This window comes from Urocitellus parryii, chromosome 3 (assembly GCF_045843805.1).
Source record: "Urocitellus parryii isolate mUroPar1 chromosome 3, mUroPar1.hap1, whole genome shotgun sequence".
Lineage (NCBI taxonomy): Eukaryota > Metazoa > Chordata > Mammalia > Rodentia > Sciuridae > Urocitellus > Urocitellus parryii.
The window spans coordinates 199,296,575-199,368,663 of record NC_135533.1 but is presented as its reverse complement, the minus strand read 5'-3'; the positions used below and the strand labels follow the sequence as shown (position 1 = coordinate 199,368,663).

The 72,089-nt window shown below is 39.3% G+C and overlaps 1 protein-coding gene across 3 annotated transcripts; it reads right to left on the bottom strand.

Moving 5' to 3' along the window:
• Window positions 1-26,623: 26,623 nt before the first annotated feature.
• Window positions 26,624-53,150, bottom strand: Abhd5 (abhydrolase domain containing 5, lysophosphatidic acid acyltransferase). Of its 3 annotated transcripts, XM_026408054.2 has the most exons (8): window positions 53,024-53,111; window positions 44,139-44,291; window positions 43,375-43,460; window positions 39,804-40,176; window positions 31,274-31,428; window positions 30,331-30,442; window positions 28,320-28,506; window positions 26,624-27,733 (listed from the first exon to the last, which is right to left on the bottom strand). In XM_026408054.2, the coding sequence occupies exons 3-8, from the start codon at window positions 43,382-43,384 to the stop codon at window positions 27,644-27,646; spliced, it is 927 nt and encodes a 308-aa protein (XP_026263839.1). In that variant the 5' UTR covers window positions 43,385-43,460; window positions 44,139-44,291; window positions 53,024-53,111; the 3' UTR covers window positions 26,624-27,643. The 3 variants fall into 3 exon arrangements, with proteins under 3 accessions (XP_026263839.1, XP_026263838.1, XP_077651800.1); XM_026408053.2 differs by lacking the exon at window positions 44,139-44,291 and having other exon boundaries at window positions 53,024-53,150; XM_077795674.1 differs by lacking the exons at window positions 28,320-28,506; window positions 44,139-44,291 and having other exon boundaries at window positions 53,024-53,150.
• Window positions 53,151-72,089: the final 18,939 nt, after the last annotated feature.

The window sequence follows — 72,089 nt, the reverse complement described above, 5'->3', positions numbered from 1 at the left end:
AGTGCCCATATGTGGAGACGTCTCAAAATCCCTCTGTACAAAACTGGACATATCATCTATTTCACCAGCACCATATTGAAAAACCAGCCTCTATCTCAGAGCAAAGCCTGTCCAAGGAAGGCACATGACCTTTGTCCTTGGAAAAACCCACAGAGCACTCCTAGGCACATTCCCACCCTGCTAAGTTGTTTATCTACAAATAACAGGAGAGATCTGCTGCCCCAGGTGTCCCTGACTCAGTCAGGCTAGGTGGGGATCCATAGCAACCCCCTAGTAGCCACCAATCAGCATGAGACAGGGAAATACCTGGGATGCCAGATGACCCTCCCAGTAGTTTATGGTGGTGGATAACAAGTTGGGAAACCATGTAGTTCAGCACTACACCCCTCTTGGCTTAAACCAATCAGTTCAAATGAATACCCCTTTTGTACTGACCAATCACCCCTACCCAACTTGTTCCTGACAGTGAATGTGCTAATCATGTTTTAGAGTTGTTATTTGATTTTCCTGCGGTGTGTGATGATTTGCTAAAAGAGGCTATGATGTATGTGAAGTCCCTGCCCTCTCCAAAGAATGTATAAAACTGCTGCAAACCCTGGGCTCGGGGCCTCTCAGTGTCACCAGTTGTTGTGTGTGTGAGCAGAGGACGGAGCTAGCTTACAATAAACACCTCTTTGCTGCTTACATGGATCTTGGGTCTCTGGTGGTCTTTGGGGGTCCCGAATTCGAGCATAACACACATGACTGGTTCATAGGTGTGTAGAGTATGGATTGAGTTTCCTGGTGTGTGTGTTAGAAGAACACACAGTAACCATCATAGTAACAAGTACCTCACATGGCCAGGTTATGCCAGATTCGTGGGACCCCAATAGACCTCCAGGAGCCGAATCCCATGCAATCACACAAGAGTCTTTATTGCAAGCTCGAGCTGAAAAACCAGCCTCTATCTCAGAGCAAAGCCTGTCCAAGGAAGGGACATGACCTTTGTCCTTGGAAAGACCCACAGAGCACTCCTAGGCACATTCCCGCCCTGCTAAGTTGTTTATCTACAAATAACAGGAGAGATCTGCTGCCCCAGGTGTCCCTGACTCAGTCAGGCTAGGTGGAGATCCATAGCAACCCCCTAGTAGCCACCAATCAGCATGAGACAGGGAAATACCTGGGATGCCAGATGACCCTCCCAGTAGTTTATGGTGGTTAATAACATATTGGGAAACCATGTAGTTCAGCATGTACACCCCTCTTGGCTCGAACCAATCAGTTCAAACCAATACCCCTTTTGTTCTGACCAATCACCCCTACCCAACTTGTTCCCACCAGTGAATGTGCTAATCATGTTTTAGAGTTGTTATTTGATTTTCCCGAGGTGTGTGATGATTTGCTATGATGTATGTGAAGTCCCTGCCCTCTCCAAAAAATGTATAAAAATGCTGCAAACCCTGGGCTTGGGGCCTCTCAGCATCACCAGTTGCTGTGTGTGCACGCGGAGGACTGAGCTAGCTCGCAATAAACACCTCTTTGCTGCTTACATCGATCTTGGGTCTCTGGTGGTCTTTGGGGGTCCTGAATTCGAGCATAACAGAGCCTGGACTCACAATTCCGATGCAGTGGTCCCAGGGAGTGAGTCCTGGTCCTTTGTTCAGTGAGATTTTATAGGTTTTGGGGGAATACTCTATGCATCACAACATCACACAGCAAATCATTCCATACAGCAGAAAAATCAAACAACTCTTAACATTGATTAGCACATTCACTGGCGGGAACAAGTTGGGTAAGGGTGATTGGTTAATACCAGAGGGGGATTCGTTTGAACTGATTGGTTTAGGCCACGAGGGGTGTACGTGCTGAACTACATGGTTTCCCAACATGTTATCAATCACCATAAACTACTTGGGGGTCATCTGGCATTCCAGGTATTTTCCCTGTCTCATGCTGATTGGAGGTTGCTAGGGAGTTGTTATGGCTCCTCACCTAGCCTGACTGAGTCAGGGACACCTGGCACCACAGACCTCTCCTGTTATTTGCAGACAAACAACTCAGCAGGGTGGGTATGTGCTTAGGAGTGCTCTGTGGGTTTTTCTAAGGACAAGGGTCACACCCCCTTCCTTGGACAGGCTTTGCTCTGAGGTAGAGGCTGGTTTCTCAAAAATGGATTCACATTAGTTTCTCAGACAGGGAAGACAGAGCTCAACTGAGATCCCAAGGCCCCCAAATCACCAGTGCTGCTATAGTCAAGGCAGCTTCAGCCCCTCGGCAGCAAGAACTGCTTCTTCATGCAGCCATCTTGCCTTCCACAGGACCTGGCCCCTCTCTGGGTCTGCTCTGATTCCTGAGGGTGACCAGATCACACCTCCCCTATCCTCTCACATCCTAGTCTGTACCAGGACTGTTCCTTGAATGGGCCATGTGATGCTTTGTGCCTACTCCATGGCTACTTTTACCTTCTATCTCCATGAAATGTAACATCATTTTCATTTCTCATCTCAAATTCTCAAGCACAGGAATCTGTCTGGGCTTGGTCCTTTCACTCCAGAACATGCCAGGTTAACAATCGGAGGTGGCTTCACATTGATCCTGGAATTGAACAATGAAGGAAGGTGGATGGGAAGCAAGGGGAGCCGGTTCCTCGCTGGGATCTCACACTGTCCCTCTGGTCTTTCAATTTCCCTGAAACTACTCCTTAGATAAAATCTGTCTTGGAACTCTTCCAGCTGAAATTCATGGAGGAACCCCATTGGGGTGGGGAGGAGGTGTTGGGGAGGGGATAGTCTATAATCTCCTGACTAAATCTCAGTCTTTCAGGGAGCAATCCTTGGGATCTGACCTTTGCCCAGAGCCTCAGGCCCTTAGGTGAGTCAAAAGGTGAACTCACCTGGGGTTGGGGAAAAAGCCCTTTGCCCAGGTGAGGTGAGGCGCTGGTGAGGTCTGTTCCCCCGTTGACCTTTGCTGTGGGGAGTGCTCTGGACGTATCCTTTCCCCTTTCCATGCCAGAGCCAGCAGGGGAATCGCTCTTGATTTTTCACCAGAAGGATCTAGTAGGTTCTTAGAGGTAACACCCACAGAAGTGTGGGGCCACCCTTAGGACTGAGATCTAAGGATTTTGACCCTCCCAGTTGCCTAGTCTCAGCTTCCAGGAGTTTATTGGAATTTTAATTTTAACAATTCCCACCAATTGATGGTTCCACTGGCTTCTGCTTCAGATAAGTAGACTCAGCTGTGATTCTTTGTATTTGCCTTTCTGTCCAGATTTTGAAGTGGCAGATTACCCTATGGCCTCTATTCTTTAAAAGGTCCAAGAAAAGTCACTAATTTTGTTCATCGATTTTTCTTATTTGAGGACGGGAATGATGACTTCCGAGTTCTTCACGCATCTAATCCGAAACCAAAAGAGACTTATTAAATTCATGTTTTAAAACCTCCTAAAAAATATCTTTAATGGTTCAAGGACTATTCAACTATTCAGGAGGTTGTGTCTGTAATTAAAAGCCCTCAAGAAAGAAATCTGCAGGCAGGCTCAGAGGGTTTCATTGGAAAATTCTACCATATATTGAATAGTCCTATAACTTTAAATTCATTTTAAATGCTCTATCTGAGTAACTTCAAGATCTAACCATCTTCTTTCCATTGCCACGAATTTTCATTTTAACTAAAAACGTATTTCTAGCTTGTATGTCTAGTTATGTATTTATGTCTTCAGTGTTGCCCCCCAGAATACAGTGATGTTATTATTCTAGTTTTGTTTATTTCCTGATTAATCATCATCTTTACATCCTATTTCAGCATATTTCCTTGTTCTGTTTGAAGCATTCATTCCCATCTCATTCTCTCTATACTTGATGAGATTTGAAATGTGCAGATAAAACAAACAATACCTATACCAATTGCCTTTGAGAGTGGTATGATAAAGCCTGTTAGTTTTTTTAACCAGCATCAATTAAAAAAAAAAAATTAGGACAAGTTTTAATCACTTTGCTGCTTTTCCATAGTTATTACATTCAAGGGTCAATTTCTTTAAGAATCTATATACAACTGGGTGGGTGGGGGTCCTGGTAACTGGTGCCATGATTAAACATTTCACTGAGGGCTTGTGGAGGCACACAACTATGTCTTGGTACTGAGTCTGTCCTCTTCTCTGGCTTGTAGCACAGTAAGGTAAAAAGGTCAGTAGGGCAGTTGTTTGGGCATCATTTGGGACAGTCACTGCAACTCTGCCCTAGCACCAGCAGAAATCTCATGAGTGCCCCAAGGTTAGGGTCCCAAACCAGGCTGTATATCCACATCACTTAGGAAACTTGTCAAAGACAGATTCCTAGGCTTCGACCCAGAAGAGTCTAATTTAGCAGAATGTGTCTCTGAAGTTTTAAACAAGACCCTCAAGGTCATCTGCTACATTTCCAATTTCGGACACCTGCAATCCAATGCATGTCTCTGCCTCCAGAGAACAGGCCACTTATATAGGTCCCAGAACCTTTGAGGGGGCTTCTTCTGCTGGAGATACTTTTAAGCAAATTATTTTTGGAAGCCATTTCCTGGTGATATTCAATTCAAAAACTTTCCTGAGTGACTCATTCACCTCCTAAGAACATAGTCCAGTTCCTGTCCAAAACACCCACAGGCCCTGGGGTGAAAACCAGTCTGCTAGAATTTAACTTCCAGATGAGCAATGTAGATGCAGTTAGGTCCCCATCTCCACGGTCACAACTGGGAATCACAGAGGTAGTGGGTGAAGAAGCTGCTACTTTCCCTACAACTGGGTCTGGGCCTCTCCTTTGACAGTGGTGCTCAGACCCAGCTGAGCAGGCCAGGCCCTCATAAACATGTGCCTTTGTTTGTTTGTTTGTCTGTCTGTCTGTCTGTTTTTAAATCTCCTTTGCTTTTCATGGATTAAACTCTTTCAGGCTCCCAGTGCATTTCTCTAGTCTTATCTCCTTTAGCCCCCAACTCCTGAGGCTGGAACCCCTGTCTCAGCATTTTCTGGCTAAGATCCCCTTCCTAGAGAAGAACTTCCGGGGCTGGGGATGTGGCTCAAGAGGTAGCGCGCTCGCCTGGCATGCATGCGGCCCGGGTTCGATCTCAGCACCACATACCAACAAAGATGTTGTGTCCGCCGAGAACTAAAAAATAAATATTAAAAATTCTCTCTCTCTCTCTCTCTCCTCTCTCTCTCTTAAAAAAAAAAAAAAAAAAAAAGAGAAGAACTTCCAATGATGGCTTTTGACAACAAAAAGCTGATGAGTTTGGAGCTCATCAGAGAAATGGAGTTTCCATCTTTCTTATCCAGTCCCCATCAGAGTCACGGAAAGCAGGACCCACTTCATTCTCTCTCCTGTACCTTATCCTGCCCTTGATCTGCTGGAGCAGCTGGTGCTAAGAGCAACCAAAGGTTAATTTGACTTTATCACAGAATTATGTTCCCAACAGCTCTGGGAACCCAGGAATGGAGTTCCAAGGAAATGAGACCTATGATCTGCCATTCTGAGATGTGCATTTCTGCCACACAAGTATTTTCATTGTGTGAGGCTGAACCCAGTCATGCCCTGCTTCCACGGTGGCACAGAGCTGGATAAGAGTCACAGAGTAAAGAGGCCAAGTTCCATGGGGCCAGGTTACCAGCTGGGTCTCCTTTCCTTACCTTCTGGGAAATAGAATTTCACAAGACTCTGCGACCTTCCAGCAACAGCCACAGAGAATCTGATTGACTGTCCTGGGAGAGTGTCATCTTGGAGCAAGTAAGTCCTCCTATCTCCTTTTCTGAGGCTCTTTCACAATCTGTCACCCAACCAAAGAGCATGGTCCTGTCTATCTCCCAGTGCTTAATCATTCCCAGACAGGACAGTCTCGATTGTTAGGCTTGTTTTCTTTTTATCACGGTAGTCTCAGGACTACACAACTTGAGGCGAAGGATACAGTGTCCTGCTGACCCCAATTCTTCTCCTCCTTGTCTCACCCTGAGTCCTTTGGATCTATGTTGTGTCTTTCTAAATAGGGAGTTGGCAAATTACGGTCCACAGGCTGAACGTCTGGTTTGGGAAATAAAATTTTATTAGTGCACACCTGCCTCCATCCACTCATATCTATAGCTGTTTCTGCATCAAAACAGCAGAATTAAATAGTTTCGCCAGAGACTGGAGGGCCTGCAAAGCCTAAATTCTACTCTCTGACCAGGTACAGGAAATGTGTGCTGACTGCTCCTTGGTTTTCTCTCTTCTTTCTTCTTTCTATAGAAGTTCTATAGAACCCCCCAACTACTGCCATCTATCCTAGCTGGCAACCTAATGCTGGGTTGACAAAATCTCACTATCCCAATAACTTAAGAAAATGGTGAAGAAAGCATGCAAACACATAGAAGTACCTTTTCAGAATCCGGGGATGGCTCTGTGACTTTAGGGGTCTGTAGAAAGAGAGAGAGCCACTAGAATTCTTTATTCTTATATAGGAGACATACAAGGGGAGTTTCCTATCCCAAGAAGGGCAAAGAGGTAGGATTACAAAGGAACAGGTGAGTGTAACTCAACCCCACTCCTGACACCTACTCCTGGAGCCACGCCTCATTATCTAAGCAGAGGTAAAGCCCAAGTTATTGAGGGGCACAATAATTGTTCAGTATCTTGCTCAGGACTTAAGGACGTATATTTCCAGAGCAGGTCCTGACCCCCAATTTTCCATTAAACCTCCACCTACTCACCACCCCCCCATCCAAGAAAGCTCATACTCTGCATGAGGGTACAGTCAGGGGTCCCTGATAGTCTGGGGAGGTGGGTAGTCTGTTTCTAACGGGCTCCTCCAGACCCTGGCTTAGAGTCTGGAGGCCAATGTTAGGAACATCACATTTCACTCTGGAAAACCCTCATACCTCGGAAGGAGTAATCAGATCTGGAGGTCAAGTCCCTGTCCCCCTCCAGGGCCTGTCCCCTTTAGCCCATGTCACCTTTACTCAGGAAATGAACCTCTGCCTAGGGGACCCCTTTTGGAAAATGAACCCGGGAAGGCCTCCAGGTTGGGGATGGGCATACTTCCCACTCTTGGCCATGGCTGATCTTAAGTCCAGGGAGACCTTGGGGAACTTCTGTTCCTCTGATGGCTTCCATTTCCAGAAACATCCAAAGAGAGCCCCTCCCTGCTTTCCTTGACCACTTGGTGGTGAGGAAATAAGGACACGAAATAATTACAAGTCCAAAGTCGAGGGACCGGAGCGTTTCAGTATTGGACCCTGAATCCCAGCCCAAGGCACCCAAGTTTCTGAAGCCCTGCCCTATCCCTCCTGAACCCAGGGGAGCTGAAGGCAGATGGCACACCCATTCAGTTCACCAGTACAGTGAAGGTGGCTGGTAGAACAGAAGAGGCAGTTCTGTACCCACCAGGGATGCCTCCCAGAGCTGCCATCTGCTGCCTAAACATGTCCGCTAAAGTCAACCCTCAGATCATTGCTCCTCCTATTCCTGAGGTAGGATAGAAGGAATAAAGAGAAAGGTAGGAAGGAGACCAGAGAAAGAGCAAAGAAAATATAACTTGAATCTAAAAGTCCAGGACTAGAGTTCCTCATACCTTCACCCCCCAAAGCCAGTAAACTTCCCAGGCCTGTCACCCCCAAATGTCTGGGAAATCTACAAATCTTAGCTCATAATCTGAAAGTCACCCACTCATGAAAATTGCCCTGCACACTGTTAATTAGCCTTCTGATAAATTAATTTTTTTTAGAAAGGATTGAGGAAAAGGAGATACCAAGCCTATAATATAGGGTGCTTTCCCAACCTGACCTATTGATCAGATAATAAAGATATGGGCCAAAGGATCCTGAGAATTTCCAGATCACCATCACCACCTTGAGATCACCAGACAGAGGTCATCCCCACATACCTTCCCATGCCCACTCCTCACTTGATTTCCTTTAAAAGAAGAGCCTGAGAACCCCAAAAGCATCTCTTACTCTCAAGATGGACCCTTGAATTCACACTACTTGCTTTGCTACATAAATCTTTGTCTTAACGTCCGATATGTCTAGAAATTCTTCTCTATGGCATTTGTCAAGGACCCCGTTGTCCTGAGTTAAGGTCTCCGGGATCTCCTAGGACCCTCTCCAGGGATAGTTCTGATCTCCATCAAGCTTCTTGGAGGAGCTGGGACAGATGAGCCCTCAGCTCAGGGGATGCCAGACTTTCCCTTATATTCTTTCTCCCCTCCCCTTTGTGCCCCCAGACACTTCTCTTCTACGACTAAGCCTCCTACACAAATTTTAGGCCTCTTTTAAGAATTCCAACTTAATTTAGCTCAGGATATATTTGTAGAGGACCCATTCTGAGCCAGACACGTGTAGGAATTTCTGCTTAGGTCCCACTGTAAGGCTCCGGCGAAACATCGGAGGAAGAGACCACCAAGAGACTGACTCATGCAATTGCAGAAGGGGATTTATTGAGGATCCATTCCAGCACGCTGGGGCTCCGTGCTCACTCAAGAAGGGAGAGCAGCCCAGAGCCCAGAGCAGAGATGAAGCAGTGCTTAAGTACACTTTTTGGGGAGGGCAGGGGCTTTGCATACATCAGAACAAATCATCATGAGGCACGGGAAAATTGAACAACAACTCTGAGACATGATTAGCACATTCATTGGCTGGAACAGGTCGGGCGGGGGTGATTGGTCACTCCTAAGCGGGGTACACATTTAAACTGATTGGTTTGGGCCTTGAATGCCTACGTGCCAAACTGCACTGGGTCCTAGGTTATTAAACAATCAGAGGGTCAGGGGGAATATTTACTGGGCAGTTCTGGGTATTGTCCTTACAGCTACAGGAATTCCAGGTTTTGGGTGTAGTAGAGGAACTTAACTATACCTGGTCCTTCACTTTTTAACTCAGGCCTTGCAGCTTAGAAACTTTACCCTTTCACCACCATCACCTCAAATGAAAGCTACAATTTCCATAAACTAAAGATTGCATATTTACCTAAATATAACTAGTGCTTTAAGTCAAAATCTTCCTCTGGGCTTTTACACTTCATCATCTCCCATTTTCATGGTGAATGATGATCTTACCCCCTCAAGCAAATGCAGGGAACCCCACATCTGCAGACCCTCCCCTCCAAGTTGCCTTTGTTGGCTCAGGGTCTCCAGTAGAGATTGACAAGTCTTCTAAGATTCCTGGATCTTGGGGGTACTCAGAAGAAGGGGGAGAAGAAGGCAAAATGGAGTGTGGAAAGAGTTAAGGAAAGATGCCTGACCTCAGCCCATCCCACAGATGCTCAGAGCATGAACTGCATTGCAGATGGGTCCCAAGACCTGGCAAAGCAGTGACAGGCTTTCTGCATTTGAAAAACCAGCCTCTACCTCAGAGCAAAGCCTGTCCAAGGAAGGGGGCGTGACCTTTGTCCTTGGAAAGACCCACAGAGCACTCCTAGGCACATACCCACCCTGCTGAGTTGTTTATCTACAAATAACAGAAGAGATCTGCTGCCCCAGGTGTCCCTGACTCAGCCAGGCTATGTGGGGACCCATAGCAACCCCCTAGCAGATACCAATCAGCATGAGACAGGGAAATACCTGGGATGCCAGATGACCCTCCCAGTAGTTTATGGTGGTTGATAATGTGTTGGGAAACCATGTAGTTCAGCATGTACACCCCTCTTGGCTTAAACCACTCAGTTCAAATGAATCCCCCTCTTGTAGTAACCAATCACCCCTACCCAATTTTTTCCTGCCAGTGAATGTGCTAATCATGTTTTAGAGTTGTTTTATGATTTTCCTGTGGTATGTGATGATTTGCTAAGAGATGCTATGATGTATGTGAAGTCCCTGCCTTCCCCAAAGAATGTATAAGACTGCTGCAAACCCTGGGCTCGGGGCCTCTCAGCGTCACCAGTTGCTGTGTGCGCGTGGAGGACCGAGCTAGCTCACGCAATAAACACGTCTTTGCTGCTTACATCAATCTTGGTCTCTGGTGGTCTTTTGGGGGTCCTGAATTTGAGCATAACACATTCACAGGCCACACAGGCACCAGGTACAGGATGAAGCCTCCTGGGTTCTTGGGGAAGCTCCTGTCTGGCCCAGGGCAATTCTCCAGGGGAGATAGCTATGAGCCACTAGAGGCTAGCCTTCCAACAGCTGGCAGTGGTTGCACCAGGCCTGGCAAGAGAACCCCAGGGGTCCATCCCAGAACCTAATCAGACTCACCCCAAAGCTCACTGCACAGGGCTAGATCCCTGAATTATTCATCCAAGCCCTGCATTGCATAGACAGGGAGGTGACTTGCCAAGGCGACACAGCCCATCTGTGGGAGAGCTGGGACAGGAATCCAGACTTCCTCTGGGACATGACTTCGCAGATTTCTGGGTTGGCCTGATTCTCCTGCCAAGAAAGATAGCAACAGTGTCAATGAATCAACTCCCAACAATGTGATCTTGAAGGCACCGAAAGGGTTAACGTGATGCAGTCGCTGCTCGCTTGCCCACTGATTAAAATTTATGCCATTGTGATTGTGGAAATATGTACCCCCCAAAATGTTTTTCTCCTTGAGTAAAGGACGTTTAAAAGGAGGTACTATATTTGTTCAAGTTTCCAGAGAGAAACGTGATTCAAATGTAAATGGCCACAGGAGGCAGGACTGTGACAGTAGTCCAGATGAGAAAGGCAAGCACAAGGGCATCCGGTGGAAAGATTTTGTTCTGGAATGTGCTGAAGATCTTGTTTTGTCCTTCCTGGCATGACATTTTGACCTTTTAATATGTAAAAACTGCCAAGTTCATTTCAATGCAAATAGAAACCAACCTGTTAATGATATCAAACTGTTTTTCAAAACTGTGTTCCTTCGCAGCCATTGATATATGCATTCAACAAATAGTGATTATAGGATTGCATTTGAAACTAGGTAGGGATGAGCAAGACATTTACTTTCTAAACTGTGGGGAGAGCGGGTGAGGCTTTGTGTAGATCAGGTGTGTGGCCAAGTCTCCTTTTTCTGACAAACCCTTTTGTAAATGTGTGTGGCTGTGAGTAAGCCCCGAAGGATTCCTGCTTCCTGGTCTGCACACCCTTGGGTTCCTCTCCCCCTGAGGGGGGTTGCCTGTCTTGTTTTTGGAACCATTAATAGAATCCAGTAAGGATGATGTCACCTGTGGTTATATCACATAGGATTGTAACTTGCATCTCACAATAATGTGTTGCGAAACCATGTAGTTCAGCATGTACACCCCTCTTGGCTTAAACCACTCAGTTCAAATGAATCCCCCTCTTGTAGTAACCAATCACCCCTACCCAATTTTTTCCTGCCAGTGAATGTGCTAATCATGTTTACCTTGGTTCACCATGCTGGGGAGGTTCACCCTGCTGGGACCAGGGTGGCTTCAGCTGACAGCCAGCTAGAGACAGAGGCCTTCACTCCACAAGGCAGTCAGGAACCAGATCCCACCAACAACCAGAGGAGACTGGAAAGCAGATACTTCCTCATTCGAGCTTTCAGATGAGAGCCCAGCCCTGGCCACCCCCTTGACAGCAGCCCCACAAAGACCCTGAAGCAGAGGACCCAGCTGCATCATGCCTGGATTCTTGATCCACAGAAACTGCAATATAATAAAACTATGTTATTTTTTTTAGTCACTAGTTTTGTGGTTTACTTTTAAATATTGCTGCTTCCTCTCAATATTTGGAATCGGTTTAAAAAAAAATATGTTTTGTTCTAGTTAATTGGTGTCTAAAACATCCATTGTTCCTAAACCTCACAAGGCATGAAGCATGCGTTGTGCTTTTACCCCTTTCCCATGCCTTCTGTGTTGTTGAAATTGTTAAATTTTAACGTGTGATTTTAAAATAATCATCCTTCTTTCTTCATAGTATTCTTTTAGAAATCACGAATTTAAGCTTCATGAAGAATATTGTGGTTAAGACAATCTTTTAATTGGGATATTTGTTTTATCTTACTTGATTTTTTTTTTTTTTTTTTTTGCCCATCTCTTTTTAAAATTTGTTTAAAAAATTTAAAAAGGTCCTTAGGCCAAAGTAACTTCATTTTGAAAATCAGTACCTGCCTAGCCAGGCATGACGTTCCTGATAGGCCCTCCCTGGAAGAGTCCCTAACTACCAAAACCCCAGCAAAGACATCAAATAACAATCACAGGACCCAATGGGTTATTTTTTAACTACTCCATTGCATTTGAGTATATAGTTAAGAAGTTTTATCCAGCAGGCCTTGTATGAAGGCAGCCTGGCTGATATTCTCTGTCAATAAACCTTTGCTTAATCTCAATGATGTGTCTCTCGTGGATATTTGTGCCACCCACCCTAACAAAATTCAATTTTGTTTTACATAGAAAGAGTTCAAGGGTGGCTAGCTTTCTGGGTTCAGGGTTAACTTTCTGGGTATGTGAGCTGAACATACCTAGGAAAATGGACCTGCATTCGGTGGCGGGGGCGGGGGGGGGTGTCCCACACTTATTTTCATGCTTTGCAGTTGCCATCTTGAAATTCTTCATAATTTTTGAACAATGGATCTCAAATTTTCATTTTGCATTGGGTTCTATAAAAATTACATTGGGCTCCTGTCTAAGTTTTTACATGTCCAAGAATATTGTTATTTTCACCTCACTGTTAATGGTAATAAACTGGATATAGAATTCTAAGTTCAAAATAATTTTCTTTCATAAAAAAATTAAAACTTTTTAGATAGTTCCCATTTTGATGATGCGCAATCAGCCAATTCTGATTATCAAAATGAGCCTGTAAAGGTACGGCGAAACGTGGGAGGGAGAGACCACCCAAGAGACTGACTCCATGCAATTGGCAAAAGGGGATTTATTGGGGATCCATTCCAGCACGCTGGGACTCTGTGCTCACTCAAGAAGGGAGAGCAGCCCAGAGCCCAGAACAGAGGTCAAGCCGAGCTTAAGCACACTTTCTGGAGAGGGCGGTGGGCTTTGCATACATCAGAACAAATCATCATGAGGCGCGGGAAAATTGAACAACAACTCTGAGACATGATTGGCACATTCATTGGTGGGAACAGATCGGGCGGGGGTGATTGGTCATTCCTAAGCGGGGTACACATTCAAACTGATTGGTTCGGGCCCTGTGACGAACTGCACAGGGCCCTAGGCTAAATGGCCAGTAGGGTGTTGTCTTAACTATCTCAGGAATCTGGGTGTAACAGAGGAACTTAATAATACCTAATCTTTTACATTCAAGTTTTCCAGTTTAGAAACTTTACCCTTTCAAGCCAACTCTGATTATCAAAAAACCTGCGTATGTGTCTCCTCCTGGAGATCTGTAGAACTTTCTCTTTAGCTTAGCCAAGGACCCCTGGCGTCCTTAAGAGGTTGAACTTCATTAGGTGATGTCTGTGTGTTATTTTATTCCCACTGTTTCTGCTCACCACCTGGGAGTCTCTCAAGGAAATTTATCTTTAAAAATGGATAATTTTCTATTCACCATTATGAGATTTTTTTTTTAAAGTCTGTTTGGAATGTTTATCAGTTAAAAGATAGATCAGGGCAATCTAACATTTGTCTCTCAATAGCTTTTTCCAAGTTCTATCTCTTTGTCAGCCAGGATATTCCCTTGACGTTGTCTTCTAGGTTACACGCCCAGGAAAGGCTATAATTTTCAGATGGTATAAAACAGTTGCCAGCCAACATCAGCAGGAGATGGCCCAGTAAGACCATCTGGGACAGACACCATCAACATCTGCTGCAAGTTATCGCTCTGAGCCCTGGGTTCCTCCTCTGTGAAACAAGGGTACTTTTCCCATTCAGATGTTCCAAGAATAAAATGAAATAATGTTGCAAAGATCAAAGCATGAAGAAGTATTCCATAAATGTTATTTCTTCCCATCAATGTTTATAGCAGCTCCATTCATAATAGCTAAGCTATGGAATCAATCCAGGTGCCCTTCAACAGATGAATGGATTAAGAAACTGTGATTTTATATATATAATCACCCCAAAGTGATTATATACATATATACATATATACACACATATACAGAATAAAATCATGGCATTTGCCAGTAAATGGATGGAACTGGAGACTATCATGCTAAATGAAAAAGCCAATCCCAAAAAACCAAAGACCAAATGTTCTCTCTGATATGTGGATGCTAACACACAATAAGAGGAGTGGGAATTAGAAATTCATTGGATTAGACAAAGGGGAATGAAGGGAAGGGACGGGAATAGGAAAGACAATAGAATGAAGAGGATATAACTTTCCTATGTTCATATATGAATACATGACCAGTGAAACTCCACATCATGTACAACCACAAGAATGGGCTCCTAATTAGAATAAGTTATACTCTATGTGTGCATAACATTTCAAAATACACTCAACTGTCATGTATATCTAAAAAGAACATATTAAAAATATTATTTTTTATGAAGGATGAATAGACTCTAATTACCAGCTTCTTGATATTAGTTCAAATGCTAACCTTTGCTTCAGCTTTCCTAATCTCCCAGGCTGGATGCAATCACTTGTCCTCTGCCACAATGCAATGTGTTTACCTTGTAGTAGAAGTTAACAGAAGCAGACAAGGAACTACAGGCAGAAATAGGCTTCCAAATATCTTATGTCCCTGTAGGAAGTGATACCGAAAGCTCCCGTCTTTGTCCCCGATGCTGATCTAATAACGAGGGCAAGGTTTTAAGAAAAAGGAAAGCTTTATTGCTTGGCTAGCAGAGGAGAAAGACCATAGACTCAGGTTCCAGAAGCTGCCTTTTGAACTGCTAGGGGGAAAGAGAACTTAAAAGGCGGGATGCGAGGGCTGTTTTCCAATTTTCATTATTTGTGTATCTAATCAATGTATAACTGGTTTCTGTGAAAGAGCTGTTGTTTAGGTTTCCAGGTCTGGATTTCTTTTTTTTTTTTTTTTGGTACCGGGGATTGAACTCAGGGGCACTCGACCACTGAGCCCCATCCCCAGCCCTATTTTGTATTTTAATTAGAGACAGGGTCTCACCGAACTGTTTAGCACCTCACTTTTGCTAAGGCTGGCTTTGTACTTGTGATTCCCCTGCCTCAGCCTCCTGAGCCACTGGGATTACAGGAGTGTGCCTGGATCTCTTTTCTCTTGTGGACAGCCAGTGGAAGGGCAGACCACTCGGTTTAGGACAGGAAGAATGTTCATCTTGGCTTCCCCTGTCCTTGGGGAGGGGAAGAGGGAGAAGAGGAAAGAAAACAAAACATGTCAGTTTTAAAACAAGCCACCACTCCAGGGACTCCTGTTACAGCAGGAGTCTGCACCTTACCCGTGTTCTTGACGAGAGTCTCTGTAGCATAGAAGAGAGTATTGGCCCGTACTGCTATTATATTTATTTGAGTACCTTCTATCATAGAGCAACTTGTCATCGTTCTAAAAATACCTCATCTGCCTTGCTAAGGCACTGGTAGTTTTCGAAGATCACAATCAAAACTTGGCTAGACCAACTGTCTACCTTTGTCATGTCTATAATTTTCTGCAGAGATTCTGCCCACTGTAACACATGGCTGGCCCACTCTACCCTATTATTTACAATATCTGGCAACGCTGGGAAGAAAGAAGTTCAAACGGAAAGAATTTGAAAGGAAGTAAGAGTCTTTGGGTTTTAATATCCCAGTTATGTGATCTTGGGCAAGGCACCTAACTTCTCTGGGCTTCATTTTCCTCCTTGGTGAAATGGAGATGGTTTCTGGAGATACTTTTCAAAGATCTCTGGTCCCATCCGTCACTCTCCCGGTAAATTCAGGTTGCCCTTAGGATGAAATCCAAAAGCTTAGGAGGTACACAGATCGTAAGAATGGCATAAGGTATTTGTGGCACTTTTTATAATATCACTATGCCTTTTCTATCTTCAACCATAGGATGTCCCTGGTCCTTCACTCATGTGAGGACCTTCTTTCTGTTCCTCACACACCAGGCTCATGGTCATGTATTCTCTGCCAGCCTCGTCATTATGGAGGTCACTGCCCTCGAGGATTCTGGAACCCAGTCATTATCAGAGAGGAGAACACTGCTTTTCCACAAGAGTGGATCTCTTGGAAGCTCTATCCAAGACTATTGTTGTTAGAGTTGCCATGAAGACTTTAAAAGCACGTGTGTGTGTGTGCATATACCTGTATATATGTTTGTATGATGCATTTGCATACATACAAACGTGTGTGTATGTGTACATATATATATTTTTTTGGGGGGGGGGCACTAGGGATTGAACCAAGGGGCACTAAGCCACTGAGCCACATCTCCAGCCCTTTTTTAATATTTTATTTAGAGATGGGGTCTCCCTGAGTTACTTAGAGCCTCACTAAGTTGCTGAGGCTGGCTTTGAACCTGAGATCTTCCTGCCTCAGCCGCTTGAGCTGCTGCGATTATAGGCATGTGCCACTGTGCCCAGCCAAAAGTTTATATTTTTTAAATGAACCATCTTATTCTTCATTGCTCCCTGCTGCTCAATCTCAGCAAACATGACCCATGGTCCCAGGAAACCCTGATTTTTCACAAAGGATTCTACTCCACCCAGCAGATTTAAAAGAACAATTTGGTGTGAGAATGACAATTATTTAAATGCTGAGGGAGAGCCTCTGAGTTTTCCAGGTGACCACCAAGCACAGGGGTTTTGTGCATAAGGCTTAGTGAATCATTTCTGGGTGTGCAGGCTTTGTTCCTTCTTAGTTCTCACATGTGACTCCGATGGTAGAAGCTGCTGAACAGGTATGTGTGTGACACCTGACCTAATGGTTAGTTCCTGGACCCACAGGTCAAAGATTAATGAGCAAGTGTCAGAGTAGCAATTTGTGGGTCACAGGAGAGTGACTCTCAGAATTCCAGATCCCCATTCCTGAGTCTCTGGGTGATAAATAACTCCCATATTGGTGCCATCTCATTATTTTCAAATTTCCTTCTTCCTCAATATTGGAGAGTAGAAGAGTGGAGGAAATCTATCAGGAACATCACTCTCAGGGTGACTTAGGGGTTAGTTTTTTGGGAAGCATGATTGGTTTTCATCAGCAATGCAGAAGTTTCAAAACCTTCATCCTCAAGATGGTTGCTGACCTCGACTCTTCACTGATCTTATCCTGAAGTTGGTGTTCTGGGGTTTTGAGTTATGCAAAGTATTGGAGCATCTTACTATTTAAAATTATTAGAACCCTGTTAATATATGAGAATGGAGCATTCTTCAAGAACTTAGCCATTTTGCTCTGTTTGTTGGGACATTGCAATGAACCAGCCTGGTTCCACACATGCCAAAGAGGGCAGAGCCCTCAGGAGCAATGGGTCTGGGAACTCTTGCACACTTCCCGAGAAACTACTGCAGGATGAGGCCAGCAAAAGCCAAAGATAGAAGGGTTGACGACAAAGTGGCTTTAGAGACAGACAGAAATGATGGCTTCCAGACAAGATATTGCCTGAAAACTACATTTTCACTCCAGCTAGGTTTGAGGCCTCATTATCTAAAAGCAGTGCAAACACCACACTACTTTTCCTGCACTGGCTAATTCTTGCTGACATTTCTAGAGTAAAGTACAATATCTATTTCTTGCTACATGTAGTCACAGAAAGGAAGTACAGAAATAAGACGCAAGCATGCCTTTCAGCATGATGAACCTCTCACTAGCTAGTCTCAAGGGATGTGAGGAAAGACTGATTCTCAAAGTCTGATCTAGGAGCTCATCTTGCAGGACAGAGAAATGAGATCCTGCTGGGCACAACCCACTCACTGAGAACTAGAGACAAAATCAAGAAACAACAGCTACAAAATGAACAAAATCAAACAGATTCAGGAAGGGAGTTGACACTTGGAACAGAGAACAGAATTTTTATTGCTTTTATTGGAGGAAAGGCCATCGCGCAGGGCTGTGAGGTAAGGAGAGAAGACCAGCACTTTAGTGGGAAACCAGCAATCTTGGCTTCAAGGACCAGAGGACAGAGTTCAGGGCAGCCGCAGCATTGCAAAATGAGGGGGAAGTAGTGAAATGGAGAATGTTGTAAAGGGAAGCCCCAAAGTCTGAATATGATCTCTGCCCTTATTTCTGCCTACATGTAAGACAGTCGGCCACCACCTCCACCCCCACCTGACCCCTGAAAGGGGAAAATGTACTCCAGGGACCTTAACTCATAGCTTGGTAACTATTAAGAACCCCATATACCTCATATGGCTGAGCGCAGTGGTGCATTCCTGTAATCCCAGGAGCTCAGGAGGCTGAGGCAGGAGGATCACAAGTTCAAAGCCAGCCTTAGCAACTTACCAAGGCCCTAAGCAACTTAGCAAGACCCTGTCTCAAAATAAAATATACAAAGGGCTCAGGATGTGGCTCAGTGGTTAATTGCTCTTGAGTTCAATTCCTGGTACCAAAAAAAAAAAAAAAAAAAAAGAACATGAGGCAGGATAGAGGATTGCATGTTAGAAGCCAACCTTGGCAATTTAGTGAGACCCTGTCTCAAATAAATAAAGTTAAAATTAAATTAACAGGGCTGGGATGTAACTCAGTGGCAGAGCACCTCCATAACAATTCAATTAACACACACACACACACACACACACACACACACACACATGAAAAAGCATGCTACATGCCATTCCCTACCCTCTCAGTCACGCAGTCTTAATGGCCTCAGAGGACAGGTGCATCATTAAAGCCAGGATCCTTTGCCAGGAATCTCCCAGGACAAATATCATAAGCCATTAAACTGTTGAGGAGCCAATTCCCAAGATCCTTGACTTGTTACCCACTTGATTTGTGTCCTTTTCTGCTCTCACCTGTGTGTCTCTCACCAGCCACAGCAACACGTCCTTATTACAAGGCCAACGTGATCTATAGGGAGACAGGGAGCACTTGCGCCACACTGACCGCCCTCCCTCCAGGCTGAAGTGCTTGCCCAGGACCTGCAAAGAAAGCACCTCAGAACACGTGCCCAGAGCCAACTAAAATTCCTAGACTCTACCCCACCCCTGCAATAAAATAAAAATGGCTCCCTTCTGTGTTTAGGGAGCCAGCTTAATACTCTCGTGGTTGATGCTCTGTGTCCCCTCTGCTCAAGCAAGAAGCCTAAGAAAGAGACTTGGATTCTTCACAGTTGTTCCCTTAACTGATTCTTCTGATGGAAAGTACACCAACCCACCAAGCCATTAACATCCATTGGGGGTCAGAATCAAATAATTAAACTTCGATTTCAGCTACTACAAAGAGGCAGCATTTGTACTTTTGGAGTCAAAATGAACAGCCCAATAAACCACAGAATAAAAATTTGGACACTCCTATGTCAGCTGTATTGGGGAAGGGGTACCTGTAGAAAACGTAGATTCCAAGCCCTACCCACAGGTCTGTAGAATCAGAATTTCTCAGGGGTAGTGCCTCAACGCTGCATTTACCAAAAGCAGCCTTGATGACTGCGGCACACTCGAGTTTGAGTGTCACTGCTCCGAGAGTTGGCACAGTCCACGTCTCTCATGCTCAGATATTTGCTGGAACAGGCTGTGCTTATGGGCGAGGTGTTTGGCTGCTAAGGAAGATGTGTCAGCTGCCGGCATGGTTGGTGCTGGCCACGAGAAACTGAGAGGTCATCTCCCAGCACAGAGGAGATGTCTCAGGACTTTAGATCATCACTGAAAACCTTCTGATAAGGGAGCACACAGAGATAGGACAGCTGGCCCGTCTCTTGCAGGTCATCACCTGAGTGAGGCCCTTTGGGTTGCCCTCAACATCTGGCCTCCCTTTATTGCCAACTTTTATTCTCCATATCCTCAAACTCCAGTGCCCTGCCACCCCCACAGAAAACAGCACCTTTCAGACTTGAGCAGACAGATATGTTAAAGATCTGTTGGGGCAGAAAGATGGGCAGCCGGTGGGCACAGGAGAGTGAAATGCCAGTCCTTGGTGTCTGGCACCTTGGGTCTCAACATTTGTTTTCATTGCTATTAACTTCTGGTTATAAAAACACCCACAGGTTAAAAATTAGGAAATAGTACATAATGAACACAACAAACCGCCGCAAGATTTGTAGGCACTTATCCCCCAACTCTGCTCGCCATGACTCATGTGTTTCTGATTCTACCAAAGAGGAACTAGACCAGTCTGTGGAGCTTTTCATACCCATTTCTATGACCCATGTCCAGGATCATACATTGCAAACCAGATTGAGATCTCTACACCATCACATCTGTCTGCCAAGTGATTCTTCTCTCATAGAATACAATATTTTAATAGGAAAAGAGGAGGCTCAGGTTAATCTACATTATCAAACAATTAAAAGGCACTCATGAAAAACTTTTTAAAAAATTTATATTTTATTTGTTGATGGACCTTTATTTAATTTATTTATTCATATATGGTGCTGAGAATTGAACCCAGTGCCTCATACGTGCTAGACAAACACTCTGCCACTGAGCCACAACCTCAGCCCTCATGAAGACCTTTTAAGCCATATGCAAATATACAAAAGTCTTCTTAAGGATTAAAATGTGCACTGGAATAAAATTCCTTACCCATGTCATTTCCAAACTCACTGGTAAAAATGTTTTTAAATTTTAGCTGGGTGTGGTAGTATATATATAACTGTAATCCCCGTGGCTTGGAAGGCAGAGGCAGAAGGATCCCAAATTCAAAGCCAGCCTCAGCAATTTAGTGAGGGCCTAAGTAATTTAGTGAGACCCTGTCTTAAAATAAAAAATAAGCCATGCATGGTGGCACATGCCTGTAATCCCAGTGACTCAGGAGGTTGAGACAGGAGGATCATAAGTTCAAAGCCAGCCTCAGCAATTTAGTGAGGTCCTAAGCAACTTAATGAGACCCAATCTCAAAATAAAAAGGGCTGGGGATGTGCCTCAGTGGTTAAGTGCCCCTGAGATCAATTCCCAGTTCCAATAAATAAAAAAATAAACAAACAAACAAAAATAAATAAATAAAAGGGCTGGGGATGTAGCTCAGTGGTAAAGCCTCTCTGAGTGCTCCCTCCAGTGCCCCCTCCCCAAATTTTAAATCTGGGAGCTAATCTAATTGAGTATAAAGCTAAGATATAACCAGGAAATCGGCAAATAAATTCTAGCCAGTTGTAACTTAATGTTACAATGAAAGAAAAATTTAGGGGGAACTTAGAAAATATCAGGAGTGATATGGTGGTCATATGAAATGGAGACAGATAAAAGAGAGAGTATATTGTAGAAACTTAGAGCAATACTATTAGAAATGTTCTAATTCTGGTGCCTCTTTCAAAAATTTTAAGAAAATAAGGATGAATGAAGAAGGTGGATTTGTGCTGAGACTGTTTCTAAGTTAGGGAGAGCAGGATCAGACCAGTTATAACTTCATAGCTCCCTTTTCATTAATGAAATCAGTGAGCCGTACAGCCTTCCATACATTGAACCTCTGTCCCTTTGCCTGATCTGGATCTGCATATCTGCCCACAGATGGCAGCACAGTCAGTAAGATTCTTCAGTTATTTTCTTTCATATTTTATACTAACTAGGATTTTTTTTTCTATTTTAGTTGGTTTTTATTAAAACATAGCAAATGCACAAGTCTCCAAAGTTTACAAAAGCATTTACAACAGAATTGTCCCTCTCCAATGCTAACCGTTAACAAACTCATGTACATATTTATCCTCCCCCAAAAGCCTATACATATATATGAGCATATGTGTATCTTTATGAAACTTCAGACACATATTCTGTATGTATGTACATATTTATGTGTCTGTATATTAAATATTCTGGATTTTAGTTTATTTTTATTAGAGATTTTGGAAACTTTCCAGATAGCCACTTACAGATCTTAGCTTTTTTGTAAGGCTGCATAATATTTCACTGAATGAATGAACCATAATTTAATCAATCACATTTTGTTCCAGACTTTTAATATTACAATGTTGCAAAAGATGAATAATTTTTTTTCAAGTCCATGCTGATGTATTTGTGGGATAGAATCTTGGAAACAAAATTGCTGTGTCAAGTGGTGGGGACCATAAACAACTGTTACATATGCTAAATGACTCCATTCCCATCAACAGGAAATGGGGGCTCCTTTTGCCCTGATCCTTGTTAATACAGCACTGCAGTCTGCTCTTCTGCCCTATCACTTCCCCCTCTTTCTGCTACTGCTGAGATAGTTAGTTATAAAGTTCCCCCCTCCATCTAGTTCCCACCGTCCATACTGGCATTCTTCAATCTCTCTTCCCATTCTTTTATTCTGTAAATTCATATTATGGAAATTTTTTTTTCTTTGGGGTACCATGGCTTGAACCCAGGGGCACTTAACCAATGAGCCACATCCCCAGCCCTTTTAATATTTTACTTAGATACAGGGCCTCATTGAGTTGCTTAGGGCCTAAGTTGCTGAGGCTGGCTTTGAACTCGTGAGCCTCTTGCCTCAGACTCTCAAGATGCAGGGATTACAGGTGTTGTGCCATCGCCTCAGCAATGGAAATTCTTTAACATGCATCAAAGTAGACACACAAACCCCTGTGTGTCTATCCCCGGCATCAGCAGAACATTCTGCTCATTTTATCTATTTCCTGCCCACTGCATTTCCGGTCTGGGTTATTTTCAGGTAAATCCCAGTCATAATTTCAACTACATATACTTCAGTATGTATCTCAGAGAGGTAAAGGCTTTTTAACAAAGCCATCATACCATTATTTCACTTAACAAAATTAATAATTCCTCAATATCATCTGATACCTAGTCCATCTTAAACTTTTGTTTCAAAAATGTCATTTTGTCTCATTCAAATGGGGATACAAACAAGATCCTTTAAAAAGTTTCTCTGATCTTAGAATTCCATCATCACTTTTATTTTATACCTTCAATTTTCTGAAGAAACTGGATTATTTATTCTGTGGAATTTGTCACCTTCTGGAGTTAGCATGCTGTTTAATGCATTCCTAAATCTCTGGTGTTTTTACAAACTGGCTAGACATAGAGGCTTAACTAGATTTGTGTGCAAATTTGTTTGGGGCAATAATTTTTCCTGGCAGTGTTAGGTTCTTGGTGGAACAACAAAGCAGGACATCTGATGTCTGCTTGTTCCTCTTTTAGTAATGTTAAGATTCATCCCTGAGTTCAAATGTTACCAAACAGAGCCAAGCAATAAAATGCGCCCCCCCCTCAACTTTTCATCTAATACTGTTAACTGCCTAGATCCATTATTTCATTAGAGGTGGAAAAATGATGTCTTCCTAATCCTATCATTCATCTGGTACTTAATGATGATTCTTTTGTTCTTTCTGAGACAGGGTCATGCTATGTTGCTCAGATTGGTTTATAGGCTCAAGTGATCCTCCCATCTCAGCCTCCTGAGTAGCTGGGACTACAGGCATACACCAAAATGTCCAGCTTAGTTTGGATTCTTACATGAAGAACTTTTCTTAGCAGGTTAAACTGGATACACAAAAAAGTCAGAATAGATACTTGTTTTTTTCCAATTAGCAATTTTTAAACATTGAGTGGGTACCCTACTTGCTTTCAAAGGTGAGCACTATCAAGTTAGCCACTGGGTCCTTCTGATGTGATCTTACTTATTCTGTTTCTTGGTTTCTGTCACTTCTCATCTTCTCCCTCCTTTTAGTGGGTTACTTTAAGTGCTAGGGTACACCTTCCTATTGGGGTGGAATTACTTCCAGACTTTTGTTTTTCAAAAAAGAAATTACAGATTTTACTTGCATTTCAATTCAAATATAAAACTACAGGTTTCTTGTATTGTTTTTTGTAGTATTGATTGAATTTTTGCATTTCTTCTCTTCAGGCTCTTGATTCCACTAACATAGTAAACAGTTGCTTTATCGGATATACTCTCACACACAGTATCAAGAACAATATTGTTGCTATAAAAGTACTGAATGAAATTTAAGATTTCTTTGTGGTTCTTTGGTGTGTAGGATATACTTCATAGGAATATAGGCAAAATGCTGGGATTTAAAGTCACTTGACATACTTGTCTACATGTGGCTATACTACCAACTTGATAGTTTTTAAAGAGTTGCTTTAACATTTAAAGAGTTGCTTTAACATTTTTTTAAAAAGGAACATAAAACACTGACAGAATCTAAAAGATACACAGCTCTAGTGGTCATCCTTGTTATCTCCCTTCCAGGACTACCAAGGGAATTGTCTGATTAGTTATTGGTGTAACTAAAACTTCTATTGATAGGAGCAAAAAAATACATTTGCTTTTTTTTCTTCCCCAGTTATCACTCCTTTCTTATGTAACAGGTAGCACACCATGTCCTAGTCTGTTTTTCATTTCCTGTGTTCTGGGAATCAGCCCTCACTCCTTTTTACAGATGTACCGTATTCCCCTTTATGGACATACCATGATGCTTCCATCACTACCCTCTCAATGGGGATGAGGGTGGCTTCCAGTCCTTAGCTGTCATCAATAGTGTTTCAAATTCTTACCAGTGAAGTTCATGTGGAGTTTTAGAATTGCCTTTAGGTTGAAGGATAAACTCATTTAATTATTAATCATTAAAAAAATTCTACCCACAGGAATTTATACTTTTCAGAGTGCCTGTTTTCTCCATCTCACAATAGAATGTATCACCTAACTTGGTTTTCCCCAATCTGACAAGAAATAGTGTCTTGGTAGTTTTGATTGGCACTTCTCTTATGATGTATATCTTCATATATTTAAAGGTCATCTGCAGCACTTTATTTTCTGCCTATTGTCTATTTATTTATAGCTTTTGCTTATTCTTTCAGCTTCTTTCCAAAGTATAAAAATTCCTTAACTGGAGTTTTTTTGTCATGAATGTTACAAATACCTTAGTCACTTCATTTTTTATCTTGAATTTACTTATTTTGGCCAAAGGTTTTCATTCTTGCAATAGGGTCATTGATCCATCCAGATTTTATTCTTGTGTACAATAAAGAAATGCATTTAATTTTTTTCCTACATGGTTAGCCATACTTGCCTCAACACCATTTTTAAGTGTTTTCCTCCACAATTGAGATGCTACCTTTATCCAATACTAAATTCTTAGACTTTGTTTATAAAATAATATCTAATATTCATTATGCTTTTCTAGAGTTCTTCTGGTTATTCTTGTTTCTTCTTTCCAATAGCATGGTACAGGACAAAAACTTCCTGTTCTGGTATGGCCATTTAAATATATATATTTTTAAAAAATGAACATATTTCAAAAATGCTCTCTAATATTCTGAAACCAAGCCTAGGTAAGTTTTTTTTTTTTAATTAGTTTTAGGAGACCAAGGGGAAGGAAAAAAATAAAACAAAACAGAAATTATCTTTAGAAAACATGGGAACATGTGAAAAACCACACGTAAGCCATGACACTTGCACACTAGAGTAGCCTTCCCTCAGGATAACAGCGTTTACAGAACGCTCAGTGGATCAAAGGTCAAGGAATGGCCCACGATAAACACTCAAGGAAACATACAGCTGTCTTATTGCAACTATCATAGTAAAATTTATTCTATAGAATAAAATACAATGTGCATAACTTAGCAAAGATCAAACATTGAAAAAGATTTTTTAAAAAGAAAAACATTTAGCACCCACAGTATTTTAAAGAATTCTAGTTTGTGACCTTCTCTGCTAGTACAATCTTTACAGAATTAGATATACTGTACCCCAAGGTTTTCAAATGAAGAAAGTTCAGTCAGTAGTAAACTTCACCAGACACTTGAGTATATTTTTCCTGAATCACTTGGCACATCTGTAGCCAGAAACCCCACTTAGTAAGTGAACCAAGGAATTTTCCTTCAAGTTGTGGGACCAAGTTCCTTGGACAAAAACCTTCTATGAGAGAAACTGGCATATTACTCAAGTTATTTGTACTAATGTCAGGTTTTAATTTGAGAACTGACTAAAAAGTGAAGGCTATTTTTGTTCTTAAGGTAGAGAAACTCACCCTAGCTTTCATGTTGTCATATTGAACTAACCTAGTTAATCTGATGAGTGAGACAAATGGTTCATTGGGAAGTTGTTTCCATCTTCTGTGTAGTTATTTTACAGGGGAAATAATATTGAAAACATAATTTTCAGTCCACTGGCAGTTTATCAACAGTATACAATCTTACATTTCCTAATGACTACAAATTCCCTAATTAACCATTTAAAAAATACAATAACCCAAACCATTATTTGTTCTAGTTCACTGTCTTTATTTACATAGCCTGCCTTTCTCCTAGACAACAATGTTAGCAAAACATAAGGCAAAGATGCCTTATTGGTGACAATTTACTCACTTTTATTTTGTTGAGGATTTTCTCAGCAGCCAGTTAGCACATGGAGCTTTTTCACAGTTTCAAAGTTTTAAAACTCATTTTAAAACTACAAGACAGTGCCACACTTGATGGTAGTTACTGTCAAATAGTATAATCAATGTTATAGATTTTTCGCAATATAAATTCAAGTCTGCAATGATTTAATCAACACAATACTCAATAAAAACCAAACCCAACTGTGAGCTCGTTTTGGTGCCATGAGACAATAGCAGCACCCATTTTTTTTTTTATTTTAGTGGTAAAAATGCAATCCAGTTTTAGCACCCATCTAAAGAGGAGATGTTCATGAAAATATGATACGACATAGCTTACTGGAAGGTAACAATTCTAAACTCCCCTGAAGTGAGGAAATCTGTTCTAGTTGCTGCACCCTGGTTCCAGGAAAAGAATAACATTAATGGGAGGAGAAAGGGCTGGATTTTTGGTTAAGGTTTTTCAGTATTTGAATCCCTTAAGCATTAATGTCATTCTTCCTTAAAAGTACAGAACAGTGTCATACATAGAAGGTTCCCAGGAGTGATGCTGTTGCAGTTTGTATCACATTTAAAATGCCAAAAATGGGGTTTGCAGCTTTAAATATAAAACAGAGGAAAACTAAAAAATTAATGCTAGTGATTGAATCCCATACTTTTAACTAAAAACCTATTTTGTCACTCCATTTAATCTTTTTTTTTTTAATATTTATTTTTTAGTTTACAGCAGAGACAACATCTTTGTACATGGTGCTAAGGATTTGAACCCAGGCCGCACGCATGCCAGGCGAGCGCGCTACCGCTTGAGCCACATCCCCAGCCCTCCATTTAATCTTTAGAATATCATTATTATAATTATTTTTCTGTGCTAGGGTTTGAACCCAGGGCCTCCTGTATATTAGGCAAGCTCTCTACCACTGAGCTACATATCCAGCACTTGTCACACCATTTAAAAATCAGATGAAGTAGTCTAAACAACTGACACATTTTTACATAAAAAATAAATTGAATTTGAATTAATTATATCAGTTATTAGATGTGGTAAATACAATCAGACAAAGAAAATCAAGTGTACTTTTACAGTATATAACATAACAGACCCAGAAACCACTTCTTTAAATTTGTAAGATAGACTGTAATATTAAAAGTACCTGACCAGCAAAGTTAGGTAAAAATGAAAAAAATCTTAATTGAAAAATTACAGATTTTCAGTACAGAGGGATAAATAACCTTTTATTTAAAGCCATTAAATTTTGAGTCTCTTGTGTATTTCAATTTTGTGTAGGAGAAAGGAAAGTCATTCTTCTAGAAGGCACTAACGGGTTTAAATGTGCAAATGGCTTTAAAAAGAAATGTGCAAGATGCAGTCAAGGAGACTGCCTGGTTCTTGGGTTGCATTCCTCAATCTTCATCGTACTGTAGATTATTGCTCAAGAATTCTATCAGTCAACAGGTGTTCTTACAAAGGCTTCAGTGTGTTCAGTCCACCAAGCTGCAGATCTCCTTTACTTTCTGGTTGAACTCTTCTGGTTGATCTGCATATACATAATGCCCTGCCCCAAGAATAGCCTGGGGAAAGAAAAGCAGTCATGGTCAGTGTGTACAAGCATTTATTAAAACACAGTGATATTTAAGCAAGGAAGCTTAAAAATAAACGTGAGACTCACTACATTAAAAAAATAAGGTAAAAGAATAAGCAAGACTGAGCTATGGTTAACTATCAAGTATTGCCATCCAAAAGATTTAAAAGTAAATAGAAAAATCTATTTAATCTTAATAAAATTTTAATATCCACCCTCCCCCCAGAAAAAAAACAAAAACAAAAACCGCACTCTAAATTGACCACTAGTGAATGAGCCAACAGAGAAACAGAACAAAAGGAGAATGTTCTGTCTTGAGGGTGTGAGTTAGCAGAGATGCTACTGGACCAGTGTTTCTTTTAGTCTCTCTATAGAGACCAGAAAGCCCCTCAAGAAAGGTAATTCACTGTTGGGACAAGAAGATCTCACATGTGAGATCAGTCTCTGATTGAGGCTGCAGGTACAGTTTGCTTGTGAAACTTGTGAAATCATTATGATCCAAAATCTTATTTAAGGGAGAACATCAAACAGATTTCACCTATAACTAAAAACTAAAAACCAAGCCACACACTTACTATTGTCTTCACATACGAATGTGGTCGTAATGATTGGATGCTGGTGCCAGAATTGCCATCTATGCAGGATCGGGCGCCAAAGATCACTGAAACTGGAATGTCAGGGTGCATTTTACCAATTCGCTGAAGCATTGGCCTTTTTGCCCATCCATAGGGAATAGTCATATTCTTGAAAGCTGTTTCACCACTTTAAGGGGAAAGAAAAAACCACATTGCTTAACTTTTAGAGATGAATATGCTTCTCAGTCTCACCTCTATCAAAGCACATCCACATTTAGCTTCTCCAGCATTTAATAAAAATCTCAGAAATATCACAGTTAAATAAAGAACATATTCTTACTAACTCCCATGATACGTCCATTTCTGTCATTCTTTTTTAAATCAAGGATTGAACTCAGAGGTGCTTAACCACCAAGCCACATCCCTGGCCCTTTTTTATATTTTATTTAGAGATAGGGTCTCACTGAGTTGCTTAGGGCCTTGCTAAGTTGCTGAGGTTGACTTTAAACTCACAATCCTCCTATCTCAGCCTCCTGTGTTGCTGGGATTATAGGCATGCACCACCATGCCTGGTCATTTCTGTCATTCTTAAAGGACTCAGCATTGTTCTGAATTACCTTTTACAAACCAAGTTACATCATAAGAAAGACAACAAATGAGGACTACACAGGCACATGTAATCATGAAATGAGAAGGGGTACAGCCTAAAACCCCAAGCTCACATAGGAAAACCAATCAATGTTCCTGAACAGCCCCCTAAAAACTGCTGTAACAAGTCAATAAAATGTATAGACTTTAATCACCAGACCTGACAGCCTAGTGAGTCACAAAAACTCAATTTTTTGAGGATTCCAAACCTCCAGTCTCCCTTACTCTTGGCAGAGAAATTCTAATCTTCTTTATTGAAAAGACTGAGACTACAACTACCAATAGCTGCCAAGGCCTCACTCTGTTCAATGAAGCAGGTGGTCATATTTTCTTCCGAAAGTGAGAGAGGATAAAAAAGGAAGGAGGATGTTTCTACATCTAGCCTCTCAGCCTTCTGTCCAGTTCTTAGTTTTAGGAGAAAAAAAAAAAAAAAAAGAGGTAGCATGTCTGTGAAAGTGTGGTTCATGACCAACCTATACAAGAAACTGCCTGAGGTATCTGTTTAAGATGTAGCCCAGAATTGCTCAATCTTAAAAATGGGCTCCCCCAATAATCGGTATACCATAAAGTACAAGAATTGTATTCTTCTCTTTATACTCCATTCTAGAAACTCTAGAGCTTTGTCTTCCTATCTCTCCATTATCTTTAGATTACTTTCTCCACTGGAACCCTGCACCCAACATTCATCCATAAGTCATATGTTATAAAAAAGATGTTTGGCCCCCTGTTTTCTCTTGCTACTATGCACACACTTGTATATTTTCTCTCATCACTATCAATATACAGGCAGAATCCCTCCTTCCCTCCACCCAACCCTCACTCAGTCCTTACCAATTGCAGCCTTGTTTCTCATGCTGATGTGCAGATGTTAAGAGTTGCTCAGTAAAGGGTGCAATCATCAAGTGAACTTAAACTCCTACACAGCATTTCCCATGAACTTGGGAAGTTCAATACCCTCAGGTATAGTAAAGTTTCTAAGAAGATCCATGGTGCAGGAGACCATTTACTTTTGTTTAAACAGCACTCCTTTTTCTGGTTGAACATTTATACTATTTGGGAAATATTTTTTTTAGCTTTCTTAATTCCCAGCCCAACCACCTCCTAAAATGGAGGATTTCTAAGATTGAGGCTTCTTCAACTTATGCAAAAAAGCACTTTAGGGAAAGAAAGTACATCTTATTTTTTTTTTAATCCCCCATCAGAACTCAGAACAATGTTTTATATAGTGGGCACTCTATTAATATATGAGTAATTAAGAAGTATTAGACATTTTTCCTTTTAAATTTATTTAAATAAATTTAAAAGGAAAACTTCAAAAACAAAAAAGTTTGCACACACAAGTAAATTTAGAATTTAACCTTACCTTGGAGTCTGTACATTACAGTGGTAGATGTATTCTGTCACAGTGTCATCTTCAAACATTGAAGAATACTTCCGTTTGAAATCAGGCCTTAACCGCTGAACTAGGCTTAAACCTATTTAATAAGAAATAAAAACATGTATATTTTAAGTTATAACTTATAACTAAATAATATAGAAAGTTTTAGTGCTTGCTCATATAATAAGTGTTATGTGTATACACATCTACGTGTGTTCAAATACATATTTTAGGTGGGAAAAAGCACATTTCCTGGCAGTTGTTCTCCTCAATTTCCCTAAGGGAAGTTTAAAATAAGAATCAAAGAGTGCTGTATATTGACTTACAGATGCACTTTAGGAGCTCAAAAACACATACGTTAGTTTTCTAGGACTTGTTTTTGTAGGAAAATGAATTCTTTGAACATGACCAATGAACAGAGCAGTTGGTACATAAAATTAACTTACTAACTTGTATCCCCTTCAGGATTACAACACACCAGCATTTGCACCAAGTGAAGTGGGATACACAAATATTTCTGTGGGAAAATAAACTCAAAAGAATTTCTGTTTGGAACACTGTAACACTCCCTGCTGAGGTCATTCCTGATGCCACACTCCTCTTGAGGAGTGAAGCAGAGGCAAGGCCCCAGGGATAAAGGCTGAAGAGCAGATGCCTCTTCCAACCACAGCCTTTCCTTCTGGGGCCTAGCCCCTGGCTAGTTTCTCTCTCTATACCAACACCCACTATTCTGGCAAGGTTTTGTTTCTTTAGTGACTCTTCCTTCCTTCCTTCCTATCTCCAAAAGAATTACCCTACTCCACCAACAATTTTATGGCGCAGTTGATACTCTATATCATCTCTGCCAGCCCCACTACAAGCAGAGAGCATCTGCCTCTTAAACTGCTAATCTATAAACCTTCTGCTTTCCTGGAATATGAGCACTCACCAAAGGGTCCTGCAATCCTGAGGCCAGCTAAAGGGTTAAAGGGGGTCAGTGCTGCTCCCAGGGCTCTGATCCAAACTGGAATTGGTCTGTCTTGATCAGCAAGGTCTGGTCGCTCAGGAAAACCCCAAGGCTCCACTAAAATGAGATGACTAACCCTGTTGAGGAAAGAATAGACAAATTCATTTGGTAAATCTACCCTAAACCTCAAAGAACTAACAATGTATACAATAAAGATAGACCACTTTCAAAAATGTTCATGTTAAAGAGAAAACTGATTGCTAAACTGGTTATTACACATAAACTCTTGAGACTCAGTAGAATTTGAGAGATATATGGTAGAGAAAGGACTTAATTTTAAAATATTTATGTCAATAATAAAAGATGTGTAAAAGCAGAGCACAAAACTGTATTATTTGAGAAAAGAGGTCACTTGTCTAGGCTACACTCTGGCAGATGAAACAGATCAATAACCACTCAGAAAAATCGAATGATTCCATATATCTTGGGGTTGACACTGGAGAAATGACTAAAGATCAGTATTGTGCTTTAAAAAAATAGCCTCAGATACCAACAATAATCTCCCGTGAATCAAACATTCTAACAATTTTAAGAAAAGTCAAGGTGGGTTCAAAAGAAGTTTAAGTGAACTTTCTCACAAATGTAAGAATGATGTAACATGAAGTAAAAATGTGTCCTTTAGTTTGTTCCTTTTCACAAGATTCCAGATGTCCAGTCTATCTACCCTACTTGTGACATCATGACATACTGGCATTACATTCTGTTTCTAATCCTTTCCCAAATTTCTTTTTTACTCAACAGATACATTAATTTCATATAAAAACATCTCATTAATAGCTTTAATTTTTCCATCTTATTAAATTTTTTCATAATGAAGAAAAACCAGAACTACCAGAGTACTTTCATGTGGCTGTCATGCTTTTATATATCATAAAGATTCTAAACGAAGCACAAAGGTTTTCTGATTCAATACAATGTTCAGCTGTCACCCAAACATCCAAATGCCCGCCAAAATCTCCAGAGGATGAACTGACAATGATTCTAAAATCATAACTGAAACAGAAAGAAATTAAAACGTGCACAGAGAGCATTATTCCTTATATCAAATCTTTTATTATTTTTGTCAGCACATGTAAGGATCAGTTAGAGTTTTTTACTTTGATTGCATTTTTTAAAACGGAAAGCTTTAGAACACAGACTCGGCACAGAGCTCCATGGGTCCTTGGGGAATACTTGGTTCAATCACAGATGGGAAGGAAGCTGAGACATATCTTCACAACCTGCCCTAGAATACAAAGCTAGTTAAGGTAGAACTGGGGATAAAACCCACATTTTCCCACTCTAGCATACTAACAGATGGCAACAAGTTACTGTGCAGGCTTTCTCTCCTCTAGGCCAGCTTTAAGAGGGGACCCTAGATTTCAAAGAATTGAGAAGATTTATGGAATATAATTATGAATCTGTGTGGAGATATGTGACACAAGAGTTCCATATATTTGGAAAGATTTTATTTGTTGTACTGGGGACTGAATCCAGTGGTGCTCTGTCATTGAGCTATATCCCCAATTCTTCTAATTTTATATTTTGGGACAGGGTCTAGGTAAGGGGCAAGAGGAATTGACAATCAGCCATTTAGCTGTAAGCAGCAAGGACTCAAGTTGGGAAATAGCCAATATTATTCATCATTGAATTATCTGCTAAAAAGAAAAATGAACACTTTATTAAAACATACCCTATCCTAAAAGATTAAGTTTTTGTTACAAATTTGTTAAGGGATTCTGTCTAGTCTTTTCTAGACTCTTTCTGACCTATTGACCCAAGAAGTGGGAGGAGAGAAGAAGGGAAGTCTCATCTTCCTCTAGTTCTGTTTTTACTTTACTTTTTGCTTCTCTTGCTTAATATAATCTTCAAAATATCACCCCTATGTAAAAATGTCATTTAATAAATTATGCAAAGCACACATATACTAGGCAAATAACCTCTTCTTGCTTTTATAAAGGAGTAAATTAGCACAAGAATTGCTCAATTCTGTGTCTTCAGAACCTAGCATGGTGCTTTAGCACATGGCAGATACTCAGTAAATGTGGATTATTATGCTTTCCCACATTTTCTTTTGCTCTGTATCTATAATGATATATACATCTTATAAAGTATAATTATAGAGTAAGCCTAAGAGTTGGTCTGGTTCCCCAGACAATATTAGAATATTATGGTGGTATTTGTTTTATTAATCTCACAGGCCATTACTTATTCATGGTTAATAAAATCCACTTTGAGGGTAAAAAGCCAGTTTGGTGTGTTTTTTAATAAAACTATAATATCTGGAATAGAAAAAAACAAACATAAGTATTGTCCCACAAAATTTGTTTTACACACACGCGCACACACACACACACGCACACACACACACACAATTTGTAACTGAGGATTGTGGTCAAAAATGTTTAAAAATAATTTTTAAAAACTCTACAACTAGGGCTGGGGATGTGGCTCAAGCAGTAGCGCGCTCGCCTGGCATGCGTGCAGCCCGGGTTCGATCCTCAGCACCACATACAAACAAAGATGTTGTGTCCATTGAAAACTAAAAAATAAATATTAAAATTCTCTCTCTCTCTCTCTCTCCATCTCTCACTCTCTCTAGCAGGGAGGAAGAGCAGGAAGAAAAGATTAACATTAAACAGAGACATGAGATGGGAGGGAAAGGGAGAGAAAAGGGAAATTGCATGGAAATGAAGGGAGACCCTCATTGCTATACAAAATTACATATAAGAGGTTGTGAGGGGAATGGGAAAATAAACAAGGAGAGAAATGAATTACAGTAGATGGGGTAGAGAGAGAAGATGTAAGGGAAGGGGAGGGGGGATAGTAGGAGATAGGAAAGGTAGCAGAATACAACAGTTACTAATAGGGCATTATGTAAAATTGTGGATGTGTAACCGACGTGATTCTGCAATCTGCATTTGGGGTAAAAATTGGGAGTTCATAACCCACTTCAATCTAATGTATGAAATATGATATGTCAAGAGCTTTGTAATGTTGTGAACAACCAATAAAAAAAAATTTTAAAAAGTCGTATATGATAAAGAAATATCAAAGTCAAGAAAATATTTTTAAAAAAGAAAAAAGAAAACAATAATGATAACAAAAACTGATGAATACCATGTATTTAAAAGGCAGTTCTTGCCTGCTGACTGTGTTGAGCAATCATTCAGGAACAGGAGTAAAACAATGAACGAATCATAACCCCTGCTCCAATGGAACTTACTATGTTTATGATGATATATTCCGGCCACTCTTAAACCCTAGTCTATGTTTTTAACTCTCAGCACTTCTCTACTCTCAAAAAAAAGTTTTGCTCAAGCAAAGTGAGGAGGGCTGAATGACAACCTGAAAAGAAAGGAAAACTGGGACTAGAGAAGTCAAAATTATGCTCAAGGTGGCATTCAGAGCTCACCTGTCAACACAAAATACACATTTTCCCCCCATCCAGTAGCAAGCTATTTATTTCAAGAAAAAGTTGTGTAAATAGATGGCAGTAACATAATGGGTATTTATTTCATCTTTTTTTTTTTTTTTTTTTTTTTGCTAGTTTAGTACTCTTAGGAAGATGGCTAATAGGAACATAATCTGCAAATTAGTTGACTCTCCTTTTCTTTCCCTATTTTGTACTTCTGCAGGCTTAGGTGTGCAAGAATCGCCTGGTGTTATTTCATAGGAAATGCATAACAATTCACCACTGAGTTACTGTCCTGTGGTTAAGAGTACACTAAAAAGTGCTTTAAGATTCTAATTTTCATAAGCACCCCTTAGTTTAAAGATTACCTCCTCACTTGGTTTTAATGCATACCTAAACTATGACAATTACCCACATTCTACTCTCGAATATTCTATAGAGGACACCCTGATGGGATTCTTAGTTCACATTTAGGATAAGGAATGGGTCTAACAACACAGCATATGTGAGTCATCTTATCAAGAAATCTTGATCAAGAACTAGAGACCGAATTAAACTACAGGAAAAACAATGAACCAGCAGAGCAGGAAAAAGAGAACAGTCCATCTGTTTTGAAATACAGAAAGGCATTCTTCTCAATATTAGTCATTAGAATTTTGTCTTGAGTTTGAAGATGATGAGCAAGTTACAGCTTTAATGAAAAAGCTGTGGATAACACCTGCACCAAAACACTGGGATAAGATTTGATTTTGTCTAAATGCTAACAAGGGTATATAAATCTGACCTTCATGAAATTCAACCACCAATTAGACATAATGCAGCAAAAACAAATCGATTTATGGAAAAGGAAAGGAACAAGGAAAAAGATCTGAAAGAACTTAAGTCAGTACACAAACAAGGCATTCTCAGAGAAGTTACATATCCCCATGAGCTGCAGTCCACTGTGGGTAGGGGGACAGGGAAGGCCTGCAGAGAACGACCTAAATTCCTCCAACTCCAGGTGGAGTGGAACAGCTTTTCTTCTCAAGAGGACCCAGCAAGAACAGCTCTGCCCAGGTCTGCATAATCAGGAGACAGAGCCAGGCAAGGTCAATGGGAAAATATTCAAGAAAAAATTATCTGAAAACCTTTTATTAGTGAAGAATGGTTATAACCTACTTATTTTAACTTCAGACTGGATCTCTGCTAAACATTTTCTAAGTTAAAAGTTTCCACAATCTCCTTTTCCCTAGGTTATAACCAATACCTATAAAACATCAACAGTCTTTGTATAAGTCCTGAGCAGCAAGGGTAGAAAGGAAGGGAAAAGGAAAAACTGAGCACACAGTTCAAAGAAAAGTGATGGTTATCTTTGGCTACCACTGCTGGCTTACTTTACCTTATAAAGAAGGTTTTACAGATGGCAGCCCAAGACACCTCATACAGTGAGTGGCCCTACTGTTTGTGACTCAGCACATTAATCTACTAATAAACTTGTAGATGGCATCTCTAGTTATTAGTTCATTTGTCTTGCTACAATGTCTAAGATTGTTTGTAGGGAGAAGCTTGGATGTGTGTACTCATCTGAAATCACTTCCCAAGCAGCTCATAACTTTTTTTTTTTTTTTTTTTTTAAAGAGAGAGGGAGGGAGGGAGAGGGAGGGAGGGAGGGAGAGAGAGAGAGAGAATTTTTAATATTTATTTTTTTAGTTATTGGCAGACACAACATCTTTGTTTGTATGTGGTGCTGAGGATCGAACCCGGGCCGCACACATGCCAGGCGAGCGCGCTACCGCTTGAGCCACATCCCCAGCCCCAGCTCATAACTTTTCTGATAACAAGTCACACTGGCCTTTCTGGAAGTCCAGATGTCTGCCTAGCACAGGCCCTCTGGAATTTGTCCCATTGCCTAGAATACTCTCTTTCCACCCCTTTGAGACTTCAGCTCAGGCAGTACTTCTGCAGGGAACTATTACTGCACCTCATGACCACGTCAGGTTATCAACACTGTCCACCTCCCTACACAGCACTCATCACAGCTGTTATACTACTATATGAACGTTTAATGTGCATCGCTTTCCCAACATAGTGTAAAATTTATACAAATCGAGATTCTGGACTTTGTTTCTTTCTGCTCACTCTAGCACATAGCAAAATAATAGGCATATGCCTGATGGATGAACCAATGAAAGACATGATGAAGCAGAGAGGTATTCCCTTAATTAGATATGGTTAATACCATTTATTATAAAAAGACAGATGTCGGCTGGGGTCGTGGCTAAGTGGTAGAGGGCTCGCCTAGCATGTGCAAGGCCCTGGGTTCAATCCTCAGCACCACATAAAAATAAATAAAATAAAGGCATTGTGTCCAACTATAAGTAAAAAAATAAATATATAAAAATCTTAAATTTGATATGAACATTTAAAAAATAAAAAAATAAAAAGAAGTGATATAAAATGTTTTTTGAGGGGTACTGAGGATTGAACCCAGAGATTCTTTTTTTTTTTTTAAAGAGAGAGTGAGAGAGGAGAGAGAGAGAATTTTTAATATTTATTTTTTAGTTCTCGGCAGACACAACATCTTTGTTGGTATGTGGTGCTGAGGATCGAACCCGGGTCGCACGCATGCCAGGCGAGCGCGCTACCGCTTGAGCCACATCCCCAGACCGAACCCAGAGATTCTTAACTACTGAGTCACATATGCAGTCCTTTTTATTTCTGATTTTGAGACAGGGTCTCACTAAGTTGCTTAGGGCCTTGCTAAACTGCTGAGGCTGACCTCGAACTAGCAATCCTCCTGCCTCAGCCTTCTGAGTTGCTGGGATTATAGGCATTTGCTATTGCACCAGCAAAACAAATTTGTAATATGAATGGAGCTCAGCTAACTCTTTAGACATTCTCTTTTTAAAGAAAAAGAATTAAAGCAGAGAGAGAGAGAGAAGAGGTGCAGTGAACAAAAGAAATTATCTGAATTCCACTGATCTCCAAACCCCTCTCTTTCCCTCTCCTCTTCCCCAAATCCCCAAATCTTTCTGAAACTCAATTAAAAAATTCACTTTAATCTCATGACAGCATAATAAAAATGCCACCTGGACCAAGAAAAAGTGGGATGAGACATTTAGAGTAGTTGGTTCTGCATTTGCTTTGTTGATAGAAAGTCAACTGCTTGATAGCAGCAGAGCTATTGTGTGTGTGCTAGAGAACTGTCAGCTGTGTGCTCAGTAGTGGAGTCAAATTGAAGGAACACCAAATGCTAAACCTCACTTCCAGGTTACTTGAACACATATACTTGTAGTATATCCCACATAATTGGGATAGAGAATGTCATCATTTTGAAACTAACTTGTGCTTAATAATTTAAGTTTTATGCAGTTAAGGATATAGCCTGAAAGGTCCAACACACTCTAATTGAGAATAACATTTTGGTGGCAACCATAGGAATTTAAGACATGCTAATTATTCTAAGCATTCTCACATCCATCTATTCCTATTACTTAGTGGTTCTTGTTCCTCAGATAGTACTCAAGTTTTATTTCTAGCATTAAGTACAACCATTAAAAAATCATTTTCTAAAATGTAGTCAGTCCAATGCAGGGATCACTGGCTCTGATTTAGATACTTGTTGCTGTTCTTTTTTATTGACAGTTTTTAAGTGTTCACTCTGTTCTGGATCTCTGAAGTCTCCCTATTTCTTTAGAGCATTTCATAAATGAAAATGAAAATCTTAACAACCAATCTAATCAGTAGGTAACTATGAAGGGCCAAAATTCTAAGAATTAATGACCAGCATCTAACTAATAGAATCCCATGTCACCTCCTGAGATACAAATACCACAACAGACATAATAAACACCTGATAAAGAAAAAAACAAAGAAAGGCCAAGTCCCACAAAAAGCTCTGCTATCTTACACCAAGAAACTATCCACTTCCTCTCCTCCTTTTCTAAAAACATAGCTACATGTTTATCACTAAGAAAGAATATCAAAAGAGAATAAGCCCAAAATGCTAATTAGGAGAACATTTGGATTTCTTTTGAAAGAACAGAACTGCCAGTTGACAAGACTATTACTATCTAGCATATACAGAACTGTAATCTCTCTACTAGGTATTACTGCTGAAGTTTAGCTAATGCATCTGTGGAGAAACAGTGTCTCTGCCAAGAGGAAGAAAACCTTGGCATACAGGGCTGCTGCCCCACATGCCAAATGCTGTGTAGAACTACACACTCTGGAGTTATGCAATGGGGTGGCCTCATACACAGGTGTATACAGGCACTGGGAAAATGACCATCATCCCATGTTTCACTCACAGACCTCAAAGTCAAAGACTGTTGCAATTCTGGATTTAAAGATTAGATTAAATGGAAAAATACCTTGGCAATACAAAAATGCTGATATTTATTTTTTTGTTTCTTTCCAAAAGATGAGCAAAACAATGATGTTTTTCTTTGATTTTCTTATACTCAAACGTAACCTCCTCTCAGAGTAGCAACATGAATAGGAAATAGCATAAAAAACTAAGGTAAAGAAAGGAAATAATGCTAGAAAGGTTCTGAAGCAAACATTCATTAATTCAATGACTGAAATACAGTTCTATAAATGAGAAAGGTCAGGGAATTGTATCAAAAACCATGCAAAATACACTATGAAGGAAAGTTTAGAGGTTACATGATTTGCTCCAAGCCACAAAGATAGCACAGTTCCTAGATATTAAACTTCTAACCTTGTGATACCCATTCCAACTTAGAAATGATTAGGAAAAGCCTGCTAGATCCACAGGTTTAATGATGATAATAATAATAAATAATAGTATCACAATAATTTTGACTTGTGGCTTAAAATCATACATTAAATTTTATACATTTATAAATAACAACTATAGAGTCCTTTATCAAACTTATCAATGTATAGCTTATATAATAGGAAAATCTGATATCATTATTTCAGCTACTATATTAGTCCTTCAAGAGAATGTTCATCTTGTAAGTCTCAGACAACAATAATCACCAAACATGGAAACCAGAGACCAGCACTTAGAAGCCAAGGTGATGATCCCTCTCTTCTGTCACCATCACTTACCTTGATGGGTACTTCAGTGAGTAAGCAGCAGCCAAGAACCCACCCAGGTTATGTCCAAGCAGAATCATTTTGTCCAATCCTAGGGCACATCTCCATTCTTCAATAGAATCTACAAACTGGTTCTCCACTTCTTCTGCATCACTGTCAAATCTGGGTCTACTACTTCGTCCAAAGCCCAATAGGTCAAAAGCATAGACTGGCCTATCGGTGCAAAGATCACCAAAATTCAGTGCCCAGAGTCCAAGACCTCCACCAAAACCATGGAGGAGAACAAGTGGAGTCTTATTTGAAATACTGTAAGAGAACTTCAGTGTCCATATTCTATTTCCATTAGATATACGAACAGGTTCCTTTTTGTAAGTGCAGGGGACACCTAATGAAAACATAAGAGAAATTTTGTTTAGTTTCATCTCTTTTTAAGAAGGAGATACTCAAAGCATAAAAAAATTAGTAATCTAGAAACCATGTGGTATCTAATTATATGATTTTAGCCTTTACTGATTTAGCCCTAAAAAATAATAAGATTATTTTATTGAAACAAGTAATTTTAAATGATCAGACAAACCTCAAGCAACCATGGTCAGTCTTTGGCAAATCATATTACCTCTCGACTTAGTATTACATGCAAAGAACTTGATGGTCACTGAGCCCATTATTTTTAGAATGCTTGATTAGCAGACAATAACAAAAGAATTCCACCTTGAATTTGTAGAAGATTTGCAGGATTAAGCACTAAATGTTGAAGTCAAGTTTGAAGGAATCATGGAAAGATTCATGAATTTAGGCAAGGATGTCAGAAGTCCATATTAGCTGGGAGGGTGGTGCACACCTGTAATCCCAGCTACTCTAAGAGGTTGAGTTTCAAAGTTAGAGGTCAGCCTAGGAAATTTAGTGAGACTCTGTCACAAATAAAAAACCAAAAAGGGTTGGGATGCAGCTCAGTGGTAGAGTACCTCAGGTTCAATACCCAATACTGTTAAAAAAAAAAAAAAGATATCCATATTAAACACTTAACTGAAATATTAAGTCATCTCAATGCTTAGTAGAAAAAAAGGTAAGAGGGTATGTATGGTAGGAACTCCTTAGCATAAGGCATCAGGCAACATGAGTTCAAGTCTAGCACTGTCCATAAAGTATAAATAATCATGATCTCATAGAACAAAACTCTTACTTTTGTTCAATACCACAAGACTAAAGACTATGAACACCCTTTAAAATGAACTATAGATGAAACTAAATCTGAGATTCATTTACATTAAACTATCAACTGAATAACTGCACTTTATATCCCTTAATTATTTATGCATATTTGTCTGTAGTAGACAAAACAAGGAGAACCAGGAGTTTCTGCTCTTTAATCATCAAAGAAATAATTGCAGGTTTTGTATTCACATGGTGGCAAAGAAGAAATCTAGCATTCATTCAGAATATTCCCAGCTACCATGCCCCTAAAGCGGGGGTGGGGGTGGGGGGGGGAGGTGTGCCACTAATTTAGAAAAGGAAGTGATCTGGCATTAGTATAGAGCTGAATCACTTCATCATTTTGAACACAGTTGCCTGAGTATTCCCATAGAAATTATCTGTAATGTCTAGTAGAGAGCTTATCTCACTGTATTAGTTGCTTGCTTTCATGTCTGATATTGGAGCAAGGACCAATTCTCATTCCTATTTGCACCCCTAGTACCAGGAATAGGGAATCAATGTTTGTTAAATGAATTATTGAATGTCCAGCACCCTGTTTAATCTCCTTACAACAATTCCTTATTTTTGTAAGCCATAATGACTACTTTCCCAGTTTTGTAGAAAGCAAGATTATCTAAGTATATAAAGTAGAAATTAATTTTTTATGTTAAAAATTCATGTAAGATGGTTTCCTAGGTGACCCGAATTAGGCACTGAATCCCCAAATACACATCAAGAAAATTCATTAATGGTAAACAGGACAAAAAATAGGTGCGAACAAACATCTACACATATGTTCAAAATAATCATGTATATAATTCACACTGCTAATCCATTCTCCTAAATTGCATCACCAGAAAAAAACTGGACAAAAAATACCACTGCTTAAAACTATACCCACCTGGGAATGCCCTAACAGTAGAAGTTTGGACAAAATTTCAGTGCTCATAAGAAACAAACAAATAATAACCAAAAAAAAAAAAAAAAAAGGTTTCCACACCAGTATAAACATATAACTAAAGCATCCTAGAATTCTAGAGCTGTAAGTACTCTATGGATAATCCTACTATAAGGTAAGAAATAGGAAGATTAGTAAAGTGGCCCAAGATCCTGTAGCCAGTGGTGGCTGATGTGGGCTATGTTATTCTAATCTAGTACTTGTTTTATTATACTATGCTCTGTAATATCTAGAATCTCTTCTTCTTCTTTTTTTTTTTTTTTAGTTATACAAGGACACAATATCTTTATTTTGTTTATTTATTTTTATATGGTGTTGAGGATCCATCTCAGGGTCTCACATGAGTGAGGTGAGCACTCTATTGCTGAGCCACAACCCCAGCCTTAGAATCTGTTCTTGAAGTACATACTAGGGAACATCTGAAGGGTCTTTAAGATCCTCTGAGTAAATCAAACTGTTTTTGCAGTAATAGTAAATTTTCATTTGCTGTTTCATTCTCATTTTCTGAGAATATAGTTTTCTAGAGATTTTATAATTGTTACCCAAGAGACTGAATATAGAAGCAGATATAAGAATCCAGATGCCTTATGTTAAGCCAGATAGAAAAGAGACTTGCAAACATATAAATGTTAATTTCTTCATTACATTTTTGTTTGTGGAGAGTAGCTAATTTTTTGTAACTTATTTTAACTTGCAACAGATTTATTATTATTATTTTCAAATAAATTAATGCATTAACATTTTCAATTATTCAATTTCAATTTCTAGTATGTCAAATATTGGTAACAATAACCTATAAACAAAGCTCCTTGGGGTCCTTACAAACTTAAGGGGGGTGACTCAAAACAGAGTAGGGAGGAAGAGCCTGAGAAGAATAATACCACTAAACAAGGAAGAGAGGTGGGAGGGAATGGGAGGGAGAAGGGGAATTGCATGGAAGATGGAAGGAGACCCTCATTGTTACACAAAATACATATACAATGGTGTGAGGGGGAAGGGAAAAAAGAGAGAGAGAAGTGTCACAGTAGAATGGGTAGAGAGAGGGGAGGGGAGGGGAGGGGGAGATAGGGAGGGCAGCAGAATAAAACTGACACTGGGATTGCTGTATGTATACACATGGATGTATAACCAATGTGATCCTGCAATCTGTACTTGTGGAAAAATGAGAATTCATACCCTATTTGAATACAATGATATGTCAAGATCATTGTATTGTCTTGAGCAACAAATAAAAGAAAATAAAAATAAAATAAAAAGCGTTGAGAATCACTGGCCCACCACATTTTGGCACTTGCTGATGACATAGAAGAGGGAAAAAGTTTTTTTATTAATAGCTGACACACCATAGAATCTTATCTCCAGTTTTAGGCAATACAATATATTGGATCAATTTTAGTAAATAGTTCTGAACTTTCAAGAAGAAAACCTTACATTTTAACATTTTCTCTTCAGCTTCTTTAAGGTGTGATGTAGATGTAGGGCACCAGGTAGGGAGCCAACCCGTTAGCCATCCTGACCTAGAGTACCAAAAACAAAATGCAAGTAGGTGAGTTTATGGTCTTCTCAACTCTCAACTATTACACATCCAGAAGAAAAGCAGCAGTGGAATCCTATATCTCTGTGATAGTGAGCTACAAGTGACACAAGTCATCTAATAGGTATAAAGCATTGTAGAAAATATTGGGAAGCAGATATGCAACTTCAGCCTGTGTGTATACCTACGAGTAGATATCAAAGTCTATCTTCAAGGACAGATTCCAAATAATACAGTTGAGGCTAAATGGGGCAGAACAAGAAAAAACAAAAAAGCATTCCCTCTAATCCAAGACAGCCTCTTGATAAAACATTTAAAGACTAAGTAAGTTTCTTGAATGGCAGGTTCACAGCAAATGCAAAAGGTAATTGCCATTGGGGTTCAGAGAAGAGAACCCTTATTAAAAATCAAAGTTAAAAAGAAAGAGATTCAAATCTCATGAGAAAGAATAGTAACATACCCTCAATACAAATGCAAAGAGCTGCCCGTGTACAATCTGCCTAGGGTAAACTAGATAACTATTAACAGAAAAACAAAAGAGCTTTGGGTTTCAGTAAATAGTAGTTGAAAAAACAACCCAGGCATCTTTCAGAACACAGCCAAAGAAAGAAAACAAAGAAGCAGATCTGAGGCAACAGGTAAAGAAAGATGTAGAACTTACACACTTTGCCAGGATAGAGTGAGCCTTCAACTCCTGGCCTGGCAGCAGCAGACCAAAAGCTTACTGGAATAATCTGAGACAAGGTAGAGCTTCAGTAGTCATCTACCTGACTGTTGACAAGGGCTGGGTATGTGGTGGCAAAATAAGAACTTTCTGGTGAAAGAAATGTTAAATAGAAGAGGAAAAGTGATCAACAACTAGAGAGAGATGAGAGATTAAGATCCTGAACCCCTTCTTGGCAACAGTGTTAGAGACAAGAACACTTGGCCAAAGAATGTTTAAAAGCAAAACACAATGGATTTGGTGATTAGCTGGATATAAAGGTGTAATAAGGATCCCCAGTCTTCTCAGGGTGCCACTATAATGATAGAGAACAACATGAATAAGAATAGGTGTGAGAAATGTGCTAAATTTTGGAAAGGTTGATCTAGCACCCAGCTTTTTCTAAGCTTTGTAGGTTCATCCTACATCGCTTCCTTTCTCTGTAGTCATTCTCTGGATATTATATATAATAGGTACTCAATAAGTAATGCTTGTTGAATGATTAAGTCACTTACAATCCAGGGTATTCCCAGTGTGAATTCTCCCCCTCACAGATGTGAGAACACTTGGTCCAAAGGTATACAGCTAGTAAATGACACAAATAGAGACTTCTAGGTCAATTCTAGGTTCATTTCTACAGGCAGTGAGTACTTGATGTACCACAGGTTCTTTAACATGAATAGCATATGGACAGGGCATTTATGTTAAAGAAAATAGAATAACAACAAAAAAGTGCAGATATTAGGTTCTGATCACTTACTTTACGTAACACACACACACACACACACACACACACACACACACTGGATCAAAGGACAACACTATAAGTAGATGTACTTATTCAGGCTTTCATAGCCAAGCAGTTGTATTATGGCAATAGTATGTACAGAAAAGGTCTGAAGAAACATAACAGCCTGTATTATAATAAGGCTCTATTCTAATGTTCTCTGCTGTCAGTTTCAATCCTTGTGGAATAAAATAAAAAGATGCTAAGACTTCTAAGTATCCCTTGCAAATGTTACCTACAATTTATCCTCAATGTATAAACACAATAAAAAACATTAATATTAGTCTATTTATAAACCTACTTACAAATTATCTAGGAAAAAGATTCAAGGCTTCAGCAATTAATTTTTCAATTCATTCAACAATTTTTTAGTTATTGAAAAAACTGTTTAATAAACAATTAAAATTTTAAAGATCATGACCTTTAGTGGTTTTTTGTTGTTGTTGTTGTTGTTTTTAGTAAACTATCACGGAGCTGAAGCTCCTTTTTCTTTGACCAGTCATTAGGTCTCTGACTGTAATAATATGATCTAGCACCAAAAGGAAATTACTTAAAACTCAATCTCATCAACTTTCTTAAGCAAATATCTCTCAAAATCATCGCTTTGCCAGAGAGAATCAGAGGTCAGTTAAAAAAAAAAAAGTGAAATGAACTGTAATCAACTATTGCTCCAATTGACATCATAAAGTTGGAGCAAAGAAAACACAACTGCAATCTCTGTTTCAGTCTTTAAACAAAATTACATTCAAAAAATAATTCAGACTCCGAATACCTCTGGTGTACAAGGTACTTGAATTTAAAAAGTTATATACCAGTCTATAATATGGGAATTAGGGCTACCTCCACCAACTTACTACTTATCACAAAATGGACTTCCAAAGGATGGAACTGTCTGCCCATGATAATAACCAGCTCAACTCAGAGTCTGTAAATCAACTCAAGAGTTTGTAAATGTAATTCATTAACTTAAAATTAGGGCTCTTTAACCACAAGAAGAGGGGCCATCTCTCTTCATGTGCACAGCAGCCTTTTCATCAAAGCATTTTTTAAATGTTTTTTCTCAAGTATATTTAAACTGAAAAAATCTATTCTTAATATAATAAAACATTTTGTTTTCATTTGTAATAGAACACTTTTCCCCTAAGCCCTGACAATGTTTCTGTCCAGGTTTACTTTAACCAGATGATAAATGTTTTATAGAAACTGTCCTCTACCTCTGTCTTAGAGATAGACTGCAGGATTGAGTGTTATATATGCCTAATAGGTTCAAAGGAACACTTCTAAAGAATGAAAAACAAAGATCTCTCTTATCTACCCTTTAGCTCTTGCCCTTTGTTTAAGGCTTCCCACACCTTATCTTCCTACATCTGTTGCTTCAACCATCTAAACTAACCCATCCAACCCTACCTCCTATCTTTGGTTAAGTTAACCTCACTTTCAAAGACCTCTGTTGCTTCCCACTGAATCTTCTTTGCCGTTCAGTGTTGTTCAGCATTCCCTAGACTGAGCATGTGGAATACTGGAACCAAGGACATGAGACTGGAACTAAGGACATAGCCTATCATATTTCTAGCCATTCTTCTGAGGTCACAAACCTTAAAGTAAAAATTCATATGGTCCATCCATAAAACAGTGAAACAGATACAGGACTACCTCCTCATAGCTTTGGGGGGTGGGAACTGAAAGACAAAACCTAACTCCTCTATTTTATTTAAGCAGATAATGAGTAAGCACTATCATCTACTGCAGAGACCCAGATTTCAGGAGATCGAAGTATCCATTGTAATATGAAAAAAGCCAATCACCACAGAGACTAACTTTCCAAAAGTAAACATCTGTAATACCAAGGAGGCTTAGGAATGTGTCCCAAAAGGATTCCTACACAGCCCATCAGCTGGCCCCTGACAAGTATTACTAGCAAGGCAAAAGACCCAAGCCCTAAAGCATTCAATCAAAAACCAAATAAAAATATTCTTGCTCTGTAACCACTGTAGCTGGAAACAGAGAAAAAAAAATAATAAGCAGACTTCTGAGTTAAGGAAAACTTTAAAAGACCACATTAGAAATGATCATTAAGGAAAGTCAAATGAAATGTGCTGAACATATTAGAGTATATTTATTTGAGAATCTGATTTTAAGTATCCTGAGTTTGAGAGATGAACTCCAGTTTTTTTCCCCCCGTAACCTTCTACCTAATCTTTTTTTGTTTTCCAATATTATTAACATTGTACTTGTACCCCATGCCATGAACATTTAAGTTTCCTGGTAATCCTGTTTTGTTCTCCAAGACATTTGACTAGATATCTATAGTTATTACTAAACCTGAATTGCACAATCTATAAATATTATGAAATAGTGAAAGAGGTTTCAAAGTATTCTGAAGAAAATATACAGAAGTCTGGCCAATTTCCACACACTCTTGGCCACTTAAAATAACATCTCTAATCAGGTTATAAGTAAAAAGGATTTCATTAGATTATAGTTTTGTTTAAAATAGCCTCCAACACTATACTGGTACAGTCAAGAAAAAAAATCATGTAAGTTTATTATTGTTCTCTACAAACTAAACTAAGCACACTAATCCATCTCATTTAAAGAAATCATGAGGTTTTGATTTTTATTATTAATATATGGATTAATTTGAAGTATAAATATATGTGTTCTGAAATAATCCCTCAACCAATAAATAATTGAAAACTTTCAAACTATAAACTATAATACAACTGAAAGGTCTTCTTTCCTGGGAACTGACTTCTTAAATTCTATTCTTAGGAAAGAGAAAAAGACTGTCTCATACAACTACAACTTAAGTGACTAACACACCATTTTATTTTAGATAAATGATACTTAAATGATTCAAATTATCACTGGCCATCAAATCAATGTCAACACAGACCTCTAATTTTAACACATTACTTAAGAGTTTTCTAACTCCACCCATCCACCACCACTTCTAGTTTATTATTTTAAAAGACCTGTTGCTGGTCAACCAGTGTTTTAGACAAGCCATGTGCTGGTAAAATCCCTCCCTCTTCCAGCCAACTGTTTCCTACCTTCCCTCACACAGCAAAACAGACCATTCAAAAAGTCAGACCTTTTCATGACTTCACCTTCAAACAAACCTGAAGAAGCTACCTGTGTACATTTACATAGCTTAACAAGTCAGAGTAACATTTCTTTGTTAGTTCTAAAATAAACTTATAGATTAGATAAAAAATAACAGTGTAAAATCCTGGGTCTCAAACAGAATAGTTATTTTTAATAAAATCATGTCTCCATGCATTTATTTTGATAACTCACAATCAGGAGTGAGGAATTACAGAACCATGCTTTGATTAGACTGAAAGAGTTTTAGTCTAACTAAATTTTTAGTCTATCAGTTAGTGAAGGTTATTTTTAAGCCAATATAATGTTTCAGAATAGCTATTATAAATACTACAGTTCAAGCCTTTAAAGACTCCTTCAAAGACACTTGTAATTCTGAAATATTTATCCTGTGTTGCCTTTTATTAAGTGGATCACTCCTGGAACTTTACAATCTTTTGTTTAAAGGACTTTTGTCACAGGACTAAAATCTGCATTTGCTGGCTTGTGATTGGCATTTTGGAGAGCAGGCACAGCAGTGAGGCATGGGTTGGTTCAACTAAGGTCAAGAAATAGAATCCTATTCCCATTCACCCCAGTACAATTTAATTTCATGATCCTAAGTGTTGTCCTATTCAAATTCAAACTTTTCTGTATATCTTATGATGAAAAAACATAATTCACACAGCTGCAAAATGTATAGGAAACTCCTAAGTTTTTTATCTTAATGTTTGTATCAGCATAAATTTACAATAGTTGAAGGCTTAATTAAACAAAAATGTATTGAAGCTTAAAGCCAATTTAAGGTCTACCAGACATATATGTAAGACAAAAGCCTTGTTCTCACTGAGCTGACAAAACAAATATATAATAAAAAACATATCAATGTTTCCTAGTATAAAGTGTCATAAATAAAGTTTAAAGAAATACTATGAACCTTTAGAGAAGGGAGATCACAATTGTTTGAGGTTAGAGAAAACAATGTTAATCAAACCATAGTAAAATGAGAGGGGAGCAAGGGCCATTTTCAGGACTCAGAAACCTAAAGCTTAGCTAAAGTATAGTGCTCAGGGAAAAAGACTCAAAAACCAGGTGGTAGGGCTGGTATTGTGGCTCAGTGGTAGAGCACTTGCCTAGCATGTGTGAGATACTGGGTTTGATTCTCAGCATCACATATAAATAAAGTAAAGTCCATTAACAACTAAAAAAATTTTAAAAAGCCAGGTGGGAGCTGCATTGCCTACAAAGAGCTTTAAAGTCAGGTTAAAGATATATATAATAAAGCCACTGTGGGGGGGGACATATAATAAAGCCACACTGTATGTTACTGTGCTGCAAACAGGACTGGTCCTTTTGGAAACATAAAAGTATCTAATGAAATGAGCTATGCTAAAAGCCATGTTATTGAGTTTATAATAATCCAGAGGAGGAAATAAAGAGGGTCTAAACCAGGTGGCTCCCAGGTAACAGTGTGACTAGAAAGGAGAGATACATTTAGAATCCAGTGGACTTGGTAAGAGATTTGGTATTCAGGGGCAAGGGAGGGAGCGAAGGAGAATCAACAGTAATGTCACAGTTGTGATTCTGGATGATCAGAAGAATGTATCTACCCTAAATACATAAACTAAAGAAAACAATAAACAAAAGAATGCAATTTTCCTAATAAAAGTAGGGAAGTCAAGAAGAACTGCTGATTTTATATTATCTAGTTTAGGAGTAAGTACAGTACAAGTAAGGTCCAGGTCTGAATACGTTAAGTTTAACAAATCAGATGTAAACATCCAACAATTAGAAATGGCACTAGAATATAAAGAGAGATGTGTCTTCTCCACAGATGAGACAGTTCATAAAATGAGTAAACAAAGTAAAAACAAAGATGAAGATAGACTCTTGGAGAATAAATATAGTTAAGAGAACCTAATAAAAAAAGTTTAATGTTCCCATCAGGTAAGACAATAAGCAAAATGTCATAAGAGGTAGAATGTCTAAATCAGAGTTTCAAAAAGAAGTAGCTATCATGGTATCAAACACTGAAAAGGATCCAAGAAGAAAAGCTGAGAAAAATAAAATGCCAATGGGATGTGGCACTGAGGAGTTTCTTCATTTTTAAAAAGTCAGGTGGCAAAGGTTACAAAAGGGGAGATGGCAGCAGGTGGAAGGAATAGATTGTAATAGTTTTGTTTTGTTTAAGATAAGAGAGAAATCCACTCTTCTAGCTCCAACACAAAGAACTACATTCAAATTCTGAAACTTGTGTGATGCTTGCAAACCAACTGAGGCATGGAGTAGACAGAAAAATCCTTTATTTATATTTTATTTATAGCATTTAATGATTTTCACACTGTAAATACTCCCACCACAGTCCATTTCAAGCTGCTGATGGTTGGTCAAATTCTCGAGAATTTAGCAATGGCTTGTGCTGCAAAATTCTTAAAAATTTAACAATGGCTTGCTGGCATAAATCAACTTTAGTATATCACTGCAAACAATCCATTTTATGGTCTATCCTGTAAATGAGCTATTCTGTGACAACTTTCCTCTAAACTTCATTGATATTTATTAATTCTCTGGGACAACCTTACAGCCATTCACAGAAGTCTATCCTGCTCCTGTTACATATCACTTTCTCAACTGTATTGCAATTAAAAAGGTTGGATATTGAAAGCAAAAATGGCTCCCCAGCAGGCCCATCTTCTCTTAGAGCCACAAAGGAAAAGACAAAAATTATACACTTCAAAAAACTGTCAGATGACTGTTTTATAATTGTTTCATTTGTTAATGTCATCTCCCCATCTGTATTGGTCAGTTTTCCATTGTCAATAAGATAATATCACAGACAAAGTTATAAGAAAAGAAATATTTTGGTTCACAATTCAGGAGACACAAGGTTAAGGGGCCTCATCTGGTGTTGACCTTCTTTCTGGAAAAGTCTGGAGTGGCACTGAGAATCACATGCCAAGAGTCAGGGAGTACAAGAGTATACAGTATGTATATGTGTCTGATTTCTCTCTCTCATTCTTCCTATAAAACTACAAGGATACACATCGGGGCTCTACCCTAAAGACTTTTTCTGAACCTAATCAGTTCCCAAAGGCCCTACTTTTAAAAATCATACACTGATTAAGTTTCTACCCTCTTAATATCTCATGATGCAGATTAATTTCAACATGTGAAGCCTTGTAGGACATTCAAACCAATACACCACCTAAACCCTAAACATCTTAAGTCTAGGATACTTGACTCAAAACAAGAGCCAAACATCCCATCAGTCCCAATCCAAGTGAGAAGCAGCACAAATATGGGGGAAATGCCTTAAACTAAATCCAGACAGCTAGAGGAAAGAGGTTCCAACTTAGCCCTATTACTCATGGGTGGCAATTTCAACTGCAAAATAGGAACAGGAATACCTAGGATTTTAGGTTTAATATGACCAGTAGGAAAAGGAACATAGCATTCTCTCCCTCTTGGTAAAGAGTGGACACCGGACATTGCTCAAGTGTACTGCCAAGAATACCAGGGAGGCCCACCTCTATTCAGGGACTATAGCTCATCAGCTGCTAATGATTTTTAATGGTGTGCCCTCAATGACCTCCAGCCATCACCAAAGCCATATATCCTTTTTTTTTTTTTTTTTTAACAGCTGTGTTCTGGACTCTCAAACCCTACAACATCAAGACTACAAAGTCCACCTGTAAGAAATCTCCAAAAGAGGCAAAAATGTTCAGACAAACCTGATAGGAATACAAGATACCAGCTGGATTCCTACTTGCCATCACATGACATTCATCAACTCATCTCTGTATAACAAGGAAGTTCATTAATAAAGCAAAACAGTGGATCCTTTCATTATATAAACAAAACTCAGAGAAGAACCTAGTTTCTAATATTTCACAATTTCCCCCTACTGCAATCTTTCCAAATACCCCTGTCTTCATGATACTCCATAATCTATCAGTTAGATTAGGTTTCTTATAAAAATTCCTCCACACATCTAAAGTAGAACTATTGTCAAAATATTTAATTTATAAGGGAAAAGTACACAACTTTACTCTCCAACATAAAGTACCAGTCTGGAGAAGCAATAATCTTTATGGTAATTAAACTTTTCCAACAACCAACTACTCCTCTTCTACACACAACTGCATGAAATTAGTTGTGGATATAAAAAAAAAATACTTAGTCTACCTCTATCAAAACACCTTCACATCAGATATGCCCTTCACCTTCTACTTTCCTACACGTGAGAGTCTTTTTTGGAGTTAAGCGCGCGCGCGCGCACACACACACACACACACACACACAAACACACTTTTCCAGTAAGGAGAGCGGGGCTTGGAAGTAAAGGATCTACATTTGAAAGATGAATTTTCACTGCTGAACTTATGGAAAGAAGGGGTTAACCTTCTTTCCATAAAGTCTGAAGTCAGAACTCAAAGCCACACGCCCACTTCCCAGACCCCTTTCCCTGGACACCCCAATTCCCCGCTTCTCAGGGGCTGTTTCTCCAGGACTGCGGAGGAGGCACCGCCCCCTTTTCCCCGGTTTTAGGGATGATCCGCCCGCGGCACTTTCCGTCTTGCCTAGCTGGACCGAGCACAGCGTGAACTTCAACACCCAGAGGCGCTAGGAGGCGGACAGTGACTCGGGGACAGTTGCGGGGACGGCCGATCACAGCTGTCCATGCCGGGCAGGGCCAGGTCCCATAGCGGGTCTAGAAACGCAGCCACCCAACCGCCTCGCTGAGCTATTTACACAACAGCCGGCGGCCCCAGGCGCAGCGGGTCACCTCGGACGCCCCGGGGGCTGGTGCTGACCGCGCCCGCCGGGCAGAGCCGCGCGGGGTTTCACGTCAGGGTGCCGCGCGGACGCGCATCGGACCGGACGAGGCCGCTGCCCGGCGTTGCCAAGCTGGGGACAAGTCCTGGGCGCTGCCCGAGAATCACGCACCCTTCTGCCGGCCGTACTTACTTACCCCTGGCTGCTTTCTGCAGAGTCCACCTCCTCCTCCTCCGCCGCCATCGCCGCAGCGCAAGAAGCTGGACAAGCTTGGAAGCCGGCAGACGGGCCGACTGCGCCGCCCCGGCCGCAGCCGCTCTTAAGGCCGCTCCGCTCGCGCATGCGCCGCACATCCGCCGGGAAGCCCGCGCTTGCGCGTGCCCAGCCGCTTCGTCCTCCCCCCCCCACCACCACCCCTTGTCTGACTATCTGCGCATGCGTTGTCCCACCCGACCCGCTGCTGCAGAGTCAACCTGGAAGAACTGGTGAGACTCACCTGACAGAGTTAGGTAGAAACTCATTCGATAATGAATTTGTAAGTAGGTCACCCGGGTAATACTGACTATTAAGAGCTGCATACCGTTCGAGCACTTGGTAGTCTGGGACTAAGGTGCATCCCTTCCCTGTTGATGGGTTTGGCCTTCACCAGCTGGTCCCTGCAAGTGGGTGGACAGCAGGAAAGGATGACTCACAGCACCCTTCAGCTGTGGCTCTAGGTTCTGGAGTTACAGTAGTGACCCAAACCAGCAACCCCCACCCGCGGGCTTTAAATACATGGGATGGGTGAATGGGTGAAAAGAACTTAGGTGTTGAGGAACTTAGGGTTCAGGAACTTAGGGTTCCTGAGGGAGAAAATCACTAATGTAAATGTCAACATTTTTTTGACCTATTTTCAAGCCAAAATAGCCATCAGATACAAACTGCTTTTTAAATTATACCGTTCCCTACCATTTATCCATTTGTGTTTCGTGTGGGCCTACTATGTGCCCAACCCTTTCTAGGTGCTGGGAAAGGATGGATTGAAATAGGACTCCTGCCTTTACAGAGCCTAGGTTAATATCCTGCCATTTATTTGAAACTCAGTTCATTACTCTCCATCTTAATCCATTGTGTGCTGATATAAAAGAATACCTGAGGTTGGGTCATTTATAATAAACCTCACAATTCTGAAAGTTGTGGCATATGATAAGGACTCTGCTTTTTCTCTTTTCTGATCCCCCTTGTAAGCTTGATGTGTTTCTGTAGCCCATCAGGCACTCATATTCTCAGCCTTGTATAATTGTTACAACTTTTTAGTGGGCAGTATTGAATATCCTTCCAACCATACTGCAAGTTCCTCACAGTTCATGTTGTGTGATGTAAAGGGAGGAAAGCCACTCATAACCTCTTGAGCACGGTACTAGTACATATTTCTTATTGCATTTGATCCAATTTATAAAATACCTTAGGGAAGATCAGAACATATAAAAAACACTTTTATAGGAATTCATAGTATTGCCTGAGACTTGTAATAGCAGAAGGGCAAAGAGAGTGCAAAAAAGACTCCAAGGGGGCTGAACTCTTTTTTATAACAAACTCACTCCTGAGATAACAGCATTAATGCATGTGTGAGGGCAATGCTTCTGTAAACCAAACACTTCCTATTAGGCCCCACCTTCCAAAACCACTGCATTGGGATCAAGTTTCTAGTACATGAACTTTGGGAGACACATTGAAACCATATCACTCTCCTCTGTCACTCCAGCCTCACAGCAGCCTCTTTTTTTTTTTCTCTTCTGATCCCCCCTATAAACCAGATGTGTCTATAGCCCATCAGACACTCATATTCTCAGCCTTGTTTAATTGTTACAGCTTTTTAATGGCCATGATTGAATATCCTTCCAACTACACTGGAAGTTCCTCAAAGATAGTGGTGTGTTCTGTGATTTCAAGGAATGGGTGGAGTCACTTGTAACCTGTTGAGCATATAATAATTAATAAATATTTCTTACTGTATTGGATCCAGTTCACAAAATATTTTAGGGAAGATCAGAACATATAAAAATACTTTTATAGGAATTAATGGCATTGTTAGACTTGTAATGTGTCTGCAGAAACCAACCTTCTACAATCTCTACCTCTCAGAGCACTTCTAGATAGGGAGATTCTAGCCTAGTTGGGGATTCTACTATCTGGAACACAGTCCCAGCCCAGTGGTACTGTGTCTAGCAACAAAACCCTAGGTTGTGGCAGCAGTTCATATCCAACTTTCAGAAAGTTGGGCTAGCTAGTAGCATGCACCCTCAGAAGTCTTTGTGTACCTGAAGCTCACTTTCATAGATGTATGTGGCTACTGCACAATTTTTTTAAAAAAAATAGGAGATTATTGATCAAATGCTGGAGTTTATCCATAAACTGACAGAGCTTTGCATAGGGTTATAGGCCTTGATGATCTTCCCCAACTCTGGACACAGTTCTGGCTTAGGCTTCACTTTGATGCTGATAAAGGAACTTTCTTTGACTATGGCAAGAATACCAAACTGGGGGGGCTGGGGTTATGGCTCAGTGATAGAGTGTTCGTCTCGCATGTGCAAGGGCCTGGGTTCGATCCTCAGCACCATATATAAATAAACAAAATAAAGCTATTAAAAAAACAAACTTATCTTTAAAAAAAAAGAATACCAAGCTGGAATTAGCCATCTACCTAGTCCCTGGGTGTAGGCAGCAGCATTTAAACCTGAGCCCCATCCTAACTACTATGCTCTGTCTTTGAAGACAAGGAATATAACAGCTGTCACTAACCTGTAGCTTGAGGGCACCACCAACACCAATATCAACCACTGCCTAGGCCACATCTCCTTCATCAATACTTCCCTGCACTTTGGTGGTGCCCTGAAAGCAGATCTCCCAGAGTTTAAGGCCAACCTGGTCCCTACTTCCAAATCACTTCCTTTAGGTGACCTGCTAGCCAGTTAGCAGTGCTTATGTTAGGAGATCACCAACAGCTACTTTGCGTTCTCTAATCAGATGGTCAGGATACTAACCAAGGAAAGTATGTAACCTGCTTTGCATGTTCTACCCTAGGTTTGTGACTGAAAGTACTGAATGCTGCCGTGTATCACCAAGGGCAAGTATATTATACAGTTTGATGACTCATGCCCCACTGGTTTCGAGGTTTATTTTAATTTGTAGCCTTTCACCAGTGGTTCCCTTGAGGAAAATACTGAGCAACATCACAGGGGCTTGGGATCTTTACCACAAGTCTACCAAGCAAGCACTTGCAAACCAGAAAGAGGGTGAAGGCGTGGAAAAGGGGAAATTTTCTGAGGCCCCCAATGGCCTAGTTGCTCTATAAAAATTTATTTAAAAGTTGTGTAATTAAACATGTGGAGAAATCAAGTGTGGCAGGGAGATAGGAAGGAGACAGAAGGTAATGTCAAGTGGTAGCTTGATTAGGGAAAGGGCCTACACTGGTCACCTGTATGATCTTGAGATGCAATCATAGAATTTCTCAGTCTCTAATCACCATTGAAACTTATATGGATCTTGTTTAATTGCAGATTCTGACTGTAAATCTGGAGTGGAACCTGGGATTCTCTGTTTCTAACCAGCTCTCAGTAATGCCTGTGTTCCTGCTGCCACTCCACAGAATGTATTTAAACTCTAGAGCAACTCTGTCCACTAGAACATTCTGCAGAAATGGAAATGTTCTAGACCCACACCATCCAGTGTAATTGCCTTTAGTCACATGTGGCTATGGAACATTGGAAATTTGACTAGTAAGAGTGATTTTTTTTCATTGTCATTTTAATTAAAATTTAAAAGCTACTTGTGGCTTATGGCTATCGTGTCTGACAGCAAGTAAAGATCCCACAGTCCTCATCTATAAAAATGAGTTTGAGACTAGACAATTCCCAGATTCCCTTATATCATTATGTTGTTTCAAGTTGTTGTTTTCAAAGATGTGTGTGTGATGAGGATTGAAAGATTTCCCCATAATTAGTGGAGGAAGAAGAAAGGGGACTATGATTCCCTAGGAGTTGGATTTTAGAACCGAGTGGTAGAGCTAACCCCCAAAGACAAGAAACTGATTAACCAATGAGTATTAATTGAACTCTCAGAACCATTTGGAAGGCCTTCTTCAGCCACTCATAACCCCCAAGCTGTAAAGGAAAACAGTGATTAATTTAGCACATTCAGATTTGAAGCAGCTGTGTGAAAAAGGCACAATAAAACACAGTGAAAGATATGAGACAGACTGGGAAACAACTATTTTGGACATGGTAATAAACCCAGGTTTCATATCTTAAACACATATAGAAAAAAATGAATAAGAACAAAATAGAAAATAGATTTTTTTAAAAGACATCTCAGAAGAAAAAGGCCTCAAGTCATAAGTAGCCACAAGATGTTGGGATTCATTGATGATTGGGGAAGTGCAGATTCAAACCATGATCACATTCGTGAGAAATAAAAAATAAATAGCTAAATATTGGGAAGGACCTGGATCAGGGGGGAATGTTTCTATCTAGTTGGTGAGAGTGCAAATTGGTACAGCCATTGGAAAGTGGTTTGGGAGTTATCTGCTTAAAAATGTAAAATTAAGGTATCCTCTGTCTCCAAAATTTAACTTCGGGGGTTCTAGTCTTTCTTGTGCCCACATAAAGACATACCATGATATTTGCTTCAGTATTCAAAAAGAGAAATGAAATTAGTTAAGAATGCCTGAGATTATGCCCATGGTTAAATAAATCCTCATTTCTCCATTACATAAAATACTATGGCAGCAATTAAGAAAAATGTACTAAATAATATCCAAAGCATATTATTATGTAGAAAAAGAAGAATCCATGAAATATGATCCAAAACTTGTTTCTTCAAGTTTTAACAGAATCAGTAGAGTCCTAGGTAACTGATCATGTTGGGGGAAAAGAGAAAGCATAAGCTAACAATATCAGGAATGGAAAATAGATCGCTACAGATTTTACCCACATTAAAAATAAAGTTAGGGAGCTGGGGATGTGGCTCAAGAGGTAGCGCGCTCGCCTGGCATGCATGCGGCCCGGGTTCGATCCTCAGCACCACATACAAAGATGTTGTGTCCGCCGAGAACTAAAAAATAAATATTAAAAAATTCTCTCTCTCTCTCTCTCTCTCTCTCTCTCTCTCTCCCCACCCTCTCTTAAAAAAAAAATAAAGTTAGGCAAAGTCAGGCACACTGGTGCACATCATAATCCCAGTGACTGAAGCTGAGGCAGAAGGATTGCAAGTTCAAGGTCAACCTTGGTGATTTAGCAAGACCCTGTCTCAAAATAAAATATAAAAATGGCTGGGGATATAATTCAGTAGTAGAGCCCCCTGGAGTTCAGAGTTTAGTCCCCAGTAATCCTGCCCCCTGTCTGTCTGTCTATCTGTCTCTCTCTCTGTGTACACATATGCAGTATTACAGATAACTTTTGCCAATAAACCCATCAATGTACATGAAACAGACAAAATATTTAGAAAGCAAAACTTACCAAAACTGTCAAGATGAAACAGGCAATCTGAATAACTTGATATTTATTTTTTAAAATAGAATATGTAACTTTAAAAACTTCCCACAAAGAAAACTATTTGTTCAAATAATGAATTACCCGCTACGGTAGAGTAAGTGAGTCACGGGTTCTTTGCTACTCCTCACATCATTTGAAGTCTACTTTTTCTTCTCTTGAACTTGAGCTTGTGATTTGTTTTGATCAGTAGCCTGTGGCAGAAGTGATGCTGTGTAATTTCTAAGGCTGGAATTGAAGAGATCTGTAGCTTCAGTGTTTGCCAATTCATATACTTCCTCTTGAAAGTCAGCCTCTATAGTAAAAGTCTGACTCCCTGAATACACCATGCAGTGAGGAAGCTTGCTAGCAATGTGAAGACCTTGTGCAGAGCACCGAGGTCCCAGACCTGAGAGTGAAGCTTTTATAGAATTTCCAGACAACCTACCCCACCACTTGAATGCAGCTGAGTGGATGACCCCAAACAACACCATGTGGATTCAAGTACTGGCAGGAATGACCTGGAATTCCTGAACCTCAGAACTGTAAGAAAATGAAATGGTAACTGTTTCAAGCCACTATATTTTGAGGTAGTTTTTTAACGTAGCAATATAACATCAAATTGTCCTCACGCCACGTATTAATAACCCTTTACCTCTTGCTATAGTTTGAGTGTGTCCCCCAAGCTTTGTGTGCTGGAAGCTTAATCCCCAGTGTAGCCGTGTTGGAAGATGGGGCATAAAGGGATGTTTAGATCATGAGGGCTCCAAACTCATGAATGAATTAACATCATTATCACAGAAGTGATTGGGTTATCTCAGGAGTGGGTTTGTTAGAAAAGCAAGTTCAACTCTCATCTGTCCCCCTCTAACTCACTCTTTCACTCACATGATGCTTTCTTTTTATGTTATGATGCAGCAGGAAGACCCTCATCAAATGTGGCCCCCCAATCTTGGACTTTCCAGCCTCTAGAATCATGAGCCAAATCAATTTCCTTTCACTATAAATTATCCAGTCTGTGGTATTCTGTTATAGCAGCATAAAATGGATTAAGACGCTTCACTAGTGTATAATGCCACTACTTTATGTAATAAATTATTTAGTTAATTTATTTAATTAAATTTTTGCAAGCAGTTTCTTTTTCATTCTTATTTTGAGCTAATTACATATGCATATGTAGTTGTAAAAAATAGTGCTGTGAGAGGTCCCATGGTCCCTTTACCAGTTTCCCCTTGTAGCAACAGCTTGCAAAACCATAGTACAATGTCACAACTAGGATATTAACATCAAAACAGTAAAGATATGGGAAGATTTCCATCACTGCAAGAATCCCTCATATTGACCTTTGATAGCCACACCCACTCTCCTCTCTTGCACACACACCCTTAACCTCTGGCAACCACTAATCTGTTCTTATTATTTTTTTATTTCAAGAAAGTTATACAAATTAAATCATACAGTATGTTAAACTTTTGGGAAGTAACCTTTGAGATTAAATGTTTTTCAGCATAATTCCCTGGCAATTCACTGAATTGTATGCATTCATCTCCATTCCTTTTTATTGCTAAAAAGCATTCCACAGGTGTATGTACCAGTTTAATCACTCACCTGTTGAAGAATGTCTGAATTATTTCCAGTTTTCAGATATTGCAAATAAAGCTGCCATAAGCATTTGTGCACAGGTTTTTAGTTGAACCTTGCAAAATTTCTCTGGAATAAATGCCAAAGAGTGCAATTGCTGGATCATATGATACTTGCATATTAAAAAAAAAAAAACTGCCAAACTATTTTCCAGAGTGTGTCTTTTATACTCCCACCAATAAAGTGTGATTGATGAAGTTTCTCTACATCCTCTCTAGCTTTTGGTGGTGTTGCTATTCTTTTTTGTTTTAATTTTAGCCATTCTCCTAGATCTGTAGTGATGTTCCCTTGTGGTTTCACTACTGGCTAATGATGTCATGTATTTTTTCGCGGCTTATTTGTCATCTGTATATTCTCTTCAATGAAATACGTGTTTCAGGATTTTACCCCATTTTCTAACTGATGAGTTTTGAGAATTCTTTATATTCTGTAGATATGAGTCCTTTGTCAGATGCATGGTTTGCAAATTTTTGCCACCTGTACTTTCTCTTTTTATGCTTTTCACATAGACTTCTGCAGAGTAAGTTTTTGATGAAATCTGATGTTTTAACCTTTTGATGGATTGTGCTTTTGATGTCAAGTCTAAAACCTCTTTTTTTTTTCTAAAAGCTGAATGGGTTTGTTTATTACAGTTCAGCCCATGACCCATGTTGAGTTAATTTTTGTGTAAGGTGAGAAATTTGGTTGAAGTTTATTAATTTACTTTTGCCTGCTAAATATTATTAAGCTCCAGCACCATTTGTTAAAATTACAATTAGTTTTAAATTTATTAGGTAGCTCTTATGATCATAAAAGATGTGTATGTAAAGGTGAAGATATTTTTTAGTGTAAGATCACTAAGATGAGGTGCTTAAATTCCCCTCGAAGGAAGGATTTATTGCCCCAAATGTAGCGAATGTTTCTTTAGATGAACTTCCAAATTTTAGTTCCACCAGGGAACGTCTGCTACAGAAAGCTGCCTCACCAAAATCATGACCTATCTAATAATGAATGGAAACAGGGATAGAAAGGATCAGCATTTGTTCCATTTGGCTTATAGTGAAACAATTCTGTGAGCCATCTCTGCTTCAAACTCCCTGGGGCTGAGGCTGTTGAGCCTACATTACAGCTCACCTTCTCCCTCTACCCGATCACACTTTGTCTCATCCTTCCCACAGGTGTTGATCTCAGTGATATTCCTGAATATTAAAGTCTGTCTCAGATTGCTTTCTGGAGAACCCAAACTTAGATACTTATTTTTGTTTTCATTTAATGTTAAGTACATTTGGTTTAAGTTTTGAGAATGGATGAGAAGGTCATAACTTGATATTTTTATAGTACTACTCTGGGAGTCTGTCACCTCAGAAGAACTTTCATCAGAAACTCTACTTTCACAACCCAACACTTCAAAAGAGGAGAGCAAGCTGAAAGGAAGGGAAAAGGCAGGTGTGGGTGGTAGGATTCACATAAGCATCAACACAGGGACAGAGAGTGAGAGCTGCCACATGCTGTCCCCTCCTCTACTGCCATGGTATGCAGTGGTTCCAATGTTCGAAAGGTAAGTTTGTGGGTGAACATCCCCAAAGCAATATATCAGGACCAAATATCCTCATCAACATTGATCAGAAATCAATTGAGAACCTGAATATAATCCCTGTTGGTAAGCTTTTTGTTTCTGTGATAAAACGTCTGAGATAATCAACTTTTAGGAGAAAAGATTATTTTGGCTTTTGGTTTCAGAGGTTCCAGTTCATGGTCCTTGGCTGTGTCACTTTGGGCATCATGGTGGGGGAACATGTTGGAGAAGGTCAGTTAACCTCATGGTGCTGGGGAAGCATGGTAGGGGGAAGGGGCTAGATTCCAGTATCCCTCAAGAGTACACCTCTGGTGACCTAATTTCCTCTCACTATGGCCCACCTCCCAGTAAGCCCCATAGGCTGGTGATTAAGCCTTTAGTATGTGGGCCTTTGGAAGACATTTAAGATGCAAATCATAACAATCCCCACTTGTACCAGCTTTAATTCTGGTATTCTTTGGACAATTTTTATGACTACTAGGGAAACCCAGATAAAATGAGAAGGACTCCACAGAAGTTACTGTTCAATTTAAAGCTCCAGTGTCACCAGAGTTGGGACAGGGAAGAGAAAGGATAGGAAGAAGCCAGAGGGGCTAGCATTCAATATCTTGTCATGACCCTTGTCCCAGGAAATTCAAAGACATAGTGATTTCGGAAGAGAATTGTAACAACATTCCTTTCGTCTGCCTTCCATTCCATTTGATACAATAGAAGAGCCCTGGATTTTTATTTTCAACAAAATCAATACTTTTTTAAAAAAAGGTTTTTTTAAGCCACATTTCAAGATCTCTTAAACTTCATTTTTCTTATGTGTTTTTTTTTTTTTCTGATAGGTCCATGCTGAAAGAACAAGCATCCTAATAAATCAGGAAAAAGTGTTGCCCTCCAAAATATAGACATTGAAAATGTCAGTTGCCTTTCTGTATTTGAGCTTCCAGGAGCAAAACCCATCTATGTAGTAATTATTTATGCCACTGAACATCAGTAGCAGGGGCAGCTTTATACAGTTGCAGAAATAAAGTGTTCATACCCATAATTTCCTCTGACGTTAACGTTGCCTGTTTATTCACCCCCCCTCACCATTTTGAAAATGCATCCTTCAGTTTAATACAGCTTACTGAATATCTGTTTAGTCCGCTTGTGGCAGAAAACAAACAGCAATTGGTGTCTTGGCTCTATTACATTTCCTGACAAGTGGAAAATAATGTGTTTGTGATGTAATAAATACTTGGTTCTAAGTAATTCAGCAAATTGGCTTATTTAGCTTTAGCACTGCAGGGATACACAGAGGGAACAATTTTCACCCATCATTGATTCCACACTGAAATGTGTGATGATTGTCTGTGCCCACAGCTGTAAGAACTTTGTGGTGCTATGAGTGAATGAGAAGTTAGTGAAAATGCTGTTCTAAATTGGTGCAACTCTAGCGATGATCATATTGTTTATGTGGCTAGAGATGGTTTTTGTCCATTCATGAGAACCAACTGTTAAATATTCAGTAACTTTGTGAGCTGGATATTAGACCTTGAACTTTGAAATCAGGAGTATTTAGACCTCAGAAGTTGTCATCCATCTCAAAAATCAGAGCTCCTTTCTGAGTGCTGATTTATGAATACACCATTATGTACTCTGTCAGTGTAGGAGAGTCACCAAGGCAATGGCAAGCAAAGAATTTAAGGTTTCACAGGAAAAAGTGAAAAGCACAGACTAGACACATAGTTCAGTGGTAGAGGGTTGAATCCCCAGCACTGGGGGTGGGGGTGGGGGTGAAAAACACAAGCAAACTAAAACCACAAAATTATGGAGGACAAAAGTAACATCTTTTCATAAAGGTGCACAGATGCAGCAAAGCATTTGAAAGACACTTTAGTATTAGGTCACATAAGTATGATAATAATTTGTGAAAGTGAGTCTCAAAGCTTTGTCTTCTTTTTCATTGACGTATGCACCACAAATCATAATGGTTATCCCAAAGCACACCCACGTAAGCGCCATTCAGATTATTAAGTAAATTTTGAAAGAGAAGAAAAAGACTCCTTGGTGGAATGTACCAGAGCAGGCAATCTGGGCAGGCATGCAAGAGGAAGGTGACTTGTGCCTAGAACAGATATGATCTTCAAGCATTTCAGCTACACACAAAACCCAGCTTTAGATTTTTTACTTTATTTGATTAGATGCTACAACTCAATTTGTGAAGACTTTTTAGTTGTGCTGATGAATATACATTTTATAGCTAAATTTAGGGCTTTTATTTTAAACGTTTTCTCCTTTGATATTTGAAGGTGTTGCTTAGCTACCCTCTCCTTTTCTTAGTGTAGGCTCTGACAGTGTAATTTCTTCAGCTGCAGATTCTGGAAAAAGGCTGTTATTAAATATCTCTCAGGTTCAGTAGCATATACAGAATGTATATTACTATCTGTTATGTTTATTATTAAATCCTTAGTCTCTTGATGCTATCCATTTAAACCATCATGTAAGTCCACTTGTGCATTCTTTTTTGGGGGGAAAAGGTGTATGTATATAAAGTGATAACTATGGTGATGATTAACACATGTCATTGTACTAAGTTGACTTATCACTTTTATTGTAAAAGTTAATTTTTAAATACAAGGCCCCAAAACAAAAATTATATCATAGCATAAAATTATACCCAAATGATTTTCCAAAATAATAAAACTCCCAATAGTGAGCCCATCCCATACACCTAATTTTTCTTCTTTGAGTTCTTCAGAATTTCAGTTCACTACAGCTGAACCTGGGCTATGGAGGGACATGAGCATCCTTGTCAGCAGGTTGCAATTGGTTATATATTCGTTAGTGGTGCTTACCAACTTTTACTATTTAGATTCTATCTCTTATGTGAAGTATAATAATTCTTTGGGAATAGACTTCCTTTGTAATTCCTAAAAATAGTTAGAAATTGTATTGTAATCCATACACTGCAGGGACCAAATAAATATATTTTATTGACTAAGTTATAGCTCAAGGAATTCAAAGTGCTACCCTATCAAGCCCATTGATCTTTATATCATTCTTAATATTATTTCCTACAAATAGAAAAGGTTGAATGATATATCAACGATTATACAGAGAAAAGATGGCAAGAGTTAAGGGGACTTATCTATCTCTTTGATTTAGTTTGCCATACATCCTCTCACGATGATGGCAACTGTCCCATGCGGTGGTGGTATTTTTGTAAAGGCTACCTTGTCCATGCTCATTCAAACCTGCTCTAAGGCATACTCTAGGATTTGTGCTTCTAGTGTTAGTAATGGGTATGTGTTGTTGCAGTTAAGAAAAATTAGCAATGTGACTATGAACTGTGCCGCAGTCTGGCTGGGCATAATTCAGGAGCCACTTGTCAAAAGAAACTAACTTTATTTTTAGAACTACAAAGCCAAGCAAAACAGCTCCTCAGGAAAAAAAAAAACCCTCAGAGCCCAACTGCCACCACCAGCTTCCACAAGCCTCTCACCCACACAAACCTCTCCACCTCCCCCAATCCTCCTGCTCTTGAGGCCGATTGGCTGGGTCGTGTGGACGGAGCCAAAGAAGTCCCCCAATGAGCAGCTCCGTGGTCTGAAAGGGCAGGGAAACAGCCCAATGAGCAGCTCCGTGGAGGAGCCAATCAGCTAGATGTTGCTGGGGCCTCTGTGAGCCAATCATCAGCTGGCAGTCTGAAGGGCAGGGAAACAGCCCAATGAACATCACCGCAGAGGAGCCAATCAGCTAGATGTTGCTGGGGCCGCTGTGAGCCAATCATCAGCTGGCAGTCTGAAGGGCAGGGAAACAGCCCAATGAACATCACCGCAGAGGAGCCAATCAGCTAGATGTTGCTGGGGCCACTGTGAGCCAATCATCAGCCGGCAGCTGGAAGTTTGCTGGCAGCTGGAAGTTTGCTGGGGCCCCTTTGGCTGTGGCTCTCAACAGAACTGGACAAGACTAATTTTGTCAACCCTCTCAGTATAGAGGAAAAACCACTGAACTCCCAGCCATAGATACACTTTTGAGCTAAATGCAAGTGTCAACAGCAAGAGTCTTTGTTTGCATTGCCCATCAGGTCATCCAAATAATCCTATAACCAGTCAGTTAGAACCAAGACCTCAGATATCCACAAAATTTGTAAATTGGTTATTCACTTGGGCAGTTTAGAGATAAGAATGTCCAATCTACTCTTTTTGTTCTGTTTCATTTATCCTGAAGTTTAAATCAGAAGGATTATTTTTCATCCTAATTGGAAACTTGGAAACCAAGTTGGCCCTGGTTATATAACATCAGATAAAAATATCACCAAAGTCAAGTATTCTTAGTTAGGAAACTAAGAATGATCTCCAAATTTTGGCTATTGAGTTTTGTTTTAAAATAAACTTCACAGAGCTTAGAAAGCATTGTTCTGTCTTAACAAGTAAGTAGTTAAACAATTGAAAAAGTGACAACTCTTCTCAGATCTTCAGAAAATTGTTGTCACAGGGCAGACTGCTTCCCCAAAAATTGATTCTGTGAAAAGCTTAATAATACCAGTAAGCCTCTTGCCAGACTAAGAAATGAAAAGAGACTACATAGATTACTAATATCAGATATGAAACAGGGGACATCATTATAGATCCCATGAACATTAAAAGGATAATGAAGGAATATTATGAATAGCTCTCTATTCACTAATTTGATAATTTGACTGAAATAGACTAATTTATTGAAAGAACTGTCAAAGTTCACAAAAAAGGAATAGTTTGACTATACCTAAATTTATTAAAGAAATTGAGCCAATAATTAATAACCTTCCAAACAGAAAGCATCAGGCCTAGACGGGTTCACTGGTGAACTCTCAAACATTTAAGGAAGAAATTATTATCAGTTCTCTACAGTCTCTTACAAAAGATAGAAGCAGAAGAAATACTTCTGAACTGTGTCTATGAGACCAGCATTACCCCAATACCAAAACCAAACAAAGACATTATAAGAAAAATGCACACCAGTTTCTCTCATGAATGTGTATGTCTCATGAACAAAATTTAGCCAATTGAATTCCATAATGTGACCAGATGGGATCTATGCCAAATATGCATGGCTTGTTGAGCAGTCAAAAAATCAATTAGTATAATCCACCACATGAACAGACTTAAGAAAAATCACATAATCATATCAATAGATGCAGAAAAAGCATTTAACAAAAATCCACCACCCATTAATGATTTAAAAGTATCGAAAAACTAGGAATAAAGCGGAACTTCTTCATTGTGTCAAAAACAATCTACATAAAACCTACAGATTCCATCATAGTGATTAGAAACTCAAAGCTTGTCCAATAAGATCAGGAACAAAACAAGAATGTCTCCTTTCACCATTCTTTTTTGACATTGTATGGAGGGCCTAATTAATGCAGTAAGACAAGAAAAAGAAATAGTAAGTATACTGATTGGAAAGACATGAAACTCACTTTTAGATTATATGATCATCTCTGTAGGAAAAAAATTAAAGAATCATCATCATCAACAATAAAAGAAACTCCTAGAACTAAGCAGCTATATCAGATTAGTATAAAAGAGTCAATTGCATACTGTCATGTATAACTAATTGGAACAAATTTTTTAAAAAAGAGCCAATTGCTCTCCTGTGTGCCAGCAATGAGCACGTAGAATTTAAAATTAAAAACACAATACTGGAGCTGAGGCTGTAGCTCCATGGTAGAGCACTTGCCTAGCATGTGTGAGGCACTGGGTTTGATCCTCAGCACCACATAAAAAAATAAATAAAGGCATGCTGTCTATCTACAAGTATATAAAATATTTTTTTAAAGTCACCATTTCCCTCCAGATGAAATACTTGGGTACAAATCTAACAAAATATGTGTATTGACCTACACGAGGAAAACTACAAAACTTTAATGAAGTACATCAAAGAATAACCAAATAAATGGAGAGATAGTCCATATTCACAGACAAGAAGACTCAGTATTATCAAAATGTCAATTTTCCCAAACTCAATCTGTAGTCAATAGGACAATCAAAATCCCAGTAAGCCTTTTTGTGAATATCAACAAATAGATTCTAAAGCTTTTATGGAAAGACAAAGGACCCCAAAGAGCTAATTCAATGTTGAAGGAAAAGAACAAAGTTGGGGGACTGATACTACCTGATTTTAAGACTTATTATAAAATAGGTGTAATAAGGGCTGGGGATGTGGCTCAAGCGGTAGCGCGCTCGCCTGGCATGCGTGCGGCCCGGGTTCGATCCTCAGCACCACATACCAACAAAGATGTTGTGTCTGCCGAAAACTAAAAAATAAACATTAAAAAAAAAAAAAAAAACTGGAAGCAGTCTGGGTGTGGTGGTGCACACCTATAATCCCAGCAGCTCAGAGGCTAAGGCACGAAGATCCCAAGTTCAAATACAGCCTCAGCAAAACTGAGCATCTAAGCAAATCAGTGACACTCTGTCTCTAAATAAAATGCAAAATAGGGCTGGGGATGTGGCTCAGGGGTCGAGGGCTCCTGAGTTCAATCCTAAAAAAATGAAAAATAAACAAACAAAAAAACTGGAAGCAGCTGTCTTTCAGTATGTGAATGGATAAACTAGGGTATATCCAGACAATTGAATATTATTTAGCAATAAATGAAGTGAGCTATGGGACCATGAAAACATGGAGGAAACTTAATTGCATATAACTAAGTGAAAGAATCTGAAAAGACCATATACTGCATGATTCCAACTATGTGACATTCTGGGAATAGTCAAACTATCAAAATAATAAAAAGATCAGCAGTTGTGAGAGCTTACAGGAGGAGGAAAGATGAATAGGCAGAACAAGAGGATTTATAAGGCAGCAAAACTATTCTGTAGGATTCTGCAATGATAGATACATGTCATTAAGCTTTAGTCAAAATCCATAGAATGTACAAGACCAAGAGAAGATCCTAATATAAACTGTGGACTTTGGATGTGTCAGTGTGGGTTCATCAACTGTGAAAAACATACCATTGTGGTGCAAGATACCAATAGTGGGAGAGTTGTGCGCGTGTGGAGATGGTAGGTATTTGGGAACTCAGTGAACTAATAATGATTGAAAAAGATTAAGAACTACAGTTACCTGAAGTATGAAACAGTTCATCTAATTTATAGACTTAAAATTTCTGTAAAAAATCATTTATTAATTAAAGGCAACGTAAGTATTTGCTCTATGATTATACTATGGTTTGAATATCTCCAAAATTCATGTTGAAATTTAATCCCTAGTAGAGTAGTATTAAGAGATAGGAACTTAAGAATGTAACTAAATCATGAGGTGGAACACTCATTAATGGGATTAGAGCCTTTATAAAAGGCTAAAAGGAGTCTCTTTGTCCTTTTTTGCCCTTCTGCTATGTGAGGACAGAGTGTCCATCCCTTCTTCTACATTAGGATGCAGCAAGGAGCCATCCTAGATGCAGAAAGCAGCCCTCATCAGACATGGAATCGGTTGGCACCCAGACCTTGATTTTCCACCTTCCAGAACTGTGAGAAATAAATTTCTAGTATTATTAATTACTCAGCCTGAAATATTTTTTTATATCAGCAAGAATGGACTAAGAAAGGTAGATTACATATATTTTAAATATATATTTATACATCAATAATATGTATATGATTGATAGATAATATATAGATATTGCTGTCTTCTTGAGTATATTGTCAGTATAATTTAATCATATTTATTTGTTTGACAACAAATAAAAAGGAAGCAATTATCACTCTCTATAAAATACATGAAATACCAACTGAATTCCAAAACAAGAAATAATTAGGTCACTTTTATGAATTTTTAACAACTTGCATAAAAGTGATTACTGGGTTTAGTTAACAATTCAATTCTCCAAATCCAGAATGAGCTGTTTCATACTTCAGGTAACTGTAGTTCTTAATCTTTTCCAATCATTTGAATCATCACTGCAAGTTAACCTTTATTCAAGTGGAAGATTATTTTCTCTTGGGAGAAAGAAAACAAAGGGACATTAAATACTCCCTCTGAATTACTCTTTAGATTTGAAATACAGTTTTAATTCTAAAACCAATGTTTTCACTTTGAAAAGCATACGAATAAGGGTCTGAATTAAAATTCCTGAATATATGACTTAAATATTACACTAAATTTAAATGTTCTTTCACATGTAAATGATTTAAAATTACATTAATATAATTTTTGTCATCTGTGTATGCTATTGCTTCTTTGGAGTTATTAGAACAAAAATATATTGGGATCTGGGATGTAGCTCAGGGTACAGCACTTGCCTAGCACATGTGAGGCCCTGGGTTTGATTCTCAACACTACAAAACCAAAAATGTACTGGAAACATAAATCAGACAATCAATCAGTATTGAACACTAAAATGACATGCTAAAACCTCTTTTTAATTGCCTAAACATTTTCAAGACCAACCAGTAAATTCTGAGTGTTTTGCTAGTTACTCACACTGTATTCTTGAGCAGAAGCAATTATGTTTTTAGAGAGGTCTTGGCAGAGAGGAGAAGATCAATGAAAAGGAATCATAGACCAATATATGAAGAAAAGTTTAATGAACTCTGCAATCAGTTGCCTTAAGAATCTCCATGCTGGATGACCAAGATTTTTTGAAGGAAGGAAGGAAGAAAAGGAAGGAAAGAAATTGCCCTTCACCCTTATTTTAAAATTTTTAATTAAAATACATATACAGAGGGACTGGGGCTATGGCTCAGTGGCAGAGCGCCTGCCTCACACCTGTGAGGCACTGGGTTCAATCCTCAACACCACATAAAAATAAATAAACAAAATAAATAAACAAAATAAAGACATTTATTATATATCTATAACTAAAAAATATTTTAAAAAGAAAAAAGAACAAAATACATATACAGAAAATTGCACTACACATAAATATCCAGCTGAATCCTTTATTGTAAAGTGAATATTTATGTAACCACTACTCAGATCACAAAATGGATCATTCCAGTGCCCCAAACCTCTTTATACCCCTTTCACTCACTACTCATCAAAGGTAACTCCTTTCTTAATTTCTAACACCATAATTCATTTTGCCTAGTCTTGAACTTTATTCAGACAGATTCATGAAGAATGTTTGGCTTCCTTCATATAATATTTATAGTTTTGATTACAGTTTCCTGTAAATGTTCAGTCATTGCCATAGAATATCCCATTGTCCAAAGATAGTTTGTCCATGCTACTGTTCATTCTTCAATGACTTGCCCTGTGACCTTCAATCTGTTTGAATAATTTTTTATATTATGACTCTTCTTGTGCTTTGATTACCTAGCCATTCCCATGAGCTTTAAAATACATCTTTAGATTATGGGGGTGTCATTTAGTGGTAGAGCATTTGCCTACCATGTGCAAGGCCCTGGGTTTGATCCCTAGCGCTGCAAACAAAAAAGAAAAAGAAATCAAAAACAAAAACAAAAATCTCCCTTTATTTAAGATATATTAGTTTTGATAGTTTGATTTTTTTTTTCTATGTGTTAGCTTCTGTTACTGTGACAAATGCCTGAGATAATCAGCTTATAAAGGGGAAAGGTTTATTTTGCTCAGTTTGGGGATTTCAGTCTATGGTATATTGGTTCCATGACTTTTGGGCCTGTGGTCAGGCAGCAAATCATGGCAGAGAGTGAATGGCTGAGCAAAATGAACATACCCAAAAGGATATCAGGGGTGACAGAATGAATGGGAGACTGGATAGCAGGACCAGAACAGGTACCATCCCGAGACCCAGAACATCAGATCCTCAAAAGCCATTTCATAGCGAGAAGATGGGCAGGGGCCACTAGTCAGAATCAAACTAATCTCCAGTCTCTTGATCCTCTCAACTCAAGATTCACGTTTCAGAGAGGGAGCAAAGAGTTGCTTTGAGTTGGGTCACATGCCTTCCCCTGAGCTTGCAAAGGGGGTGATGGAAGGAGGAGAACTTCAGTGACAATCCCATAAGACACTATCCAGTGATTTTAATAAAGCAAAAGATAGGTGAGGCAAACGAATGTGAGGAAGCCCCAAATCCATGACGTTGACTGCATGCTTTACAACATGACCCTTATTTTGGATCTGACACGGGCTGATGGAAATGGAAGCCCCTGCTTTACATAGGTAGTTTAGGAAATGCGCAATTTACGTCATCAATGCCCCTGCCTTATTCAGATTCATGGACTATTAAGAGCATTACTATTTCCTGACTTTATCCCAGGTCATCTCTGTCCTGATAAAAAACATAAATAAAGTCAGAACTTGTAAGAAATTATGGAGCTCCTTGGAGAATAGTATGGAGAAGAAAACCTTAAAGATTACCGTCACACTTCTTCAAGTCAGTTGCATCTAATCATTCTTAGAATTGAAAGATTCATTTATTTTTGGATGAAGAGTATATTCTTAGGTTTTTATTCATAAAAAACTTTCTGGTAAAAAAAAAAAATTGAAAGGCAGGCTTAGCTTGAGGCTTTAACCATCATTTGTAGAGTGGAAAAACCACTTTTTAAAATTGGGATCATTATGTAACATTAGGAAAATCCATCTGATTTCACTGTGTGTACATGATTGTTACAAAC

Coding starts and splice junctions, on each gene's coding strand:
- Abhd5 (XM_026408053.2), bottom strand. CDS start 53,070: ATGGCGGCGGAGGAGGAGGAGGTGGACTCTGCAGAAAGCAGCCAGGG. Junction 40,177..43,374: donor TGAAGAGAAAATGTTAAAAT/GTAAGGTTTTCT, acceptor TGTTTTCATTAG/GTGTCCCCTGCACTTACAAA. Junction 31,429..39,803: donor TCACTGAAGTACCCATCAAG/GTAAGTGATGGT, acceptor TTTCCTCAACAG/GGTTAGTCATCTCATTTTAG.